Raw genomic sequence first — 72,089 nt, 5'->3', positions numbered from 1 at the left:
GGATTGCGAAGACAAACCATGTCCAAAGAAGGCGAAAACCGTAAAATCAGCTGGTAAGGTTATGGCTACTGTATTTTGGGATGCACGTGAAATTATTTTCGTTGACTATTTGGAAAAAGGAAAAACAATAACAGGGGATTATTATGTATCTTTATTGGACCAGCTAAAAAACGAAATTGAAGAAAAACGGCCTCATTTAAACAGGAAAAAAATCCTCTTTCATCAGGACAATGCCCGTGTTCACACATGTTTACGATCAATGGCTAAAATTGAAGAATTGAAGTTCGAATTGGTCGACCACCCACCGTATTCGCCAGATTTAGCCCCCAGTGACTTTTTCCTTTTCCCAAACTTAAAAAAATGGCTAAGTGGACAACGTTTTTTTTCAAATGAAGAAGTCATCGATCGGACAAATGCTTATTTTGAGGACCTTCCGAAAACTTATTTTTCTGACGGTTTAAAAAAATTGAGAAACGTCTAACCAAGTGTATTGAGCTCCAAGGAGATTATGTTGAGAAATAAAAAAAAAATACAAAAATAAAAACTGTTTTAATGCTTTTTTCTAAGGAATTATTGACCCACCCTCGTAATAGAATTGAGGACATAAAAACAATTTCAGGTTAACCAATAAATTAAGCATTAATACTTATCGTAGATAGGTACATAAGCGAGCAAAAATAAACGATAAGTTCACTAAACTGTGTTGACTTTTATTTTAATAAATTTTTCTAACCTAAGAAAGCCGCCACCCAGAATGGCGAGTGTTGCATATTATATCAGATAGCGGTTAAGTGCGTAAGGTAAAATTTAATTTTTAAATTAGTTTGCAAATTTCATAATAACTTTGTAACATCGTTGTGTTTTTCAAGAGATTCAGTGTTTACTCGATAGTAATTCATAATTATTTATAAAATGGGTAATCACTACAAATAGATACCTGTTGTTTCTTGTTGTAAAAACAATTTCTAAATGTGGTGAATACCAAGTGATAACTCATTTTATAAATCTGCTGCATCTATGTTCGCCTCCATTTCATATTGGGAAGTGATGACAGAGACGATATAATTTTGCCGACGTGGAGTTCATTTATTATCATACAAGTAACGCCAAACTGCTCTGCAGTTACTGACGTGACGTGTCATTCGAAAATTAAACAAATCTGCAGCTAGCGTGACTGATAAATGATGTAATTAGACACAGTGATAGATTCAATGTAGGTAAATATATTTTTATTCATTGTAGATAAGAATTGTACTGAGTAACATAAATAATTAGAACATTTAATGTATTCGTTTATTTCACTAAATAAAATATTGAGCTAAAACTATAGTTATTTGTCATTCCAGCTGATAGCAAGATGATAAATATTAGATTCAAAAATCATTCGAGACAACCCTGGCGAGATAAATACCGATTTTTACAACAGGAAGATTATGCATTTGCTGAGTGTTGCATCTGAATGCAAAAAATTGTATTGAGTCGTATCGTGTTCAATATCGACTCGGGTCTCATAAAATGAAAGTAGTAGAAACTGAATTATCTAAATTAGTATTAATCATTAGAAATGTAGGTATATACAGTGATAATTTTCTCTGTGAACGATTGTTTTCGTCCAAATAGGGGTATACCGTATACCATGGCCGCTGGCTAGGAGCTTTGGCGGGCCCCCCTATCTATTGCTAAGGATAAAGGCAGTGTGACGCTCTAGTTATATTAATATATTTAGTGTTTTTTTGTAAATTTTATTACCTACATCCATTTGAATTATGGAGTTATCGGTTATCGATACAATATTATAAATTGCATTGTCCAACCACATAATTTTAAATAATAATATTAGTGAAGAAAAATAGCGCCTTTTTTTACTATTAGAGCAAATTTGTGATGTGTGTTTATCTCACTTATTTGGTCGACTTGCCACGCCGAGCCCTTCCTGAGCCCGGACCTCCAGGCTAGAGCCCTGTCAGGGGCCATGCTGTATATGGTATATATATATATATATATATAAATAATATTTCAAAAGAGGTATGCTCATGTTAATATTTAGAAAATACTGATTTAAATGTTTCAATTTAAAAAATAAAATAATTCAAAAAGATGATACTAATATGATCAACGACTCTCAAAATATGAATAATATCAATACGTTATATTTAATTATAATGGCCTTTCTCTAAAACGAACAGTCAGTTAATAATGGCGTTCTTTCTACGAGGACCAAACTCTTTTCGATTGTTAATAAATTATGTGGTACAATTAATTAACGCTAACTTAACTTAAGCCAAGTTAATTATGCAATTAATATCCAGGGAAATTCGAAACAGTGCACTATTTATTATAGTTCATTAAAAATAACAAATAATTATTATATTCCATGAAATAACGACATCATATTTCCAATACCAAAACGGAGCATGTGGACCAAGATAAATCATTTTTTATAGGATTTGATGCACTCAACCAACCATTTGGGTCTATTATATATCCAAACCATTAATATGCACGCAGACTACAATGTTCTAACAAATGAACACATTTTCCAAAACAGTTCAAAGACATCTGACAAAAATCTGTAGAAATTTCTCTTATTGTAATGTAGTTAGAGTACATTTTTAAGTACATAACCATATGTATTTTTACAACAAACATCTGGCAATATAGCTGAAGATATGTTTACAGAATATAATAATAATGATACACCCGATCCTCTTTTTGCACAGGGGATACGTTCCAAAGACTACCGTGTAAAAAAAGATAAGGTGGTATATACCCATACAAAAATGGTAGATAGGTTCCATTTCTTAAAATCAACTCAAAATACGAAATTCTTGAACTAAATGATAAATCGGATTTATTTATTATACATTAAAATATTTATACTTACATGAAAACACATAGTTTTCAATTTAAATTAAATTTAGCAAAGAAAAATGTATTCATTCGTCTCGCTACTTGACAATAAATGTGCCCTGCTGTTTTTCTCTGATGAAAAATCACTCTCATCGCTGGAAATATATTTTAATGACGCTGACGCCAAAGCACGCGGCGCATCTATCGTATCGAACCCGAAGTGATTGACTAGTGGCGCCATGTATGTCTGGGCGGCATCCGATGACAACATAGTTATGCACCAGTTGCGTGCAGTCTATTGCAACGCATTTTTTTGATAAATATGTACTTACATACATACATATTTTTATTCTTTTTAGATTCTTTAAACCGTAAAAAAATCAATGTGAATAAAAAATAATCGGTATTTTTTTTAATTATTTCGAAACCGTGCAAAAAAAATCCGTGCAAAAAGAGGATCGGGTGTATATTCAAATCAACGTAGTTTGCAAATTAATCCTTAAAGTTAATTTTTCAATCACTAACTAATCAATAATTACTAATCCGCATGTATCTGTTTACGAAAGAATAAAAGGTTCAGATTCAGTCAGACATGGTGTGCTTTTATTAACACATTTCATTAATTTAATACATCAATGATCAAAACACATATTAATTGAAAAACAATGTAAATCGGCTCAGCCACGGTATTCGAATCTTCATCCCATGATACATGAGTAGGGCGTTCTCGCCTCTGCTCCTTGAGCACAATATGATAGACACAAATTATAATTCATTATATATAATAGCACACCAATAATTCACATTAAAGTAACAACGCGATGACGCAATTGAAATCTATATAAGTATGTATACATATATATATGTAAATAATTGTGGGTACACCAAACGAAAGCCAATCCTGCAGCATACGGTAAATTAACTACTAATTACTGTTAATTAAGTAGGTATTAAAAAAACTGCAATTCCAAAGTTGTTATAAATGAATAACACAAAAACCGCTAGATGCAACACTCCACTGGACTTTCGAGCGTTTGTGGATTGTCAATGAGCACCTCACAAAAAGGCTCCAAAGCCAAACGTTCTCTGAATGCTTTCCCAGTAATACCGATTCCAATTTTCTCTAGTCGTTCCTACGTCAGCCGACGGCACTCCTGTCTGCTTCAAAGTAACCAATGTGTGATCAGTCTGAAACAAAATATATTCACAATGTTTAATTTTAAAAAATAATAAAAACAATATGAATTCCATATTAGTCGCTGTCCATATTATTTTTAAGGTGCTATGGATTAAACGAATGTAAGTGACAATAATAAAAAAATAATTAAGTTAGTGTCACCACCTACCTGTAGGTAGGTGCCTTCGCACAATAAATTGATTAGTAATAAGCCGACATGTAAACCTGATCTCTAACTATACGGCTTAGTAAAACGCCTAAAAACGCTTCCTTGTCGAATCACATATAAATTGTTTATCTGTTCACAGGTTTTTACGCTACCCGTTCGGTATGTAAACGTATCGAACGGGGCATCGATTGCTACGAGCAGGGTAATGCAGTGTGAAAGAATGATGGATGTAAAATTGCCTTGTTCTATACAATAAAAAAACCTGTGACGATGTTATTATAAAATGTTAGATATAAATGTATTATGTAACTGTATATTAGTATAAAAGGGGAAGAATGATTGTTAAACATAAAGAGACGAATGCAGTAGCGAGAGATTATTATAAGAGTGTATAAGTGTAATTAATATATTTTGTAATAGTATGAAAGAAGAAGAATAACTGTTAACATAAAGAAGAAGAACGCGGTAGCGAGTGATTAGTATTAAAAGTGTATATAATTAATTAATATGTCATGTGGAACACACTAATCGAATAGTATTTCGATTCGTAAACTCATTAATAGCAAACTAATAATTATAGAATCAATTATCCGCGAGTGGCAACACTTAAAATTATAACGCAGCAACACCTACCAACGCGTTGGTATGGGTGTGCCTCTGTGCGTGTATACGAAAATGTTACCGGCTAAAAAGTATCCGGCGCACAGATTAACTCAGAAAATAACGCCTTAAAGTCTCTAGAATTCAACTTTTCGGAAATATTATTTCATTATTGTGTTCCTAATTAGGGTATTTATCGTCTGTAATATAAAGCATGAGGAAATTCGCATATTTAAGAAAGAGTAAATTCTTGATAGCAACAGACGGGAGCTTCGCCGATTTCTAATAAAATAAATTAAAATCACGACCTTTATGCAGCTGTGCGGTGTAAAGACAGCGGCTAAAAATAAGGCAATGCGGGGGAAATATCGCCGATCGATATACTCTTCGACATTGAATTGCGAATTACCTCTATGAAGAAGTAGTATTTTGCTATTTTTCGGAAATAGTAAAATATTATTTCGTATTACTATATAAGACGTAGTTTTAAGATTAAACTGTTATTATTATAAATGTAATATTGTAAAAGGTAAAGGCAACAGACAGGTTTTACGTCGTAAAATCACAAATGTTTATGTGAAGGTCGATGGATAATGATTACAGGGCCTATTATTATGTCAATAGGTACCTAGTAAGTAGTTGTAAATGCATGTAATTTAAACGCTAATCAAATCGTGCGTTTACTCCTGGCATAAGACTAAAACCGCGAGTTTATGCCGGAGATAGCTATTTAAATGCTCTAAATAAATTCATATAAAATCCATAGAATTAGATAGACGATATTTTATAACGTCAATATATCCATCCACGTGCACAGAATATATTATCTCTTGATACTTGGTCCTTCTGACAAACCAGTAAATTCTTATTAAATAAACAAGAGGTAACATGTAGTACGAATTAACGGACATAGTAGAATCTTTGGTCACCCCTTCTCAAACTCTTTGGACCAATTAGAATAAGGGAGGCTGCTATAAAAGAGGGCGCATCCGAGAGATTTTTATCAGTCTACCGGATCCTCCCTCGGGAACAAGTCTCATCTCTACTAGCAGCCTCTCTTCAAACACTCTGGACCAGTTTCACCAGTTCTCGCCGCGCATCTCTTCGCTTCTTGAACGCCGAAGTACTCCCCGGGGAGAGTTTCACATCCCGTTTACCTACGGGTGGGAAACATCTCTCGCGTTCGCAGTCATCGGTCGTCACGTATTCCTGTCTGCCGCCTTCACCTACATTTGGCCTGTAAAATTATTTACTAGACGCTACATACAAGGAAATAAAACCAAGTCATTACCGACTTTTTCAAAAGGAAACATCGTTATTATTAATAACCCCTCCACCGACTGAGCTAGGAAAATACATCAACGAAGTGCGCAGTGGCGTATCGTTGAGGGGGTGTTGTTATTAGGTCAGGTTAAGGGGGGACATGCTCGTCGAAGGTCAAAATTGAGTTTTTATTGTATTTTCAAACCATGATCCTGGACACTCCTTAAACGTTGTAGATAATCTATTTATATAATTTTGAAGCCTTATTATCCTTTATAGTTATTTTAAACATTTGATGACTGCATAAAGTATTTTTGTTACATAAAATAGTATTCTTTTAAACCTCTCGCTCTAATGTTTTAGAATATAGTCATATTTCGGTACATAACTGTGCAGTGGTGTTAAGATTTTTTACATTTATTAATTTTTAAACGCATTTATAAAACCATTAGCATAATTTATTACGAGATAATTTTTGTAAAATATTCACGATAAAAAATTATTTTGATAATCTCTGTGATCCCAAATTTGACAAGAATTAGGCATTTTATTATTCAAAAAATCGGCAAGATTAACACATTTGAAGATAATTCTAAGGATACGAATTATAAGCTATGTCTTTGACCATTCAAGTGTGATAAAAATCTTATGAATAATGATTGCTTTATAATAATTATTGACCTAAGAATAAGGTAGTGTTTTTTTGAAATACGCCATTTCTTTTGTCATTCCCTAGTAGTTAAGCTACAACATACGGCCGTAGCCATAAAATGACAAACTATAATTAAAGTAGGGAGTAAAATTATGTTAACGCGCGTGTTTGAACATGTACCTAACAGAATTTTTTTTTATTTTTTTTTAAACGGTACATGTTCAAACACGCGCGTCAATATCATTTTACTCCCTACTTCAATTATAGTTTGTCAATTTATGGCTACGGCCGTATGTTGTAGCTTAACCACTGGGGAATGACAAAAGAAATGGCGTATTTCAAAAAAACACTACCTTATTCTTAGGTCAATAATGATTATAAAGCAATCATTATTCATAAGATGTTTATCACACTTGAATGGTCAAAGACATAGCTTATAATAAATATCTTTAGAATCATCTTCAAATGTGTTAATCTTGCCGATTTTTTGAATAATAAAATGCCTAATTCTTGTCAAATTTGGGATCACAGAGATTATCAATATAATTTTTTATCGTGAATATTTTACAAAAATTATCTCGTAATAAATTATGCTAATGGTTTTATAAATGCGTTTAAAAATTAATAAATGTAAAAAATCTTAACATCACTGCACAGTTATGTACCGAAATATGACTATATTCTAAAACATTAGAGCGAGAGGTTTAAAAGAATACTATTTTATGTAACAAAAATACTTCATGCAGTCATCAAATGTTTAAAATAACTATAAAGGATAATAAGGCTTTAAAATTATATAAATAGATCATCTACAACGTTTAAGGAGTGTCCAAGATCATGGTTTGAAAATACAATAAAAACTCAATTTTGACCTTCGACGAGCATGTCCCCCCTTAACAGTTTTCGCATCACGGCTGTGTAACAGCTTTGTATGAAAAGTTATCAACATTTTAATGTTACCATTGAATATATCCCATAGACAAAGTATAATATTATTATTTTCATAGCAACCATAATATATTGTTATGTGAATGTTCCACCATGACTTGTCCTCCTTCAAAGATAATGAAATATGAATCTACGAAGAACATTGATAACCATAATTAAATATGAATTTATTTAGTTGGAATAGTAATAAGAACGCATCATTTGAGAACATTTCATTTCCAGAATTTTGAAAACAATTATATAGAATTTACAATCGCCTATTTTCTTTTGAAATCAGTCCTCAGCACCTCATTCATCCATTAATCAGAGATGGCAACAATTGGAGGCTCCATGCAGGGCCGGACTTACCATAGGGTTAAAAGGGCTAGAGGACTAGCACCAGAGTACGAAAAGAAAAATTTACAAGAATTATAAAAAATCTCAGGGCAGAGACGATAAACAGCTGAATTCGCAGTGTCCTAGGTCCTAAAGCTCGACAAAAATATATAGCTACTATAAATTAAATATACAGTACACTCTCAGTAATCCGCCGCTCGATTATCCGACTATGTACTACTATAATCCGCCGTTATTTTTACTAGTTGAAAGCACAAAATCAAGCTCTATAATTCGCCGGTATTCGATTGTCAAATTCAGTAGTCCGCCGCGTACAAGTATACAACGCAGATGAGACGGGTTTATTTTGGAAACTTCTCCTTCATAAAACGAATGTTCATCACGAAGAAAGTAATATAATATAATAAAGGAAAGTGCCCAAGGACCGCATCACAATTATGCAGTGCTCCATACAAACGGGACACACAAAATTAAGCTTTTGGTCATAGGGAAAGCCAGGAATCCTAAGCTATTCAAGAATATCTACCGCACTGAACAACTGGTTGTGTCAAGTGATTTACTATATTTAGTTAGTAAACTTAGTTTATAAATATGTATAATTTAGTAAATACTTTCAATTATAAATAAAACTGTAATTTTCTAGTACAAAGTTGATAAAAATACTATTTCTACGAAATACCTGTTTTAATTATTACCATATTTTGTATGTATTACTATAATCTGCCGCTTTCACTAATTGGAAACTTGTCTGGTTTTTGGGGTGGCGGATCAGAGAGAGTACTGTACTATTATTAAAATCAATTACAAAAAAATATGCAACGGAAGAAATATTTGGGATACACAAAGTTGTACATACATATTCACATTTTAAAACACGCAAAAATTATTAATTTTCCACAAATGCCAAAACATTCATGGTTGAAAGACGTGCAATATCAAACAGCAAACCACAAACAACTAGAGTTTAGAGTGTTTAGACTATAAAAATTATTCAATATTATGTAAAATGCCATTTTAATTTAATAGGTACCCAAGGTCTGTTTCTGGTGCCTCTGATATTTATTACCCCAGGGCCCAAAAAAGTTTAGCATCCCTGAGATAGTATGACAAAAAGTACACAAGGTAAAGTATTTAGAAAATTAATAAAAATACCTGTTGATCCATAGTGAGGGTAACAACGGAATGATGAGATTCAGGCCACTGCTTGTAACGCCAGAGTTGTACTATTTTCTTTCCCGGCACCAATTCTGTAAACTCGCCAGAGATATTCCCCCCAAACAAATTGAATTTACCGCCTTTCACTGCATCCATTTTGACATCCCCTCTCGTGAAAGCCATCACCATTTCAATTTTGGTCATCGCGTCGTAAAACTCTTGAGCTTTGCATTGAAATTGCTTGGTGATCTTGATTGTCTCTACATCTATTTTTGTGCCCACACTTTTGGTGACAGGTGAGATGACGGTGGTCATATCGATCTTTTTGTTGAAGCCGCTCGTGATGCTGGATACGCTGTCCACTTTGGGCATGGTGCCGTCTTTCTTGGGAAGTATCATCCCCTTTGAGAATTCTTCTCTAAGCGAACTAATGTATAAGGAAAGTTGAGAGCGAATTTTGTCCCGGCCAACTTTATGCATGAATTCCTTTAATTGTGTGGCTTCATCGGTGTTTTCTTTTATTGTGACTCGGATCTGAAGATTAAAGACAATCAATCAGTGAAATCAAACCAGGATGAATATGTGACACTCATGCGGGTTTCATTGAAATTTAAAAACTAATCGGCACCATCTGCAATTTGGATTATTAGGTCAATAAAAACAAATAAGTATGACTGGCAAAGTTTAGTTTGCACTATTTATGTCCTATCTTAACAGCCTACCTCCACCTTTCACCACTGTTACGTGGCATATGAAAATTCAGAGACTGCGCTGGATCGAACTTATGCATAGAATTCCAGGGTTGCAAGCAAAGCCCACTATGCATGCGTGCCCTGAGAGCAACGGACAGCATGGACTGCCGAAACAGAGATGGCTTGACTGCGCCACGGGGGATTAAGAATTTAAAGCCGAAGCAACTGGAAAGCATCAATGTTGGATCGTCCAAGTTGAAAAAAGTTTTTGGAGAAGGCCAAAACTCGTCAAGGTTTTTAATGTCATAAATGATAATGTTGATATTCTTCTATTGAACAAACAATGTATCCCTTCAATATTGACCCAATTTTACTAGCAGAAACAGCTGGATTTGATAGTTATTAAACATAATACGGTAATTGTGCCGCAGATGCCATCATCAGCTTTTATAATATTTTTTAAAAAAAAACAGTTTATTCCATGTAGACAATTATAATAAATACCTTTTTCTGTCGGCGCATAGCCTTTTTGATCCAATTGTTAAATTAAAATTTGAAATTTTCATACATTTTGATGCATCATTATCACAAACTAAGATTATATTAGGTAATATGAATACGTGTATTAATTAAGCGTCTAAGTACCAAAAAGTAGTATTGCCTGTAGTTACAAAATACCGAGTCATTGCAGTAAAATTTCATGAAGCAGACCTATTGAAAAATGTGGTTTTACAGTGTGAAGCAATCACGGCAGCTTCTATAATTTTAGGTATTAAGAACTCGCAAGTGTCAACACACCATCGTCAGCCATTTTATATTGAATGCCGTTGACCACTGCAGTGCTATTTACACAATTATAAATAAAACACGCCAACAGACTTATAACGTCGACATGTTTAAATATTTTGCTGTATTTTTTTGACTTGCTTGAGGCACTTAGACCATAGTTGAAGTTATTGGTGTTGGTATGTAGAATATTTTTCTATAAAAATGTCAGTTTTTATCTTTTTGGTACTTAGCGCCTTAATTAATACACGTATTCATATTAGGTTATGTTAGGTGAGGCTAGGTTTGGTTTGGTCTAAAAAGTTATAAAATCTCATGACGGCATCTGCGGCACATTTACCCATAATACATAATAGGTATGAATTCTGAATTTCAAAAAAAAGTAATAAGTATAGAGGTTACTGACATTGATATTTACTAATAATTTGAATTATGGAAACAGCTGTCAACGTATTATTTGATTGAAAAATACAGTAGGATTACCTCGATGTCTTCGACTCCATTTTCTTCAGATAAATTGGGTATTTCAATATTCCCCTTGATGGGATCACCGCTAGCACCTGTGAGTCTCCCTTCCCAGACCAGTTTCAAGTCCCATTCAAAAAAGAAGATTAACTTTCCCTTCCTATTGTTGGCCGAAGCCTCCCCAGTTATTTTCTCGATCTCTGTAATTGTACAGACTTTACTGGTCTCGGACACCTCGAAGCCGACCAGCAACTCTTTGATTCTGTCTTTGGACCAGGGGCCAGCGTTTTTCTCAGTCCAGTGCCAGTTGTTGACGTTTGTGGCATCGGGTCGCTCTTCCACGATCCACCGAGGATCTCCTTCGCCCCATTTGGCCATCGTAAGAAATTAGCTTATCCTGGAAATTAAAAAAAAAACTACTATCCACTCGGTAATTGTGTAAGATACCACTATATTTTCATTCAAGGTTTTCCTTGGACGTAGACGTAAGATAATAATTTAGTTGGTGTATTTGTTGTACCTAGATTATCAATCAAAACTAATCTGGGTCAGTTCGAAAAAATATTAAAGATGTTGTGCGTTTAGTTTATTTTCTAATTAAATTAATTGTTAATTTAAATCGATGCAACGGTCATTACTAAACACTAGACACAAAGTCAATCAAATATTTTCTGACAGCACTGGCAACTGACAGCTAAAAAAGATCGTCAATTTCTGGAACACATGTATTTCCAGAGACTTCTAGAAATCAGTTTAGCCACATCAAAAAATAAAACATACATAACATTGTGTCTATGGTTTCCTTGATTTTTTTTTGTTTTCCCGAAAATCATTATTTTGTGATACTATTAATTTTATTATAATAATTTACAGAGAACTGTTATAGTTTAAAGATTAAAATTTAATATTAAGACCGTCTGAGCTAGATAGGCAATTTAATAGAAAATCTAACACACATAAAACACACTGACCACGTATCACCAATGGCATAGCATATTATTACAAAACTACGGCCACACTGCTACTGTTTGCAATACTGTGATAACGACCCGGCGCCGCGTCAGTTTCAAAATAAATATTCTACGACATTGTATATACTTTTTTGTCATGTTTGTTATTATGAGTTAATTATATTGGACCAGTGACGTCCCGTGGGGGCAGGCAGATTGAGCGTCGATTGGGGGCGGCATTTACTGCAAGGGCGGCAAATCGAGGAGAATCAATTAATAGGTAGATATATCTACAAAATGTTGGTATTAATAATTAACATACAAGGTAAAACAGGACTGTATTTTTTTCGGGTTTGTGATGTCTAGTTTACTTCCGTTGTCCTTGGAGGTTACGTCATTGATGACCAGCAATGACACATGCAGATTTTCGAATTATAGGTAGGTACATACGTACCTAATTTAAAATCCATCCAAATATTTTTGCCAGTCACACGCGAGTTTTAGAAGTTGTGAGGTGTATTTTTCAATGTATCTGAAACCGTGGACTCGCAATATTCTCTATTGAAGCAGAGATGGCATTTACATTAGACTTAGTGGTAAGTATATATTTTGTTAGCAATGTATCTATACAACACATTTCTTAGCTATTTTAGTCATGAAAGGATGAAAAAAATACTGTATAAAAACGGGACCGCATTTTAGCGCTGCCTAGGGGCGGCATTTTGTCAAGGGGCGTCACTGTATTGGACAGTCATGGTAATTTATCTAGGATGGTACCTAATAATGTTAATGCTGTTACCACAGTTCCCTGGCTGTTACCGTACTGGCATAACCTGGGAAAATGTCAGAAGACTGGCGAGCGACAGGGATTCTAGGAGGCGTGCTATGTCCATAATAATATGCTACAAATTACGAGCAGACAATATGAAAGAGAGAAGATATTTATTTTACTGCTATTACCACCTACTGTTAGATTACTAGTAGTCAATTATGATAATTGTCGGGAAATCAACAGCATAATATATTTTTGTATACATATTCATATTACTTAATTTGGAAACAACAAAGTTTTTTTTCTAATGGGTATTAATTAGGTTGTGGGAAATGATTTCTGACGTGTTTTCAAATTATTCCCAAATCTTGTAAATAATTCGTTGAATAAGAAAACTAGTTTACTTATATTTTTTGTAAATCACATAAATATACCTATTTCTGAGCGAAATATATTTTCATGTAGTGTTTTTAAAAAATATTATAAAGATAATATTGTTATCATTATTTTTCTGTTAATTACTGTAGTTTTAAGGCGAGGAAAATTAAAAAAAAACGGCACTGACGCAACCACAGAACAGATTAATAAATATAATTCAGATATGCTATAGACCGGGTATACCCCAATAATGTACATTTTGAAGCAGAGTTTTGAATGTGTGAGTGTCCTACGAAAATGAAACACACATTAGAGACGTGCAAAATGTGTGTTGCAACCTTCAAATACAGAAATATTGAATTAGCGTCAGTGCATAGACCGAGAGTAGTTGTCAGAACTTAGAATGACATATTCTTGACACGTGTTTAACTTTATCCCATTTTCTCGCACACTCGAGTTGCCTGTTTCTCCACACCCATTAGGTATTTCAGTTCCCATTTATTCTGTGTTCCCTGGAACATTCGATATTATATTATTATGTAGATGTGTATGATTTTTCTTTTAAAAAGACATGGGGTAAAAGTAGGTGGGGTCTTTTGCATGTTAGAATGGTATCATTATTGATATGCTAGTTATAAGAAAATATCAAGTAGATAAGTACCTACTAAAATAATTAATATTTAGGTAAAAGAATAATAATTGATTATAAAAATGATAACAAATTTAAATGTGAACCGCTTTTATTTCCATTAAAATTTAAGCTATCCATTAGTAGGTATCTGAAATCCCTGTTTATGAATACGCAGTATTTTTTTACGTTGTTTGAGTACAATTTTTATTATTGATGGTAGGTACCTAAGTATAACCTATATCTTAGGTAAGTACATCAAAAACAAGTCGTCCTTATCTGTTAGGGTAAAAATGTTGTAACAGCGGATACACAAATTTATTTTTTTCTATAATGGAATTATATTGTTATTCACTCATAAAAAATTAACAGTTGTCAGTGCCGAAGACTCCATACTAGGCGATTATTTAAAGCCTACCTTCTTAAGAAAAATATTTTTTAATTGCATATTGACATATTTATATACTTAATCACTTCATTATTTTATGTTATATAAAAATAATTTATTTTGCCAGCGAGAGCTGTGGTATATGTAGGAATGTATTACAGTATTACACAGTTTACAAAACAACTGCAAAGGTATTAAAAAATATACCACAGCGCGCCGTAAATAAATAATAAACGCTGCGACGTCTCGACGTAAATAAATCTCCGATTATGTGTGAAATAATTCTGAATTTTTTTCGTATGGACTTTACGTCTCGTAACCTCAGCAAGTCTGCTGATTTGTACGAAATAAGGTAAGCTCCTATGGCAGAGCCAACATTTGCGCATATTAATGTTGTCACGACAGCGCACTTTGTCCAAAATCATTAATAATTAGATAATTAAAAAAATAATTTCAACGGCGTTTAATCGAATGTTAATAAATAAGTAAGTATAGATTGTTTTTATAAATAAAAATAAATTTTATCTAATGATTTTTGATGGGTATACATGTTTTGAAAAAATCGTAATTTTAACACATCGCTCATTTTTATGTCGTCAATGAGTTTTTGAAGTTTCATTGAATTAGTGTGTCGTTGTCATTTACTAGTGTGTACCTATTCATTAGTAGTAAATATCGTACTATTCTCGTAAGTATACCTGACAAGTGTGCTCTTTTTATAAGATCTCCACAGCCTACCTCTTTCCAAAAGTCACCCTTCGCCACTGACAGCTGTAGGTATACTTATTTAATATTAATATTATTGTAAATTTTGGAGATACGCACGTTGCCAACTTACTCATTTTAAAACAGAGAGGTATAATAATATTTTTCTTCTAAATAAAACAAAATAAAATGTCTGACTATATTATTGAAGTATTGATAATTTTGAGGTTGACATGTCATCGACATAATTAACATAACACACTATCAGTTTGATCACTGTCTCAGTGTGAATTCTTGTTATTTTTTATTTGATAATATAATCGTATACCTCCGTCCAACTGACAGTTCCGCCACTGTTTTACAATATGTAGTAGGTATCAACTGTATGTAGGTACCACATATTATCGCAATAATTTATGTTATTATATTATCAATATTGTAATTAATTTAAGTTGATGCGATAACACGAATATAAAAATATTATATTTTGGTAGTGGGAAAAATGGCTAAAATCAGTGGCGTAGTTCACTTCATGCTAAAAACTGAACAAAATTTATATTTGCCAATTTTATTGGTTCGAAGTTCGACGCTGGTATTATATAGTATATTATAATTATAGTATATAACATATTAATATTGTATTCCACATTATGATTGTATTTTTTCCAAACCTAAACCTGACAGTGATCATCAGTGACGTCCCATGTCGGTAGGCAGATCATCCGTCGCAATGGGGCAGGTGGGTATAAATATTACAACGTTTGAAGTAGTGGTTTTCTATAAAGCAGACGAAGCAGTCGCTTCATTATAAAATATCAACGTCTTGGTTTAAATTTTAAATAATAATCGACGCATGCAAAATCCTGACCACGAAACTATTATAATATGTATTGTAATCGCGGTTTTTCGCACATGCAAAATACGGGTACCACCAAATCTGTCAGTGCCATAGACTTCCACATACCTAAAACCACCACTATCTGAGAGTAAGTTTCGTGGAAATGATCTGTTTCTCAGCAGGTAGACGGTATACCTACACGTTGATTGGCTTTTGATGTATTTTTATCTGCTTGAGATAGCCTAAAATAAATAACTAAATAGGTTACAAAGTACCGACAAATTGAAACTAATAATAAAAGGATACGATAGTATAAATCTGCTGAAGGGTTAATAAGTTTACACATGGACGTCACAGGTGGTCATGGATAAGGCATTAAAAATATTCGATAGTGCGTAAAGTAAATTTAACTGCGAACCATTTACTCGAATATTAAAATGTCACCACTGGATAAAATGGCAACCTTCGTTTACATATTATTATTATTATTCAGACGCGCACTACTAAGCGGGCAGCGACTTGCGCTGATCTCGATTACCAAAGCCTACCGCACAACTTCTACTGACGCGCTTGCCGTAATCGCGGGGGTGCTACCCCTCAATTTGCACGTCCAAGTCAGAAGATCGATCACCCTCCTCTTGAGAGGGATCAGCACAACACTCGCCGCACTGACACCAGATCCGAGGACGGTCCTTACAGGAAGACTCTAAGTGACATTGTGTACAAGACCGCATTTGCGGCATGGCAAGCGAGGTGGACTGCCTCCCCCAAGGGGCAGCACACTTGCCGTTTTTTTTCCAGACGTATTCTGCAGGCACCAAACTAGAAGACTCCAACCTTCGCATTGGATTAGCCAGTTCTACCTGCGGTAGGGTTGTACCTGCGGGCATGACCACCAAGATGTTGAACACATCCTCTGGGATTGCCCGCTTATGGAACTCGAACGAGCGGAGCTGTTTGCCAGGGTCCGTCCTCACACGGGCCCAATTGGTCATGGAGATCTGATAGCAACCGAGGCCAACTTTGCGGCATTCGAGAAATTTGCAGCGTCGTATGGGGAGCGGGATAGTCCCGACTCTTCTGTAGACTCATCCATTTCAACTCGTGACACACAGTATGCGGGTACAGTCAGCGGACAGCAGAGCCAGTCCAAACAACAATAAAAAAAATCTTTCTTAACTTTCGTCTTTAATGTAGGTACAATTTATGCAAATTACAAATTCAAAGACTAATGCTCATGCAGCACAAGGGGTGCAATCGAGCACACTAATCTATTTAAATCTAAATATTTCTGGAACACTACGATTCGTAAAATTTTCTATTTTGAGTGCGATTATTATTTTTTTTACAGAGGTACCTATATTTCTGTGGATACAAAAAGTTTCCTCGGATAGACAGATTATAAAAATTACATAGTTATCTAGACATTGAGAATTAATACTATCGACTTATATTCTAATTGATGTCAGTTTTGTACTATTCCATATTAATCGTTTCTAGTAACCCGGGTTTCGTCTGCCTTTCCAGGCATACCAGGAGTTTACCTACATCCATTATAAGTAGGGTGTTAGCGGTTCACAGCACCACCGACGTCCCTAGGCAGCGCCAAAATGCAGCACTATTTTTAATACTTACAGTATTTTTTATCATCCTTTCATGACTCCAATATTCTAAGAAATGTGTTGTATGGATACATTACTAACAAAATATACACCACTAAATTTAATTTAAATGCCATCTCTACTTCAATAGACAATATTGCGAGTCCACGGCTTAAGATACTCGTACATTTGAAAATAACACCTGACAACTTTCAAAACTCGCGAGTGACTGGCAAAAATAGTTGGATATAATAATTAGGTAAGTAATAATTCAAATATAATTCGCAAATCTGCACGTGTCATTGCTGGTCATCAAGGACGTGACGTCCAAGGACAACTTAAGTAAACTAGACATCGCGAACCGAAAAAAATACAGTCCTGTTAAACCTTTTATGTTAATTAATACATTTTGTTTCCAACCAGTGAGCTGATTTTTTTAATCGAAAAATATTTCTGTTATTACTAAGTTTAGGTACCTACTTATTTCTACATATACCTAATGATTATCCTCGATTTGCCGCCCTTCGAGTAACTGCCGCCCCCAAGCAACGCTCAATCTGCCCCACGGGACGTCACTGCACAGCACCCGGATGGCAAGGTCAGCAAAATACCCGAAAACACGTTTTAATAATTTTATTGAAATCAAAGATTATATAAGGTCGATCGCGAAATGATTTTTGGTTGATCGCCAAAAATATTTTCTTTATTTATTCATAATTTGGAAGTATAATCAGCGCTCGAAATGGAAAAGTTTACGAATCGGAACGTTCGACATTTTTCTGAAAGTAATAACGTAGTTATCAAATTTTATGTGTGTTTTATAAAAATAAGTGTGTTAGGTTTTTTTGTTATTTATGACATATTCTCAGACGGTCAAATTATATTTTCCACGAGACATATACTTCTTTTCTTCTTCTTTCGACCATATCCGATCCTAATAGGGTCATAATATGGGCCTCCACAGAGTGGAAATTTATAGCACCCACTGGATGTCAGCCACTTGCTCAACCTATTAGGTCCATACCCTGACTTATACACAAATTAAAAAAAACAATATATTGTGTACTTGCCAGACCCAGGATTCGAACCTGGGACCCTCGACACTATAGACCTGCGCTATATAAATTATATATAATATATATCCTTAATTTCAGAAAAAGTACATCGCGGAGGATTTTTCTTCTCCTTAGTAGATCTTATGTAAAAATTAGTTGACACCCCTGACATAGAGAATTACATATTGTGCAATTAATAACTAGGTACATAGAAAATTATAACACAGAATAAAACAATGTATAATGTAAAGGAAATGCTAAATAATATACAATTGACATAAGTACCTACTAAATTATCAAACTTAAATACTTATCATAAATTCATTTATAAACTCACATCAATTAAAATTTATACGTAGATAGACATATTATTTCAAATTCTCTTTCAGACATGTTGGCAACCCTAGATACCTCAAAGTTTTAAAACACCTTAATTATTGTAAACATCAGATAATGCTACGTATTACGTCTGGTATCATTACGGTGACCATATTTTCTTATAAAAAAATAATGAACAAATCCGAAAAGGTTTCACAAAGAAATAAAATAAATAGCTGTTTGTTGATATGTAAGCAGGGGGCTTGAAGCGTACTGGATAAAAATAATTATTGAAATGCGATGTTTGATGCGATGAAAGTTAAAGGTTGGACCACATTACTGGTGAAAGCCAGTTGCAGAATAATATATTGCCATATGGAGACATACAAGCTAGCCGTATCAGAGGAGGAGACTTTTACGATTATAATAGGGGTCTCAGTTTCACATTTTTTTTGCAATATATACCTACCTATTATACATTTCAAATCTCATTGTTTACAATAATATAGACTACCACAAAGAGTTACTTAATGCGATCCGAATTTATAAATCATGCATGTGAGTATTAAATAAGGATTTAATGTCGGTACCTTATGAAAATTATTTGAAAAATTCTACGATCAACAATAATTATTTAGGAACCTCTAAAATACACTGGCAAGATTTACTAACTATGTAGATAGTAGGCAATGACATTAAGCCGTAGCAGAGAATATTTTGTTTAGACAAACAACTTCTCTCAAAACCACGTAATATTCGTATTTCTTCCATAATTTGCCGCCCCTCATAATGTGACGCTCCTAAGCAACGTTTGGTCTGCTTATCGTGTATTTTTTATAACTTGTTTCTTGATATTTTTTGTTTTCATTGTTTATGTCGTAATAATTAAATTAACAATACCATTGTTATCATTTCCATGATTTGATAATATACGGGTTTCGTTGTTATAACATTTTCCACGGATCAACTTTCAGTTGAAAATGTCGTAATGATGAAACTGGTATCGCCTGTTTGAAATTGCGAAGGTACATACGTCAAACATACAATAATAACATATTTTTATAACTTGTTTTTATCTCGAATAAATGGCGTTCAATGAAAATTTAATTGTGTTTGACTCAATTGACTATTTTTATTTTGTTATATTTATCTACCTCCGTTCTCTTATATTATTATCATAGGTACTGTCGTTTCCCTCCATTTTCGAAAGTGAAAACATGCTGTCACTTTGCTTCGTTGTATGGATTTTCGTCTGGATTCGGGACTTGGAGGTGAACAAATAACACACCGGCATTATGTTGGAAACGGCAAGGTATATTTACGTTAATGTATTCTAAAGGTTACATTTTTATACAAATTCTTTTCAATTTATGGTTTTGTCGGATATGCTTCTCTCGCGCTAAAAAAACGACCACTTACGAGCCGTACAAGTGCGGCGTTGCCGTTCGTATTTTTTTAGCGGCATTCAGACAATGTTGCCGGTCTGATATTTAACATTATTTAATTATTTTCGCAATCAACCCTTACTATTTGTTGAATTTGATACCGACTCGGGCCTCTCCAGATACACAGAGACATCCCCAAATGGGGACCATTCAGGGGTGTAACAGTACCTACTTACTTTTGTGTTCATACTTCGAAACTGTGTTATTAATTGATAAAAGGCATGTATTTAATATACACTGCGCAACAAAAAGAATAGTAATATAAATAACGAGTTACAAAAATATTTAAAGTTATTAATTAAGTGCAAAATTCCCAGTCTGCGCCTGGGCTCACTTGCGTCTAATCTCCGAGAAGTCGTAAGTAACCGAGAATCTGTTTCTAACGCGATGACATTAATACGCCATTACAATAAAGGCTATATTACTATAAATTCTCGAAGCGTGATATCGTATAATGGAAATGGATACGTCATATGGTCACGTGACGTCTACCTATACATCTGTGAATGACTTTCATGCACTATATTTCGTGCTCGCCGATATGAAATGAGTTGTCCATTTAATATGTCATCGGTAGTAGGTATGTACCTATTAACTATTCCAAAATAATCACTAAATTGTGCGAAATCGTGAAAAGCTTTTGTTAAATAAATAATATTAAATACCATGAACAAAAGCTATCATTGCCACGTTTTCATTAGCTCGTATTCTTGTTTGTCCGGTACAGATTCTTTCTTGTGCAGTACAAATTTTTTCTTGTTTGTCCAAGATTCTTAACTAATATACATTTGAAACTTTTAGAATATATCAGAACACGACGACAAAGCATTCTTTTAATACTTTTGGCCATCTTTAAGCAGAATTGAATTAATTTTCAGTTATTTCTGTTTTGTATACCTATTTCGGAAAAAAATCGTTAAAAGTAATATTTATTACTCACTATTGTTGGTTTCTAAGGGGTCCTAGCAACTAAATTATTAATATATTCGTACGTTAATATGGAAATCAATATGAAATGTCAAAATGATATTTCTGTATTCTATAATATTTATTCAGTATTTCTATCAAGTACGTAATAAAAAGTTTTTATTAATACATAGAATTGTCAAGTTTATATGATTCAACAGAAAATTTAAAAATGTTTGTAAGTATATAAAAAGTTCTTTTTATCTTGTAATTTTAATAATATGTTCTTCCTCATTGTTTTGAATTTTCAGGGAGGGGGCTAAAAATGCCGGCTGCCCTGGACAAGCGCTTTCTCTAAATGGCCTTGAATACAAGCATAAAATATCATTACCTACCCTAGTTCCATGTTGTAATTTTGCTGTTGTAATCCATGTTGGAAGAAATCTTGTCATAAACTATCTAAAAACATGACTCATAGTGGAATAAATCCACTGAACTACCCAATAAATAAACCAATATGCCTGGCCTTCACCAGTATCTTTGACGCCCTCCCCCCTTACATAGGCAGTGTGACGCTCTACATCAGCAGTAACGTTTACCAATAATAGTGTTCGAGGTGTATTTTTTTATAGTGCAGTTTAGCTATTTTTTGTATTTCTGAATACATCCAATGGAATAATAAAATTATCGAGTTGTCGAGTATTGACACAAAATAATCAAAAATTGAATCGCTCAACCACATAATATATTATTTTTAAATGTTAATAATATCCTTGAAGTAAAATAGCTCCGTATGCTGCTTTTTTTACTATTACAGCAAAAATTTGTGATGTGTGTTTATTTCACTTATCTGGTTGACCCGCCACGCCGGTCTTCCCTAAGCCCGGGCCATCAGGCTAGAGCCCTATCGAGGGCCATGAATATACATAGACATTTTTAGCGATGTTATATATAAGTATTTTGTTTTAACATTCTATTTTATGGTTGTATTTTTATCTGTGATTATTGTTTAGATAATATCTTCGTTCTATATTTTTTTCTATGATTATTCTTTGCTTTGTATTTCTGTTATAACTTGATTAATTTATCTGTTCATTTCTTATTCTAAATTTCATGTTGTGGATGTATTGAATTAATAATTTGTTATTTACTCAATATTTTCATTTCATTTCATAAAATAAAATTAATATGTATAACCGGTGTTACGTTACGGATATGTAATTCGTGTTCATTTAGTGTTAATTTTAGGATTTACTGCATTCAAGAACTAAACAACAAATTAAAGAACAAAACCACACTTTTACAGAGAGAAAATAATGTAAAAAAAGTCATCCTGAAATAAAGTAAAACATAACATGCTATAATATTAATAACGTATGGTTGTCGTAGGTATCGTATTAAAAATGTCTACGTTTCACTATACGAGAAAGTGAGACGGATTGTAATATCCTTTTATTCCACAATTTGTACATACCATGTATCATGATTCGAATAAATAATAAGTTTGTAGTAGATAACTAGTCGATTTAGTTGGTGTGCGAAGTTTCTTGTGGGCAGAACGACGCATGTCTACTTGTGGCCACTCCACTGGCCCACCTCTCTACTTACCATTAGTCGATCGGCAGTGCCTGTGATCGTGCGACTTTTATCATAATCCAATTCGGATACCAAACATAATTATTAATAAATTCGTCTGTGATGTTTCTCTTGAGAAGGTTACTTGCCGGCAAGGTAACATCGCAATCATATTATTATTAACAAAGTAACAAATTAAATGTGAAAAATTAGTTGGTTTACAAAAAAAAATAGTAACAAGATGAAAATAAAAATTGTTAGCATATTGTATCTAATTATAGCTGTTGTGAATGCATGTACTTTGATCTAAACTTAATCTGTTTACTATCGAAGATGTTTATTCGTAATTCGTAGAATGTTTTTTTGCTTATTTTAAACTTTATTTAAATATTATGTACCTACGTAAAATAACATGTTTTAATAATAAATCTGTCAAATAAATACAATTAATTAAATCTATCTGATCGAGATGCATGTTTTGAATTTGAGTATTTTTACTAAAGTTGCAGAATATTACTACCTACAGTTTAAATTACCTACTAATGCTCGTCTGCCTATATAATAATTTATTATAATATTATGTTTCCAATTATTGTAAATATTACAATAAGTGGGTATATGAATAAAGCCTTCTTCTCTATGGAGATAGATACTAAACATAAACTCACAAAAATCAAAGATTACTTCTAAGTAAGTATATTTTTTGCTCCATCTGGGAGAAGATTTAACAGCTTTTGGATATAGGAATTAAATATAAATGTAATAGTATAAAATTCATTGTCGAAAGTAGATAATATATATATTTATATTATATATATCTGTATGCATTATGTACTTACAGTTATTATCTTATTTAATAAAAAAAATCCCCATTTTTTATCGGCGCACCTCAACAAACAAAGTAGAGAGAGAGAGACACGTAATCAAATTTATTATTCTACTGCCAAAATAAACTGCTCAATGTCACACTTTGTTTAAACATTTTATTAAGTAGGTATGTTAGAATGCTGTAATAGTGATGTGATAGCAAATATGTTTACGATAAAAAGATACCATATTATTATGATAAAATATTTGAATTCAAGGATGAAGACTGATATATTCTGACAATATTATTTTGTGGTTTTTTGTTACAGTCAAACTGGATGATTCGATTACTTATTGTTTTATTCTGTTTTATCATTGTAGTTGGCCGAGCAATGGCGGTGTTCGAAGGCGATGGTGGCCAGCATACTCCCTCAGAGATATTCCACAGAAAGTGGGAGTCCTTTACCCCCTCCCTTGACCGTCTTCACGGAAGATGAATTAGCCATGAAGGAAACAGGTTTGAACCACAGATTTTTATTCGACATACCGAATGAGCTATAAAAATTTAATCTCCATACACAGGTAGCATTATATTCTTATTTCGAAGTGATTCGAAGGACCCACATGATCAGTGACGTCCCTAGGCAAAGTGCCGCCCTAAAGCAGACTTATCAATGCACACCCTTTCAGTTTAGTCTCAAATTGTATAAATATTTATTTACCTACCTACCAACCTATTTTATTACTACAGTAAATTATCGATTATCCGTGTGCGGATTATCCGTGCATGAATTTAATTTTTGAAAAAATCGGTCGCTTTCGTAAACATGAACCTCGCTTAGGAAAATACGAACTGATACTGTATTAGAAAGATTCCTGCAAACAAACCAAAATCACAGATATTCTAAATAAATAAGGTGTATTAAACATGTTAAATGTATAAAAAAGAAGAAACTATAGTTCGGAATAACCGTGTTTTTCGTTTATCCGTGCCACATCTCCCCACCGTTAGTCCGGATAATCGGGAGACAATTGTATTTTTTTCGACTACCTGGGTATCTAATATAAATAAATGCAACAAAAATATATAAAAAAAAATACATACACATCATTTACTGATTATGGGATTTACACGAAACCTGCTCTCAAGCATCAGTGTCTTTAGATATCTACGTGAAGGTCTGAGGATATGACAGGTTTGGAAGCCCCTCACCTATATTTGCCGATGTCAAAACGTTCTAACGAAGAGAGCGCATCGTATGTTTAATGAACGTACACTGCTTCAAAAAGTTGTAATATTCGTATCCATTCCTTCATTTGCCGATCTTTACAATATGCCGCTCGTAAGCAACGCATGACATGCCTACCTCAACGGATCGTCACTAATGATTACCACAGGCTCTGCTATCCGTTATGAATCTAGGAAGTTTTCCGAAGAGGTTTCTTAATATTTTTTTTTTATAATTAGAAAAACAAAATACGAATTATCTAGACACGGGATTTCAACCCACGACCCACAACCTATAGGAAAGGACATACTATCACTCCTCCACCTTGGAGACCAGTGTTGCCAAGTCAAAATTTAAAATTTCAGTAGATTTTGACAAAAAATTCAGTAGATTTCATAAAATATCAGTAGATTTTAAAAAATGTGGTTTATTAGATATGATTTAAAACTAATAGGAATAACAATAACTAATAATATTAATTTATTGTAAACAATGATGATATTAATGGGTAAAATGGCGCTCTTGGGTAGAGTTACAATGCTTTTTATGTCAATTTAGAAGTGTAGGTATAACATCAAAAAAGGTCATGCGTAAATCATTTCAAGTTTATTATTAAAAGAATCATCAGTTAATTTACAATTATGGAGAAACACAAATATCAGTAGATTTTTTGAATTTCGAAAAAAAATCAAAAATTCAGTATATTGGCAAAAAATATCAGTTGATCTACTGAAATTTCAGTAGACATGGCAACACTGTTGGACACTATTAGTATATTATTATGTAGTATGTACACACATGAAAATAATTCTGCAAATATTAATGACTTGTGTGTCATATTATATGTCGACCTACTTAGATAGGGTTTAAAACACTAACAAAGTATAAGTAGACAACGTTTAATATTGTGTTTGTTTTGACAAACAGTCTGTTATAGTTATTGTTATTATACTTTATTATAACCAGTGATGTCTTTAGGGAAAATTCCGCCCTTAGACAGACTCAAAATACCACCCCCTTTCATTTTTAGTTTCGAATGGTCTGCAAATTCGTTAGGTATTTACTTACCTAATTTATAATCTAATTTCAGCCATCTTAAACATACGAATACTTACATAAAAATTGGCATACACGGCATCTACTGAGAATTAGAGCATTTCCGCGATCCCTACTCGCGAATAGTAGTAGTTTTAGGTACGTGGAGGTCTTTGTTGAGAAGTTTAGGCACCTTTGTCAAAATATTGCCTGTACAATACACAGCCGTAAAATATATAAAGGAGTGAGAGAAAGGGATGATGTGAATATTTACTAGGGTGTCGATAGGTATTTTACAATGAAGCGACAGCAAAAAAAACCACCACTACTTTCAAAAGTTGTAATAATTGTAATAATTTCTTCAATCGCCGTCCATTATAATATGCCGCTCCTATGCAATGCATGATCTGCCTACGCCCACGGGACGTCACTGATTATAACCTTGCTAGGGTCACGCGTCCGATAGCACAGTGCTATGCATACAAACAACGTGATGTGATAGCGAAAATGCAGACACAAGATGCATGCCATATTTCGTTTTCGTTAATAATTATTACTTTAACATGTTAACGAAAATCATTTTCAGGCAAATAAAAATATATTCGTATTTTACTATATCCCTACCTAAAATGATGACTTTAGCAGTGCATGAAATTGAAAATTTTAGAAACCGGAGCGCTCAATAATTTTCCGAAAATTTAATTGTGTGTGTATTAAAGTACATACTAATTATATAAAAATAAATATGTAGGATTTTTTTGTTATTTACTTACGGGGTTACGACACGTTATAAGTATTTTTTTTTCTTTTAAAAAAATATATGAATTAGGGACATTCAATTAAGTAGGTACCTACTTACTTTTTAACAATTCACAAATAGAAACGAAATATTTATTGTGTTGTGCAATCCCAATCATTTGAAAGAACAATAGAAATTTGTAAAAGTACTATTATCATGTCATGTTTTGACCAAACTAATCACTGTGTTTGTTCACATATCATCATATTATTACAATAGCGTTTTGAGCATTTTAAGTGAAATATAGATATCGGGTTATTACCAAATGGAAGATAATACTATAGTGACCCAATTTTAACTCTTAACATAAAATGACCAAAAAAGCAGTTATCAGGTTATGCCCAAACACCACCGAGGTATTGGTATCATATCTAAAGTTTGGGGATAATGAGGTGTATGAAGAAGATAAAGTCGTAGTGGCTTGTATGTTTGGAAGGAAGTTTTTTATTGGTCGTTACAAGAATACACTGAATACAATAAAGATGACAGCGTGAAATTATAATCGCGGGCAATGATGTACAGATGAGATCAATGTGATCAAGATATTGATTATATTAATGAACTGAGAGACTTGATTCGAGTGGAATGACGGTTGACTATGTCGAGTGAATAACTCGTGATGATAGTAGTGCGTCGCGTGATGGGCTCGATGAGTGAGGATTCAAGGATTGTCCTTCCAATTTATACAAATGCAGTACATATATTACCGTGTCCGGAAACATTAAGTACGTATGCATTTCGCCGTATCACACTTCACCGTGCAGTGTTGTATCGAAAATATATGGTCGTATATTAAAGACCGTCCAACCTAAATAAATAAAACACGGTTCTTGTCGGTTTACATTTTACAGGAAGCCAGCAGCAAACATTTTTTTTAAATAGCCGATATACCTACTGGATCATTTGTTAGTTTAGGTTAGGTTTTCATTCTTGAATTCATGAATTTTGCCAAAATCAGCAATGAAAATTGAATTAATGTTCATATTGAATCTAATAAAATTAAAAAATCTAATAAACCGTATAGTATACGGTCATCTCTTTCCGATATACGGCTCCACGGTGAAATGTTTTACGTACTATTTACATGTAACCATAGATATTGTCGCAATTAACAAATCATAACAAACCCTAGTGTTCTAGTTATGATTGAGGAATGCTGACTACAATTATCGCTCTATTGTTTTGTTTTGACAACAAAACATTCAATATATTAAAGAATTAAAGTGTGTCACCCATTTATTGGTGAGTGGTATGATCGCTACAAAAGAAAATATAGATACTTTTTGACGGCCCTACACTTTCGAGGGTGGCTTGGTAAGACGTCTCGCCGAAAGTATAGAGCTAACAATATGACATTAACTTATTTAGTCCTATACCAATTTGTACCTGAATACATTTTTGGACTCGGGCGCTATAATACATCTAACACGTAGGTACATCGTGCATACAACGTACCTACCCACACAGCACAAAATATATGAGATAATATTATATTTTTTTAAATTTACATAAACAAATGTTGCGTAGTGATAAACGTATCAATGATAACAATTAAAAACATTTTTTATCATCTGACGTGACGAAATCAACAATACTAATATTAACGTAAGTATGTATTTTTTATATAACATAAAAAATAGATATAATAATATGAGCACAGTGGCGTTTTATTATAGTATTATATGCTTAGGAGGGGGGGGAATTCATGTCACCAGTTTTTCTCTCTTTTGTATTGAGATTTGTCAACGCTCAAGATGGAAAATTTTACTAACCGGAGCGCTCAATAAATTTCCGAAAATATTTTCTTATAATATATGGCCAAATGCTAAAATTATTTTTTCCACGAGACGGAGCAATAATTTTGGGGATTGCATGAACCGGAAATGCGCTCCGGTGCGCTCCGGTACATTTCGAGCCCTGGGATTTGTCATATATTTTAAATATGGGGAATAATGTAAACTGCAATGCTATAATATAACTCCATTTACTTAGCCTTTTTAAATCAGCCCTAAATACATAACGCACGAAAAATTATTATTATCATATTCTCATTAAAAAGAGCTATATTTTTAGGTTTTCCACTTACTAAACACACTTAATTAATAAACATTTAATTTAATTGATATTTTTTGGTTAATTATAAAAAAAATAATCTTAAAAAAACCTTTAATACTACCAACTATATATTAATATGTATGTAAGTATGAAGTATTTATTCCTAGGTTACAGTACCTACCTAAGTAAGTTGTGATACCTACCTATATTTTGGTTGTTTTTTGATTTCAAATGACCATTTCATAAAACATAAGGTTTCTTCTTCTATGCCTAGGCTAGCATAGATACTATTTTTTATCGAATGCAAATTAGCTTCGCCGTAAATTACACACGCACTTATCTATTTGTATATACGTTTTTATCTATTATCTATTATACCTAATGTATGTATTGAAGTTTCTATGATAATTTTTCTACTGTACCTACCTCCTTACTTTATTATAATACTATGGACATATTAATGTGATAATGATAATACAAAACTCTAAACATTGAAAAACGCGGTTTTTAAAATTAGCTTGTTTCAAATTTAGATTATTCTTGAGAATTATTATCGAAATTTTAAAACAGGCAATATAGACTAGCCATTAATTGGTTCGTTACCTACTAGACAAAACACTTTCAAAATGTGATAGTAAATATTATATTATTGAGCCATGTAGCTGGTTATTATGAATACATATTCTTATTATTAGTTATATTAGTAATTGTATAATCTAGTGGTATTCAAACTGTGCATCGCGGCGGCCTGGAGTCGCCGCCAAATCTGTTTAATTATTATTTTAATTGATTATTTTAATAATTTTGTTCAATAATAATAGGGACAAGGCGTCATTTTTGTGCCAGTTTATGAGCTCCCGTGCTTGCTCTCGTATGCTTTTTATATATAAACTGGTTTCGAAAACAATACGGAAAAGTTCACATCGAATCAAAATGAGGGTAGCTGAGCTGACCTCCCATTTATGGCTATATAAGGTCATGTGTTTCTTAAAGATGTCAGATGAATGAAAGATTGGGAATAATACATTTGAGAGTAGATATGAAAAGTTTAAGAACCACTGGTTTAATACGTCTTTTGCTTACGTGACGGTTATTTAGGTTGAAGTTGTTTGTATATAATAATATGTTTTAAAATTTTAATCGTCAATATTCTTGCTTTACAATCTTACCTTTAATGTGTTCTTTATTTTTGTTTATTTGTTTGTTTAAAAACTACGCACTTAAATATGACATTGTGAATGAATTGAATTTATCCACAATGTATTACTATATTAAATATAAATCTCACATTACTCCAATATTAAGAACCATAATATGTTAAAATTATATTTTTATATGGATATTTTTTTTTTATTATTTCAGTGGCCAAATTAGCGAATGAAAAAATTGCACCGCTCGTCAAGAAAATGGACAAGGAAGGAAAAATTGACGAGACTGTTCGACAAATGCTTTTCGATAATGGCGTAAGTACAGTGCGATTTCTATAAATTGTCACCACGGTTGTTTCTGGAACTAAAAACCTTCCCCTGTTACTACATTCGACGCGCCCATAATTATTCAGCGTGTATCAAAATGCCTAAACGCTTGTGGAATCATATGAAGCGCATTATTTTTAATGTAGAAGAAGTATTGTGAGTGGGAGAAACAGAAATATAAGCTTTAAGCGTATCCATTTAAATACCGTATATAGAAACATAAGGATATATACTTAGTGAAATAAAATAGGCACTAAGTACTAAAAAACTGAATTTGACATATAGGGGTTTTAATGAATAATTCCTTTATTTTTCATAAAAGCACGATTTTCCTAGCTTCTTAATAGATTTAAACATACAATCTTAACTGTCCTTAGAAGAAGAAAATACAATTTATAATAATTATTAAACATCGTAAGAAAAACACGTTTGCACAACAATATTTTAGAAAGGCACAAGTCGCAACACTAATTTCTTAAAAAAAAAAAAAAAAAAAAGGACTAAGTACCACGCTTTGTATCGAAAAGGAAGAACTAAGTCTCATAAACAAACGGCACCTAGTCCCTATAAATAAGTCTCATGACATATATTAACTAAACGGCACTCGATGCCTATTTTAAAAATAGTCACGCTGCCTCTTACACCTAAATCCATCTTTGAATATCCATAGAAGCTCTAATATATTTTTTTTGGCACTGCATACTCATTTTTTTTCGATTTTCGGGCACTTTGCCCATTTTATTTTGTGTATTAATATTTCCATTTAGTATGACACGCAGTGCAAAAGCACATACCTACGGTTTGATTCTCTGGATGGCCTCCTAGTATCCATATATTTTATTTAAAATTATAAGATGTCTCACATTGAATGAGAAAATATCATTATGTATATTATGTTATTATGTAATATAAAAAGTTATGCTTAGTACTTTTTACTGCTATAGTACATTTTTTGCTTTTTCTTGGCATATGTCCCGTTTCATTGAATGAGAAATTATATTGTTTGTTCAATAAAACAATAATAACTATTTTTGGTAAAAACTAATTAAGCCGTCTTACATTCGTTTTTTTTATTGATCAGCAAATATTATCCCCATTCGATATGAATAATCAGCATGAATCCCAAACACTTCAGTCCAATATTCCATAAAATACAAACATTATTTAATAAAAATATTATCATACATTTAAAAGATTAACCTAATCCATTATTATACTGCCGTACTAAGCACAGAGGCCGTATCTGCATTTTAGGCAAGTGGGAGATCTGAGCTTTCATATTATTTTACTTTTCCTGCTAATACTGGGGAACTTTTTATTTATTTTATTTGCCTATAATAGTTAATTTTGGTTTAAGATTTGTTTACATACCTTGAAAATTTGATTTATGTTATTATTATTATTATTATTATGTATTGATATTAGCCATATTTATGTCAGATACGGCTAATATGCCTTAGTAAATGATAGTTACAACCAAATCGCTTAGTATTTATCGAGTTTATTTTTCAAACTCCGTAGATACGGCTATTAAAACCCTTGATTTCTCCGTAACTATAGTAGTTACGGCTTGGATTTATTCACCGATCTTATACAAAAACTCTGCAGAATCCAAATATCTAAAAACATGAAAATACCTAAATACGTCAGTTACGGCCTCTGTGCTTAGTACGGCAGTATATTACTGCATAGTGGGAGCACATTTATTATTCGTAGATTAGTTTGGTCACAATACCGAATCTCAATTCGATATGAAAATATTTTTTTAATTGAGAAAATATTAATTAAAAAATATTCATAAAATAATAAGATAAAATGTGGCCAACGAACATACATTATTTTACTTATAATTTTATAATATGCTTTTAATGGTTTTGGATTATTTCATCATCATCAGCCTGAATCTATCCACCGCTGCATGAAGGCCTCTCCAAGCTGATTACACTTCTCTCATTACTGTGAGTTGCGTTGCCACGTACTTCCGCAGAACTAAACCATTTCATCGATCCAGTGGCCTCTAGGTCTACCTTGCTGACGTTTGGTACCTTTTAGGTTTCACTGGATGATTAGATTTGTCCAGCGATCGTCCCTTTTTCGAGGGCTATGTGTCCAGCCCATTTCCATTTGAGGTTTTTAGCGAACACTATTACACCGCAAATTTGGATTATTTAAACTCTTAGCGATGGTGCCCACAGAACGCGTCGGGCGCGCGAAGTCGGCGAATGCAGTGTTTATTCATAACCATAATCACACGTCTCTTCCCGCGCATTACCCTTCACCTATATAATAAGCGGCCCAAGCAGCACAAAATAAATATTATTACAGCGCCTCTCATAACAAAGCAATAAAAATATTATATTATTTCGGGGCTTGTAATTAAAATTTACGACGACATTATTCAACCAGCGATAAACTGAACACGCAATAAAATAAAACAATGACTTCTCTGTAATTAAATAATTGCTTTTCGCCCGTCGATCGACGAGGCCTCGCGCAGCGTGTTTTTGCTCACTGTGTTCAATGAATGGACTCCATTGTATTTTCTTTCATTCGTATCGCCGAGAAGCGGTGATTCGCGAAAAAACGATGATTCATGCGGCGCGCGCGTAAAATGCGTCGTCAAATCCAGTGGGCGCTGGCGTATTTGATTACGTTGTATTTTCGTTGATTTACGCGCCACTTGTAGAAATTTTGCGCGAGCGCCGCACTCGCTGCGTCAATGGGTTTTATGCCTTACAGACACTTTAAAATGGAAATTATTAGTTAAATTGCATCATTCGTATTTTGTCATTAGAACTGTCCAGTAAATACACACTACCTAATTCTCGAAATTTGAGAATTGAAAAACATCAGATAACACGGGCTCTAGTTACGAGCTCTAGTTACCTCGGTATTGGGAACTATTTCTGAAACTGATATGTTGTGCTGATGACTAATATTATTTATGTTCACAATTCTCAGTGACATCGTTAGGCAAAGTTGCCCCTTGTATTTTCAGTTTCTAATTTTCTGCAAGTTTGTTAGGTACCTACTTACTTACCTATTTGATTATTTATTTTCGTCTACCTATCACAAACAAATGAAACCTACTCTCAAATAGTGGTGGTTTTAGATACGTGTAGGTATGTGACGCTGACAGATTTGGAGGCATCCTTGTGAAAATTCTGTCTGTGCAATTAACTGCCATAACAACATATCGTTGCCGTAGGATTGGTTTGTCGAATAGACCAAAATGTCAAATGTTCAAGAGACGAAAAACAAATTTCATTATCCTATATTATTTAAATACATGGAGGTATTTAAATTTTTGTTTCTACAGCATATGAATGCTGTATTCATTACAAAGTAATTTAAAGAAAAGGGTGGTTCTGGTCCATTTAGATACAAAAGATGATTCGGCATTAAAAGGTTGATTTCGACAAACCAATCTATAGCGACGATATTGTATTACAATGGGTACAATACAGTAATAGTTATGTTGTCAGGATTTTTTATGCTTCGACTATTTTTTAAGCCAAGTAATTTTCTAATAAAGCGATCGCACTGTTTGCTTCATGGAAAACCACCAATGCTCTCAAAAGTTGTAATATTTGTATCTGTTCCTTCATTCGCTGCCCTTTATAATATGCCACCCCTATGCAACACATGACCCGCTCATTCCCACGGGACATCACTGATAATTCTGTTGTGTATTATAATTGTTTTATATAGTTTGTGCATTCTTAATCGCTAAAAAACCTCAATAAACAGGACTCAATTCGGTGTTGCCGGCAGATAGTATATTATTATACTTACATTAATTTATAGTAATTATATATATATTAAATATGACATATTATAGTAATCTATCTAGTAACATCATAATATTTATTTATTTATTTGGCTGAATTATCATAGTTCTGTCTATCACTGTCCGGTTTTGTCACCGTTTTGTTTCTTCATATTCTGTTTATTCATGTTCTATCTTTGTCCGGTTACCAAATTTAATTAACCTAACGTTTTAAAAATACCTAGAGTGAACAACGGTATATCAATAATTATTCAATAAGCGACAGAGCCATCTATTTAGTTAGACCATCCATCTTTAATATTATGCACATAAACATAGACATAGTGTATCCAAGTTACTAACAACTAACACATGCAAATAAAGGCTTACCATAATCCTTTCTCCTAAAAGTTTTTTCATATGTAGTTCGATGGCGTTTGTCATTGAGACCAGGATGACTGTCTGCTTCAGTATATGAAACGTGTAATGCTTTTTAGAAAATTCTGCCTAGGTATCCACATTGTTTATGTTAATTTAGACACGGTGGCCAGACTGTGGATGGCTTAGTGGACTTGTTAGCGAAACCACAAATTTTTTTAGCGCAAATTCGATTCCCAGTTCGGCATCACTTTTTTGTGAAATATCTACTTTAGTGCATGTTGACATATTTTAGTGAAATATCTTACATAAAAAAATAAAATATGTTTTATGTTCAGTAAAATACTGAGATGAAACAAAATAATATATCTGTCCCTACTCACGATGGCCAAGCGGTTACCGCATTGGCTTATGATATTGTGGAACCCGAGTTTGAATCCCGGGTCTGGTAAATTCACATGTTGTTTTTCAATGTGTGTATGGACCCAGAGTATGGATCTAATAGGAAGAGCAAGTGGTTAACATCCACTTCTCATAAAAGAAATCTATTTACGAAATTTGTATGATGTTTTGTTTTGCATGAAATGTCTGGTAGGATCATTCAGAGGGCCCCCTTTATTTTACAAATATATCCTAGTTTAGAAGGGCTACATGTAAATTGTACGTAAAACATTTCACCATAGCACAGTTCGCCGTGAGCTTTTTATCGGAAAGAGATGACCGTATACTATACAGTCTCCAATTTTATTAGATTCAATATGCACATTAATTCAATTTTCATAGCCGATTTTGGCAAAATTCATGAATTGCAGAATGAAAACCTAACCTAACAAATAATCCAGTATATCGGCTATTTTCTAAATTTGGTTGGCGCTGGCTTCCTGTAAACCAACAAGAACGGTGTTTTATTTAGATATGAATTTTTATCTCAGTACTCTACGACCCAAAGAGGTTGGACGGTCTTTAAAATATGACCATATATTTCCGATACAACATTTCACGGTGAAGTGTGATACGGCGAACTGCATACGTACAAATTTCCGGACACGATATTTAGAAGTGGGTGATTGTATTAAAAAAAATGCATTTTTTACAGTTGATGGGAGTGGAAATACCGGTGGAATATGGAGGTTCAGGGTGTACCTTCACAACTATGATGCTTATAGTGGAAGAATTGGCGAGAGTGGACCCCGCCATATCGGCGTATGTAGATATTCACAACACTTTGGTCAACTCCCTTATGCTAAGGTTGGGCAATGAAGAACAAAAGAAAAAATATTTACCTCTATTGGCAACTAAATACGTAAGCTCAATCCAATCATGTTATCTATTATCAATCCTACTAAAACCTGGATTATTCAAAATGTTTTGTCTCATTTTTGGCAGCATGTATATTCAAATAGATTATAATATTATGCAACATCCAGAGAAAAATCATACCAACTAATATGACTGTTTTAGATCCTACCTATCTATATAGTTTAATTTGACAATGGATTCAGCAAAAAATGATCTGGGCTAAGGTCACTGACCGGGACAAAATACTGAAATGAGGCGTCTAATTACAAAAAGCAACAAGTCCACAATTCAATATTTTCGGGAAACAACGTTTTTATGTTTCAAGCTTCAATTATTTGTTTTAACGTGAGATTATTTTTTCCGTTGTATTCTATGTCAAAATTAGAACCAAATGGCGATTTGTTTCAGTCGATAAACTCTTAAATGTAATAAATATAGGCAAAATAAAATTGGACGTAGCGCTATTTGTACTTCACTTTTTCATTTACTCCGCATAAGGCACATATTTCCGTGACACTGTCATGAGTTTACCTGATGCTAGAGCATGGGAGACACCCTTTTCAATATTGAACGTTCCCTTATTGGTTGACTTAAACACGCGCGAAATCAACCAAGCTTTAAGGGGGGACATGCTCAGCGTAGGTCAAAATTGAGTTTTTATTGTATTTTCAAACCATGATCCTGGACACTCCTTAAACGTTGTAGATAATCTATTTATATAATTTTGAAGCCTTTATTTTAAACATTTGATGACTGCATAAAGTATTTTTGTTACATAAAATAGTATTCTTTTAAACCTCTCGATCTAATGTTTTAGAATATAGTCATATTTCGGTACATGAATGTGCAGTGGTGTTAAGATTTTTTACATTTATTAATTTTTAAACGCATTTATAAAACCATTAGTATAATTTATGACGAGATAATTTTAGTAAAATATTCATGATAAAAAATTATATTGATAATCCCTGTGATCCCAAATTTGACAAGAATTAGGCATTTTATTATTCAAAAAATCGGCAAGATTACCACATTTGAAGATAATTCTAAAGATACTAATTATTAGATATTAACAGGGACACACAAGTCAATACTACCAAGAATGGCAGAGTTCTCATTTACACCACGTATAACTCGAAAAAAATACGTGGCCAAATATTGATATCTTCTAGGATTTAAACTACAGTATCCAAGCATACCTAAGAGAAAGCCAGTTGGATAAAGCCACGGATAGTATCCATATAACTTCAAATGGATGAGTCTCAAAATTTTCTTTTCGACTCGTTATAAACCTGTCCTAAGAATAATCTAAAATATATTATAACATATTGAACTCTTAATCACGCAAGTATAATTTTTTTGAATGAAAATACTAAACAATCTTGCGGATGTCTTTTATCAGAGTTTTAAAGATTTAAAAATAAATACAATGAAATCTTTATTGTGACTAAGAAATTAAATGAGAAACGTCTGTGTTACCTCAAACAACCGAGTGGTTTATTTGAGTCACCCTCAATGCTTTTTTTTGTACCTAATATTATGTTCATGCTCTTAGAATTTATGTAATTTTATTTATTAAATATTATGTAGTTTGTAAATGTGTTTTTCTTTAAAGAAGCGCCCCCCTATACTGCGGGCAATAATATTATATCGATAGTGATTCAAATAAAATTTATTATATTAAAACTATGTAGGTACTGCATGCTTTTAGAGATCACATCTTGGTATGTTTTTTCTATATAACTACCTACCTTAAGTCAATAAAAATACCACAAACAATACATTGTTTTATGTGGCAGAGCTATAATATAATCTAAACTTTCTAAACCAATAGAATGCTTGTCTGTGGTTAATAAAACGAATTGTTATGATCTGTATTTCTATACATCCTATGAACTCTCACTAGGAAAGAATTCATTTATGGACCGTCTTTAATTGATATTTGTTTGTAGGCTGGCAGTTTTTGTCTGACGGAACCTCTGTCTGGATCTGATGCGTTTGCGTTGAAGACGACAGCAAAAAAAGACGGCAGCGATTTTCTCATCAATGGCTCCAAAATGTGGATCTCGAATTCCGATGTGGCGGGAGTCTTCCTGGTCATGGCTAATGCTGACCCTAAAGCGGTAATATTCTTTTATTCTCTCATCATAGTTGAATCAAGGAGTGGGATCATGGGCGCCGGCAGCGTGGTGCAAGGTGATGCAACTGCACCACCTTTGGTTCATAATTTGTTTTAGAAATTTATTGTATAATACATAAAAAAATATAACAATATTATATTTTCTTGGAGCAAGTTCTACAAATCAAATTATTTCAGGAGATTAAACCTGTCAATGTAAAAGGTACCGACTGTAATGAACGAAATATTCTTGGCTGTTATAGTTTAGTTAAGGTGGTTAGCCGCTTAAGTGGTACTTATAAACTGTGACGCCTACGCGAAATATGCAGCATTTGGTATAATAAGAATATGTGTTTTCTTACATGCACCACCTTACACAAAATCCTTGCGGCGCCCATAAGTGGGATGTGATATGGAAGACCCTCTCTTTGATTAATTTAATTATTATAATATGTATAATCTACTACACCCAAATATCCAAAATACTCAGTGAGTGAAAAAAACAGTCAAAACGCAATGTGGACGGTGTTGACCGACCGAAAACCGAAATGACCGAAATGCCAGAGATTTAAAAGACGCAACTCGTGCAAAGGAGGCTTCAGCGGGAAAGCGAGATGTCACTCCCAAGGCCTCGACGTCTCAGAAATCTGAGGGGACACCGATATCAGGAAATGAAATATCTCTTGGAAACTCCACTACCGGTGAAGAATGGTCAACGGTAGTGAAGAGGAAGAGGGCAGCCATTGCGATTCGTGGTAGCTTTGGTGGGGCGGTGAGGGGGGCGGAGGTGGTTAAAAATTACCACTTCTACCCCTTTCATCGAGACACCACAGTTGCAGACATGAACGACTATATTAAAAAAATTACTAATTGTACTGCTGATTTCACAATAGTTAAACTGAAGTCAAAGGGTGATTACGCTTCATTTAAGGTAGGGATCCCTACTAAGCTAAGCACGTTGGTTTTGAAGGCGGAAAATTGGCCCCGCCATTCATTTATTAAAGAATGGGTTGCCAGGATGGAAACACCACGGCTACCGAGTAGCTGACTTAATAATAACAATAAAAATAATAATTGCCCTAATCAATTATTATTCTACTACCAGAATGTTCGGGGCTTGAAAACAAAATCTGTCGATTTTTTGAGCAGTGTTTTGGCTGATGACTATGACATCATAGGGTTAACTGAAACATGGCTCAATGATAGTGTTTTTAGCCGTGAATATTTTGGAAGTGAGTACTCAGTCTTTAGGAGGGATCGAGACTCCGGCGCAGGCCACAGGCAGGGTGGGGGTTGTCTTTTGGGGGTTAGAAGTATGGAAGGGTTACAGGCCGAACGTTTCCGTGCTTTGGAGACTCAAAATGAGGACCTTTGGGTGAAACTGACCTACGACGGAGACACTATTTACGTTTGCGTCATTTATTTTCCACCAGCAAGTGACTTGGAGGTGTATAAGTGTTTTATTGAGAGTATGCTATCTAATATCAACTTAATTGGAGATAGAAAGATTATTGTAATGGCAGATTTTAATCTAAACTCAGTGCGTAGTGGTAAAAGAGTCAGCGATGACCTTGAATTTCTATGTTCTGTTTTTGGATTTTCTCAGCACAATGATGTCTCTAACTCTAGCAATGGACTTTTGGATAGGGTATTTAGCAATATCGACTTATCGCTTTCACGATGCATGTCTCCTCTTGTACGCGAAGATGTGTATCATCCAACTTTAGTTTTTCTGCTCAGGTTTCGGTCGACTCGTCCGCTTCAGACTCCAATTCCCTCTTACGAAACCAACCAATTCGGCGGGTGGAGGTTTGAAGGCGGAAACTTCAAGCTACTTTACTCATTGATGAGTGAAGTGGACTGGAGTGAGTTGCTCGAGATTTGTGATGTGAATGAGGCGGTACAATGTTTTTACAATATTGTGTACAATATTTTTGATCAATGTTTTTCGAGGAAGTCGCCATGTCGTGGTGGAAGGCGATACCCGAGGTGGTTTTCTCGGGAGATTATTGGGGACATTAAGGTCAAGCATAACTATCATACAGCATGGAAGGCTGGGCATGATCAGACTGACTATATCATGTTTAGCATCTATCGTTCGAAAGTGAGACAAGCTGTTCGACGGGCCTATCGAACATATATGGAAACGGTAGGAGATTCTATTTGCGAAAATCCTAAATTGTTTTGGAATTACGTAAAATCGTTAAGAAGAGATGGTGGGTTTACCGATAGGATGAGTTGGAAGGGCGAAGAGGTGACCGGACATGGAGTGGCAGAAGCATTTGCTGGTCATTTCAAGTCTGTCTACGCAAGTAGTATTCCAAATCTGGATGTTGCCTCAACGTCAGGAAAACCGTCATGTGGTGCCCAATCCGTCGATATTTTTTCAATTAATGAGGGCGATGTACTTCAGTTTATTAAAAAACTGAAGAATACTTGCTCTTTGGGACCTGATTATGTTCCTACATTTTTTTTAAAGGGTTGTATTGACTTCGTCAAAGGCCCGCTTTCATATATATTTAATCTCGCAATGGAGACAGGTATCTTCCCGGAAACGTGGAAGATGTCGAAGGTTACTCAAATCCATAAGAGTGGTACAGAGTCATCAGTGGAGAATTACAGGCCGGTAGCTGTTCTTTCTGCACCAGCAAAAGTTCTTGAGATGATCATGCACAACATGATTTCTCCAAAAATTGAGTCATTTATAATAAATGAACAGCATGGATTTAGAGCAGGCCGATCAACGGAAACTAACCTGATGGTATTTACCGATTATGTGTCATCGGCACTGGATAGTGGCCACCATGTTGACTGTTCTTACAATGACTTCTCGAAAGCATTTGACAAGGTCGATCATGACATCCTGATGGAAAAACTCCAACTTATTGGATTGTCGGATCGATTTTTGAAGCTATTCGGGAGTTATTTTAGGAACCGTCAACAATACGTGTCGTACGGCCTTTATCAGTCACAGACCTTTTACACATTTTCTGGTGTCCTCCAGGGCTCAAACTTAGGGCCGTTGCTGTTCACGATTTTTATAAATGACATAGCATTGGTAATAAAAAATGCTATGTTTTTGTTGTTCGCTGATGACTTGAAACTCTTTTTGGAAGTTGTCACCTTGGACGATTGTCGTCAGCTCCAACTTGATATAGATAATGTATTAAATTGGGGCAAGCGTAACAAACTAGAATTCAATATTGATAAATGCAATCTTTTATCGTTTACCAGAGCCTCAAAAGTGTTGTTTTTCCAATACTCGATGCATGGCAGAGTTCTGTCACGAATATCATCTGTAAGGGATCTTGGCATTACGTTTGAGAGTAGACTGACATTTATAAGCCATATAGTTACCATTTGTAACAAAGCACTTAAAATGTTGGGCTTCGTCATGCGTACTTCCTGGGTCTTTTCAGATGTTACGGTATTAAAACTTTTATTTAATTCTTTAGTTCGAAGCAGACTTGAGAGTGGGTCTATTGTTTGGGCACCGCACCAGTTGAAGTATGGCCTTATGGTGGAGAGAGTACAGAATAAATTCTTGAGACTCCTTTACTTGAGGTTGTATGGATACTATCCGTGGCTTTATCCAACTGACTTTCTCTTAGGCATGCTTACATACTGCAGTCTGCAATTTAGAAGAAATCTTTATTTAGCTACGTATTTTTTTCGACTTATACAAGGTATAAATGAGAACTCTGCCATTCTGGGCAGTGTTGACCTGTGTGTCCCTGATAACTATCTTAGGAATAGAGACCATCAGTTGTTTATTCTCCCAAGGTGCAGAACCAACCTGCCACTGGTAATGCCAATTGGGAGAGTGATAACTATGTTCAACGAAATTGCTTCGGGTGTTGATATATTCCACCTACGTGAGAATGAGTTTAGGTGGATGTTGTTTTATAAATTCTTAAAATAGGGTTTGCTTAACTCATCCGGTGTACTTCCTTGTACCTATCTAATTCATCTACTGATATATCTCTTTTTTTTATGTAATACTGTTATATTTATATATCTTTGTTTCTAAATGTCATGTTGTGAACGTCTTAAACTTATAATTTGTAATGTCCACAATATGTTAAAAAAATAAATGAATTGAAAAAAAAAATGAATTGAATTGAATTGAACCACTGAAATCAAAAAAGAAATGATTCATTTTTTTGTAATTTTTTATTTTCACATGGAGAATTTTTCTTTATGCATCCCGAATTATCGAATAATACAGTGTAACCTCAATTTCAGTTAAAAAAATGATTTCCCGCAATTCACACTGAATTATTCGAAATCAAATTAAATTTATGCATTAAAATTAAAAATCCAATTTCTTTTAACACATTCAATTCAATGAATGCATGGCAATCATTGAAATGAAGTCCATTTCTATTTAAGTATTGATATGTCTACAGTTCACAATGCATAAGACGTTTTTTGTTGTTTTTTTTATTTACATCTATCTAGGTATCTGTTCAAACAATGTCTGAGCAAAGGAAAACATTGTCAGTTCAAAAGAAAGGAAATATTCTAGAAAACGTGAAAAGACACGTTGACTATGCTTCAAACTAACTTTTATGATTAAAATATATTTTATATGTTTTACTTTATTTGTGTTTTTTGTCAGTCCCTTCATAATGTGAAATCAGGGTTTCACTGTACCTACATATTTTCAGATATAAGTAACATTTTTCAAGTTATTCCTAGTTGATTTTCTCTCATCTCATTTGCACACATTGCGTTGTGGTCTACTAATAAGCATAACCTGTATCCGGAAATTTGTACGTAAACAGTTCACTGCAGGACACTTATTCGTGCGCCGCAGTACGTGAAACATGAGTTCGTGCAACATTTAATCAAATAATGAGTTCTTCGTTGAACATTTCACGTTACACGAACTCATGTTTCACGTACTGCGGCGCACGAATAAGTGTCCCACGATGAACTGCATACGTACAACTTACATGTAACCAGCATAACCATATAGCAAAAAGTATATTATTATATTTTCGGCATTTGGTTCTTCAACACTGTCCACAACATGTTGTGGCTATTTTTTCACTAACGAGTTTTCAATGTTTGTTCATAGTGTAATTAAGTATGTAGCTACTAATGTTTCAAGTTTAACTTATATTATGCGGAATGCAAGATGAAAGCAACCATCTTAGTTTATTTTCCTGCAGTAACAAAAAATATTTATGATATTATTGTATTGTCAATAGATAATTTAAAATCACCTATTTTTATGTAGGTACTTATGTGAATTACAAACACAAATAGAATGCCCCCCTTCAATATTTCTGGTAGTACTATCTAGCAACTGTCAATATTGATGTTATTTATTTTTATTTTCTTGATAACAACTATAAGTCATTCACTTGTTTACCAAAATAAGAGTAGAAATGAATCAGCACAGTCTGTGTATCAACATTATTTACAATAATAGCAATCCTTTGATGTTACTTTTAATATTATGACGCAGATTATGACAGTTGCAATAATATTGCATTAAAATATCATTAAAATTACTGTTAAATATCATAACACAGTTCATCAAAATATGTTTATGATTTTGAAAACAGAATTGAAACAGTATGCTATTTGTATTTTATCTAATATGTACAATATAATATCTATAACAAATCTTATTAAATAATAATTAAAATAATTATCATCAATAGTAAAAATATAATTTAATAAAAATCAGGACCAATTATCTCTGCTTCGCGCAGAGGTGGGCAACCTATTTGTCAATGTAGCTACAGATGTGGCAACTGTAAAAAGAAACCATGTATGTTGTTGGATAAATTATAAAAAATAAGATGTTTTGAACTGTAGTTAAACTTGTTTTCAGAAAACTATAGTAAATTGAACAGCTCAGTCAAGTGACAAGTCTACTTTAATTCAAATACGCGGTGACAAGACCTTGAATGGACTACGTCATATGTATGCTCGAGTGAAGGTGCCTTTTCATGCTGTTATGGGCTATCCGAACAATTCATTCCTCATTATAGATAACATTTTTTTAAATATTAATTGAGACGTAAAACTTGACGTTACCTAGATAATCCACACACGCGTTGTTTATGCATAACCATGCCGTGAATGTCGAGTCCGAAACGTTGCCATAATTACGACAAAGTCGGCCACACAATGATCGAAGGAGTGTCACTTTAGTACAGTAGAATCGTGATTATACAGATTTATATTATGTAATCATCAGTTTCGTTTGATTAGAAGAAAAATGTATGATTTTTTTATTGTATTGTAAGGTTTTTTGTATGATTTTCAATTATCGGGACCATCTTCATCTCCAATCAGTCCGAATAATTGAGATTCTACTGTCAGTCAGTTACTATGCAATTATCTTACAGTAAAACCTCGATTTAATGGACAACATTTCCAGGCCGTATTCCGTTCATATAATATAATATTTAGCACATGATCACACAGTATTGCGCATGGTAATTGGTTCTGTTATTGCATGATGTGACTTTATACAGCAATTTTGTCACATGCCGGCTGATGCTCTGATGCATATATAGGATTTTTATTGTTTTTATGAAAATTTAAACGTTGTTCTGTTGTTAAAAACACTGTTCATTTATTTAGTAAAACAAGTACATGTAATACCAGTAAACTATTTAACTAATTCATCAATTTTTTACCATAGCTACCTACGCAATTAGAAAAGCTATATTAATATATAACGGAATTTCAGCTTCAACGGACACCCCTCGCCCGAATTAGTCTGTTACATCAAGGTTTTACTGTATTGTAATACCTGCTCCATTTCCATTAGATTAGAGTAATATAAAACAATGTAAAGAATTAAATTTGTTTTCGCACCCTTACAGGGATACAGAGGCATCACATGTTTCATTGTGGACAGAGAGACTCCGGGACTGACGGTGGCGCAGCCGGAGAAGAAGCTAGGGATCAGAGCGTCTGGGACATGTATGGTCCACTTTGACAATGTCCGAGTTCACGAATCCAGCATTCTCGGCGAATACGGAAAAGGCTACAAATACGCAGCGGGATTTCTCAACGAGGGGAGAATCGGAATCGGTGCCCAGATGGTAGGACTGTGTCAGGGCTGCATGGATGCCACCATACCTTACACATTAGAGAGAAAACAGTTTGGACAAAAGATATATTCATTCCAGGTAAGAAAGATCTCAGCTGTCGGAATTCTCTCAAACATACATAAATTTGATGCAAAAGTGAATCCTGCATTTTCTGCGATCCCTTTTTAATAAAAGTTCGTTCAAATATTAACTATAACAACATCTTCTTTTAGTTACTCTAATCAGAGATTGGGCACCATCATTCTCATTTTATTTATAGATACAGCTTCTCAGAATTTAATGTTATGTGCGGTAACTGAACAATATAAAATTTCTTGAATGATCAATAATTGTAGCATTTAGTATTCATAATCCAATATGATGCATCCATAGTATCTCAATTTTTTGGTGGTTTATTGTATTTATTTATATAAATAATGATGGGTTAGTACCCAATACCCAACCGGTACCATGAGAATTTGCAAAAACTTGCGGAAAAAATGTACAACTGATACTTTTGTACCAGCAATCCACAATTTCGTGTGGCAATCTTGTAATTATTTATCTGACATGGTGTTAATACAATGAGTCTCTGCAAGATAAGGGTTCTGTGAGATTTATAAAATGTTTAAGGTTCTGCCAAACAAAAAATGATTGGGTATCACAACGTCGCTATAGTACTTGTTTTCCGAATAGACCAATTGTCGATTGTTCAGGAAACGAAAAACAAAGTTCCCTGTCTTATATTTAAATATCAGTATATATATCAAGCACTCTGTCTCCTTTTTATGATTGCCACATTATCCAAGAAGAGATTTGATGAATAATATATTAGTATAATTCATTAAACTGAGAGAAAATACGTTTTATTTACAAGTAAGCAATGTGGATATACGGATCATTCTCAGCGCTGGCTCCGAAAAGTGGATATTCGGAACAAAACAAGGACATTCGGAATGTAAGACCGTAGCGTATCGTTGCATGGACCGCGGTATACCGTGTGGTCAAAAAGTACAAACTTAAAAACTTAATATTTATTTACGTAAATTTTAATAAATTTACTGATAGGTACATGATTTTTTGTAAATATGTGATCAAGTTGTATCAATGATCGTTTTTATCTAATTTCATAGGTAATTATAAAATATGCCATTCACCATTTTCTGTTTACAAAATTGGGAATCAACATAAAATTATATATCTAATTATAGTTATAAAAAAACTGTATCCATAGATTTACGTAATAATAATGTAGATAGTAAAATTTTCCTAATTTCTATATTAAAACGGTGGCAATGATATTTTTATTGGTCACAAATAATGCTTCATTATGGATTTTAATCGAACTAAACTTATTACAAACCATATATTGCATATTAGGTATTATGTGTTATTGGCATGGAACAAAAAATAGGGGCATGTGTTATTTAATAACCATTGATTGAGAATATTCTATCCTGAGTATAATATTATTATATAAAATAGTTCACTCACAAAACCAGAATTAACCTTAATAGATCGTACATTAACTAAAATATCTATTGGATAGCCAATAGTATTATAATTATACTTAATGAAAATACAATCAAATGTACTGTAATTCAATGGAAATCCACAAAAAAAAAATAGGTATAAACATACATCTTATTAATAAATGAGATTAAATATTCGCGTACATTTTAGCATGAATAGATAAAAAGTAAATTAAAAACAGAAAAAGTTTTGATTATAGACATTAATAATAATTATTTTTTAAGACCGTAGTTACCGAGTCACACTGTACAATTCGTATGACCGTTGGGATATTATCTCTGTTTCTCAGTACAAAATACAGTAATTTAGGTTAAAATACTTACTTCCATAACTCTGCTGTAAGTTCAGAGCGAACTGGTGATGTACCAGCCAAGATTGATAACTTTAATTTTGATAAATTCTCTATTTAAACGATAGAAACTTAAAATAACACAATAGTAGTCAAAATCGCGCGCTTTGAAAGACGAAAAACAGACATCAGTCACATATGAAGTGAGCGACATTAGAAGTAGACAGCGCTATATGAAAGCGATATGCGAGAGTGAGACCGAGCTATTCTATTTGACATTCGGAAAATAAGCACAAAGCAATCGTTGCGAAACATGGCGTATTCGGAGTTTTTAAAAAAATATCTCTGTTTCTACATGAAAATATACAATTTTTATAAATGATTTCGGTGTAGTTAGACAAAAGAAATATAACTGCATTAAAATGTCGATTTTGACAAAAATGGATATTCGGAAAACAAGTACTATAGCGACGACAAGTCAACTTAATGTTACAGTGCAGATAGTAAATATATGTGCAGTTTTTTTTACTGTTAACCAGTGATTTAAATACAAAATGCCGCCTGATTTATACCTTGAAGATACCTACATTGTCTCATTATGATACATAATAATAATGTCCATTTCACTTTTGATTTGAATCATTAAAATATAATTGTTATAAAACATAGAAAACTGGATAATAATATACAACTTGTGTTCACTACGTCATTGAATAATAGACTAATCTAATCATATTGTTATGTTTACAAAGTGCAATTATTTTATTCAAACAGGGGATGCAATTTGAAATAGCCCAGATGGCCATAAGATTAGAGTGCGCGAGACTTTTGACGTACAATGCATCGCGGATGAAAGAAGCGGGTTTGCCTTTTGTTAAAGAAGCTGCAATGGCCAAATACTATGCATCAGGTAAGCGCATACATAATCCCAATACCAAGTTATACCTACACAATAGTCTAATGCATGGTTTCCCAAACTATGGATCGCGACCCACCAGTGGGTCGCGAGCGAATATTGAGTGGGCCCTCGCCACTATATACATGAATTTTAAAAAATAGGAAATGATAAATTTGATATTTCATTCCGCTATTTATAATTCCTAAAAATTGAAATAAACTTAAGTTACGAAATTCTGGCTCTTAGTTGCTGATAATTACCCTTGCCTGTTCGATGAAGCTATGAAAGTTTTCCTCCTCTTTACTACCTCATATCTATGTGAGGTCGGATTTTCGGCTATGGTTAACATTAAAACTAAATACCGAAATAAATTGGATATATCAAACTCACTGCGATTAAAAGTAACTAAATTTGAAGTTGATGCTAAAACTGTAATGAAGAAAAATAAGAAACAAATACATCCTTCCCATTGAAATAACTTTGTAAAAAAACCTTGCAGGTGTAGGTATTTAAGTAATATTTTTTTTTATTTAAGTTGTGTTTCTTATTTCAACAGTTTTTCATTCATATTGGTAAAACTTATAAAAAATATTTTTTTTTATTTCAATTAGAACAAATAAGACAGCATTAAGTAGTTCCACGACTCGCCACTAGAGAATCTGAGCATTACCAATATTTATGCCCTTTTCTCTAAGACAGCAAAGAGGTGGGTCCCAAGTTTGGAAATTTTTGTTAGATGGGTCGGAGCCTAGTCAACTTTGGGAACCACTGGTCTAATGCCAATAATTAACGCTCAGATTATGTTAAATAAACAGATGGAGTATTTCTACATAAAAATAATTCTTAATAGTTTAAACCAATTCTAAGAAACGACAATGGTAAACGCTTTGAAGTAGCTATTTACTATTATCATTTTTTCAAAAAGTACAAACCATTCTACATCTGTTTCGATGGCATGGTAAACGTTGTAACTACATCATTCTATAAATGCTCAGGACAGCTATGTAGGCTAAGAACTTCTGTGATTTTTCAATTTAAGACTTATACCAAAATCAAAAATACAGGAATTGAATACAGCCAGCCCTTTACTTTTGCATGTAATTGGTTCCTGAAAATATATTCCAATGTTGAATATTCAAAAGTAGAGGGATGTAAAAAAAGTGTACCTATTTTAAAATATTTATTTATCAATGGATATAATAGAGTTAATGAGGCATATTACCAATCAGGTATTTTCTTTATAAACTTGTCAAGAGATAGTTGAATACCTACCACCCTTTTGCGTATTTGAGAAGGTGACGGGAAATGGAGGAGAGAGGATCGACTGCATGGAAGCACACAGTTTTTGCATTATCAACAAAAATCTAAATTTTAAGAAATGTAGGAAATAGCAAATTGTGCGAACGTAGAACGTTCAAAAGTCGAAGGTTGCCTGTATAGATATACAGTATTTTTAAATATCAAAACGTATTTGCAATTAATTTTTGTCACATTTATTTATTGATGTGATGTTTACATCGTAGAACTCAATCAGCGGTAGTTTATCTCAAAAGCGCAGGAGGCGCTAGGTTAAAAAAATAAAGCGACAATTTCCGCGTGTTCTTATGGTGCTTGCATGTGTCCTGATGAATTTCTTCTTTGCTAAACAATCGTCGACACGATAATCAAAAATTTTAAAAAATAATTTATGGTATCTTCCAATAAGGTAATGACATATGCGCAATCCTGTATAATAATAGTTAAGTCATGTCAATCATATTACACACAATAATGACGCAATTAGTGTCAACGGATAACCTTTGTCAGAGTTATATAAAAAATAATTGTCATTATTATCAAATTATCATTAAAGCATCAAGACGTTTTGGATAATACGATACTGGTTTCTTATATTATCTTTCAAATTCAAATTTATTTATTTTTAACATATAGTGAATATTACAAATTACAAATTTAAGTCATTCACAACATGACATTTACAAAGAAATACTGATATTTCTCTGAAAAACCCTTGTGGAGAAGCATAATTTGATACGGATACTTGAAACTATCAGTACTTGTAGATAAATATTATAGTGCCCATACACGTGCATGGATTTACTTGCAGCAATAGTGTGTATTTTAAACTATCGCAATAATCAATGTTTACACGTAAAAGTGCTGATTGTCTCGCCAATCTCAATCTTCAAGAGTAAACGAGACGCGATGTTGTCATTTTATGGTACTATTTGACTGGTAGTGAAAATCGGTTTACCTCAAAATGTAGTGCGGTGTAGTTTGTTTTTTTACCGGCAGGTTTGCCACTATCGTTCAACTGCGCAGGTGCAGATATCGCACAAGTTTCAATTATTGCGTGAAAATTTAGATATCGAACAAACCAACTGTCACATGAAAATTCAGAAGCTTCTGAACTTTTTTGATTCATGCATGCAATTTTGCAACTTTTTCTTGTTATGTTCTCATTACCCAAGGGCGAGTAGAGAAAGTAGAAGTTGTGATCGAGAAATCTCGTCTCAAGAATACTCAAGAAATAAATTTTCCAAAAATTTGAAAAAACAACGATGGGAATCTCGCGAATTCAAGTGTATTATAAAGAAATTCGACAGTGAAAAATGTTTTTGAATTGCTAAAAAAGCCTATTTACCTTTATACCAACCAATTATCACATTATATTTTTTGGAGGCCATCCCTAGGTGTGTTCATGCACAAAATGTATTTTATTTGTACATAGTATTAATGAATGACATCATATTATTAAGGGGGGACATGCTCGTCGTAGGTCAAAATTGAGTTTTTATTGTATTTTCAAACCATGATCCTGGACACTCCTTAAACGTTGTAGATAATCTATTTATATAATTTTGAAGCCTTATTATCCTTTATATTTATTTTAAACATTTGATGACTGCATAAAGTATTTTTGTTACATAAAATAGTATTCTTTTAAACCTCTCGCTTTAATGTTTTAGAATATAATCATATTTCGGTACATGAATATGCAGTGGTGTTAAGATTTTTTACATTTATGAATTTTTAAACGTATTTATAAAACCATTAGTATAATTTATGATAAGATAATTTTAGTAAAATATTCACGATAAAAAATTATATTGATAATCTCTGTGATCCCAAATTTGACAAGAATTAGGCATTTTATTATTCAAAAATCGGCAAGATTAACACATTTGAAGATAATTCTAAAGATACTCATTATAAGCTATGTCTTTGACCATTCAAGTGTGATAAACATCCTACGAATAATGATTGCTTTATAATAATTATTGACCTAAGAATAAGGTAGTGTTTTTTTGAAATACGCCATTTCTTTTGGCATTCCCCAGTGGTTAAGCTACAACATACGGCCGTAGCCATAAATTGACAAACTATAATTAAAGTAGGGAGTAAAATGATGTTAACGCGCGTGTTTGAACATGTACCTAACCGAATTTTTTTTAATTTTTTTTTAAAATGATTAAAATGAAGTATTTGTACCAACAATAATGCTCCCACTGTTTTCGCTTAAGTTGTTGAATCAAAGAAATCCAGTCATGCAAACTAAACTAATATCTACATATTTCAAGTAAATTTCATTATTGTACAAAGTAGTGATTTGTCTTTACAGAAATAGCTCAAAAATTGACATCGAAATGCGTGGACTGGATGGGAGGTGTCGGATTCACAGAGGACTTCCCCCAAGAGAAGTTTTACAGAGACTGCAAAATCGGAACCATCTACGAAGGCACCAGCAACATGCAGCTCCACACCATAGCCAAGTGTATCGAGAAGGAATACACAAAATAAGATAAACGGCAATAATTCTTCAATATTCCATCAATAAATTTCCAGAGTTCGATAATTTTTTAATATATAATAAAGTGCCATGTATCATTCCACAAAAAAAAAATAAAAAAAACTACTTTAAAACCTGTTTAAAACTTTTATTCAATCAATAATAAAAGACAAACAAAACAGATAAATGGGTAAGTATTTGTTTTTTGCCTTAGTATTTGATGCAAAATATGTCTTTTGTTTGCAGTAAATATTAAAAAAAAAAAAACAAATTTGACATGCCGATGATAGTAACAAAAAATAATATGGTATGAAATAAGTTTTTGTTCCTAAATTAACATAAAACTTGTTTTGTATAATTTCATTATAATGCATTGCATTTTTGTTAATAGTTTATTACAGTTAGTTTATTACTGACATAGAATTAATTACACAATATGTAATACTTTGGTTAACAAATGCTCACATGAACCAAACTCATTTTGAATAAAAATTGACAAAAACTATTACATAAAGTTCATGTTTTTTATATTCACTAATTGTATTTGTATGTAATAGTTGAAGTGACCAAAATAGATATCATTCAATTTTTCATTTAAATCAAAACATAAAATTATTAAAAAGATTCAAATCCAAGTGACAAGTGACATGTAATGCTTTCATGTAAAACCAATGACATTATTAATGGACAACACATTCAATACAGTAGCTAGTAAGTAAATTCACGCACAGTGACATTCACACATGTATAGGTAGACGTCACGCAATTTCCATTATGCGATATCACTCATTGGGAATTTATAGCAATATCACTTTTATTGTAATGGCGTTAGAACAGTGTTTCTAGTGTCAATGTTCATTTGAGCGAACCGTTCGAACCGAACCGTCCGGCAGACTCAACAAAAAGCATCGGGAATTTATAGCAATATCACCTTTATTGTAATGGCGTTAGAACAGATTATGCCATTCGGCAGACCCGACAAAAAAGTGAGTGTCATTTTTATTTCCAGATGCTTCGTCCATATTAATGTCATTGTGTAAAACGCATACAGTTGGTCAACAAATTGATAATTTAGAAATTTTATGTCTTAAATTAATTGTTATATGAACATCATTACTGCTATTATGTATATGACATTCAAATAAACTCATAATCCATATATTGCTGAATGTAAACACTTCAAGGCTTCCAATGTTATACTTGTCAAACAAAGTAATTTTAGGAAACATACGTATGTACTACGTTAATCAATGTATTTTGGGTATGTTATCCACCTAGGTAACACATACATGCTGACTCAAAGTTGATGATTAAGTATACAGATTTTTTTATTCCCATGGTTTCTATACCAAGTTTGAATTAAACATTTTTCACCACAAAGGTTATTTTGATCGATTCAGATTTAAAACAAAAAAAAATGACAATGAGGTTATTCGCTTGTGAAGGAACAATAAAATCTAAACTATAATATGACTATCGATATTAAAAACTACTGATAGAAATTGAATCACTTGGGGTCGTTGGGTAATTTGAATCCAACGAGGTTTGCCGTCTCGGCGACTGTTCTTTCTCCCTTCCCGGAGTACTCGGCGTTGATCTTGTCATAGTTCCGTTTACTTGTCAAGTAGCAGAGGTACGTGTGTGCCAAGTATTTAACTTCCTCCTGCGCCTTGCACGTTTGCAATTCAGTAGTTTGGTATTTCCTGCACTCGGCCAGAATGTACTGCGCGAGAATGGAGTCTTTCAACTTCTTATCGGAGCTGGTGCGCCTAACTTCAGAGAGTAGCTGGCGGATGATTCTCAAAGTGGGCGTATTGCATACTGCCGCCATTTTATCTTCCTTCGATTTAAACACAAAAAAAACTATTAAATTTGCAAGTTTTTTACTATGTTTGCAGTAATGAATTCAGTTCCGTCGTCGTAAACTGGATCCTCCGCTTCTTTCGTCCAAAAATTATCAGTTATATGATTCAAAGAACTCTCGGGGAATATATGAATAGATGTGTCATTGAATATGTCATTATATTTAAAGCTATTCACTAAACTAAATTCTTGAATATAAGAGAATATATTTAAAATATAAGGAGCGTTGTCATCGAGGGTTTTATGTGATTGAGACTCAACAAGAGACATAAAACTGTTGCAAATGAGGACACAATTCTTCAAAGACGTTCCCCAGTTCTTCCATAAGAAATTGTTTGTCAGCTGTTTGGGGCAGTGAGGTAAGTATACAATAGTGATTCCTTCAGGAGCGATGGCGTGCTTTCCTTCTTGATTCTCCGGTATTAGAGTAAAGTCTAAGTCTTTGAGTATCTTGCACTCTCCACTATAAAAGATGGGGTCATGCAGGGAGCACTGGACATTGAAATGATCCCTCACACAGAGCACTAAAGCCAGCTGGTAGCGCGATATGGTACACTCACCTACGTGGCCGAGTCCTAAGCACAATATTTCCTTGACCTTTGAATGCGTCAGAACGTTCAGACTTTCATTTAATGTTATGAGAAATGATTTGAAATAATCTGACGTTTCTAAATCTTCCCTCGCTGCTTTAATTCGTCTGGAATTTAAAAAAAAGATAAATCAGTGATTATCATAATATAATAATATATTAAGTATAATACGTATCTAATTTGTGAGCTTGCTACTTAATATGTAAATAATTATGATTTTTAATTCTACATTTCGAAGATTTGAGGATTGATCTTGTACTCAAGAAATTTCATGATGGTTTATCGTCGCTGTAGGATTGGTTTGTCGAATAGACCAAATCTCAAATGTTCAGGAGACGAAAAACAAATTTCATTATCCTATATTTAAATACATGGATGTATTTAAATTGTTGTTTTTAAAGCATATGAATGCTGTATTCATTACAAAACAATTTAAAGGAAAAGATGGTTCTGGTCCATTTAGATACAAAAAATCATTCTGCATTATAAGGTCGATTTCGACAAAAACGGATATTCGACAAACCAATCCTATAGCGACGCTATGTAAAATTTTTACCCATCATATGGATCCTCAATGCCACGCAAACATATATGTTTTTATAAGCATACCAGTACACCAAGTCTTAATTTGTAATTGCTTGAAAATATCTACTGACAGTTCAAATACTTTCGAATGGTTGGTAACAATGATTAGTGAAGTTTAATCAGTCGAAGATAATTCGCAGATTACGTGGCCTCGTATTGTCATATTGCATCATTTACAGTCAATTCTATTCCAGACCAATACATATATTTGTCCAAGAATAAAGTCCACAATGGTTTGTAAACTTATTCCCTGTGTACACGTATATGGATTTACTGACACCAAAATTAAATTATCGCGATAATAACTGTTTACATAAAAAAGTGCTGACTGTTTCGCCAATCTCATTCTTCAAGCGTAAGCATGTTATTTGACATGTTGTGACAATTGGTAAACGTCAAAATGCTCTGCACAGTGTAGTTCATATTTTTTCCGGCAGGTTCGCCACTATCGTTCTACTGCACATGCGTAAATGTCATACAAGTTGCAATTATCTCGCATAGAAATTCAGAAGCCACTAAATTTTTTTGATCCATGCATGCAGTCTTGCAACATGCATGATAATACGTGTTTACGTTTGCATTTTATTGTTAGAATTGCGACAATACGTACTGCCGCCAGTAAATCCATGCATGTGTAAAAAAGCTATTATGTCGCTACATAGAGTACGTGAATAATCATTTGTTTGAAACTCAATAATATGTTGACATCTGTAAACATTGCTATTAAATTAAATGTCATTTAGGCAGTCCACATCGTACAAATTTGCAGGTGTTAAACAACTTCGGATCAAGCCGCAAAAACTTTCTCCAAAGTATGGTTTGTTTGTCAATACATTTGCAATTGATTCCGTCCGCGGTGAAATACAATAAAGCATACTTGTTTGCGGACAGATGTATGCTGGTTTCGACTAAGCTTTAAAATTACCCACACGAATTGGTCATATTTAAAATATATCTACAATTTTTAATCTGTATTTGGTAAGTACCTACAGAAAATTATCATTGAACCAACATTCAATTTAGATTTTTTACACATAATGTGAAGTCATGCGTGTGTAAGTACGTAACAAATAACCAGTCAAGAATAATTATCTAAAGCGACTGGACAGGGAAGCGAATAAAGCTGTCAGTGGTTGACTTAAAATTAGTCAATACAACATCAAAAATATTAAATTTAGATATTGTTATCTAACATAACCTCAAAATATACAATGATTTTGAATGTCCTGATGAGGCGTTACCTTAGGGCAGTTTCTTCGTTTATGGCACAATCTACAAACACCCCTCCTGTAACGAATGGAGAGATGGTTTTTCTACTTTTAGTTTTTCCTTTGCGTTTCTGGCGAACTATTTGAAACCCATCTGCTGTCAGTCGAGTAGCTGACATATTGTATTTCTTTTTTTTAATTTAAGGCCAGTATGAGTATGGTAGAATAATTTATGTGTTTGATAATAATATTATAAATATTAGTGATACTTGAATTTTGTAACAAAAAATAAATAAAAAGGTGTGATTACTGAGAACGTAATTAGTTTAAAATAATTTAGGTACCTATATAAAATTTGAAACATGTATAAATTTTCAATAGAATGCCAATTTCACTAGCCAGATAATAGCTAATACCTCATGACAAGAGTACATCATTGTGACCTAGATCTCAGCCTATAATTTTATAATTGAGTCATTTAGCCATGATCATGGAGGAGTAATGTGATTATTGTTATGGTTACTTTAATCGGATTTACATTATTACATCAAAGCTATTGGATCACTTTCTCTTGCTCTCCGCGCATTTCACTATAGACTAACATTTAACATTATTATCTTGTTTTTCCACAAAACTATCAAACCTAATAGGTAGGTACATTTTTTTCTAGAGGCCTTTATGATGGATATCTTGCATTTACTATCGAGGTTTCTTTCAGGACTTTGGCACGCAAACTACTCTACTTGATGCTAGTCAAATGGAAATTGTGCCAGCTGAGAAATATTGTCTTATTGAAAACTATTCTTCTACCCGCATCGGGTATTGCTAATTTAAATTCGGCCAGGGCTAAATGGAATTTGTAAGTATGATTTTTTTGTTTTACTTTTATAGAGTAAAAGTAAATCACATTGAAATTTGATAAGAAATATGGAAGGAAAGCTAAATAAAAAGCTCTTAATTTTGGGCAGAAAGCAGATTTTTTTTTTTTTCGACCATTTCCAATCCTAACAGGATCATATGGGCCTCCACAGAGTAGAGGTTTGTATTAACAGATTTTGTTTTTTACGAGAAATGGATGTCAGCCACTTGCTCAACCTATTAGGTCCATACCCTGACTCAAGACACAAATTGAAAAACAATGCGTACTTGCCAGACCCAGGATTCGAACCTGAGACCCACGGCGTGATAGTCCAACGCTCAAGCCGCGCGGCCACCGTGAAGCGGAAGCAGATTAGATCACAGAAAATAATGGAGGAAAGAGTTACAACAAAAACTATCATGTTTGATTTTGGGTAGATTATTTAAGAAACATTTGCACTTGTGCGTAGGGTCTGAATATCTTATAGCTTTATCAGCATATATTTTAAGTTTTTATATAAATATACAAAATAAAAGTTAAGAAACAGGTTAAGAATTAATAATACGTCTTTTAAAATATTTATATAATTTATTATGTAGGTACATTAGTAAAATATTTATTGCTTATTACGATTTTTCTTTTTCTTCTTTCTAAATTCTTTCTGGTTTTCAACTGATTCAGATGGATTACACAAAGTTACTTTTGTGTCACCATCAATCACATCACGCTTCCTTTTCCTTTTATTGGATTTGATTCCATCTAATCTATTATCATTTTCGATAATGTCACTTGATTGTTCAGAGTTGTGTTCTTCATCAGTTTTTACACTTTTAATTCCGATATTCTTCTTAGTTGATTTTTTTTCAGTACTATTGTAGATAGCTTTCATCTTTTCCAAAAAGCCGTCTTCATGATCGTTGATCCTGGACAGTTTGCCATTTGATTTAATTCCATGCCTCGCTCCTCTGAAAAATGTACAGGATTCTTCTAAATCTAAATAATAATTATTATATTCAAGGGGCATAATACATTAAAATACTACCAGTATATCTATAAAGTTTGGCCACAAAGAGTACTGCGGAATGAATTTTAGCCACAACATTTTACCCACAGCCACGCTATTTGCGGATTTGAGTAATTACGAAAGGACAGAAACCAGCAGCGTAGTGCTAAATAAAAAAGTCCCATAGCATTGATTAACAATCATAATATCGTAGGTATCTTCCCTCATCTTAAAATACTGTGTTATAATGTTAAACTTTTAAAACAACGTCAGTCAGAAGTTAGCCATGTGGTCAGTGTATCAATGTAAGATGGGTATGAATGATCAAATTGCGTAAGGCGCTTGAAGGAACTACAACTATAATTTTTTAACAGTTCTAGATTTGTAACTAATAACAATGATACAATTTTCTATATTCATATGATTCACTGATGCCATATTTTGAAAGTGGAATTATAGTACAGTGCCTTCAAAATTATAGTATTTCGGCAAAAAATATAGTACGCGTTGAGTGACCAATAATTTTCTGCATTTTCAAAAAATTAAACGTGGGGTAATTAACGTCTTATATTACATTATTTTTTGACGAATGTGCTTGTTTATTAGCACAATCAATTTCAATAGTAGTCAATCCAAATTCATCTTCGTTCATTGACAAAAATTGATTCTATCATGGACCCCACATCCTGAAGCGGACCACCCGGGTCAGGATTTTTCAACCACATATTTAAAATATTTAATAGTTCCGAAACAAAGCAGCGCCGCAGGCGACTTTTTATTGCTATCAATAAAATAATGTGAAAAGTGCATTAGAAAACTAACCAAGAACTCAGTAAATAGATTTTTGTTTGCTTCAATATATCTGGCATAGAAATCATTTAAAAGTAGAGACATGGCGAACTTTTTTTTTTGTCATTTTGATTTCCTAAGCTCCAATTTTTTATGAATGCCTTCACTTTGTCGTTTTAAATCAGTGAATGCATTAGTGGTCCTTGGATTGATTTATTCACTCAGGGTCTTATATTCGAGTCTACACAGCATACAGAAGATGTTTGTAGTTTTAGGAAAAAATTTAAAGCAAATACATAAAACGGAATAACAAAATAAATACTTGTGTGCAGTTCTTCCTCCACATGCTGAAAACAATTCCTCATCTGTTAATTTTTGTATGCTGGGTAATGCGATAACACCACCACCGTTTTCAGAATCCGATGAGTCATTATCATTGTAAGACTTGGTGTTTTCGACGAGCGTTATGCCATTCGTCAGAGTTGCTCGATTTATAAACTTGTCGAGGTAATCATTTGTCGCATTGGAAGTGGTAGAAAGCTTTTTATTTTTGGATCGCTTCGGCTTAACCCATGTTTTCGTTGTAATGTTGATCGATTCTCCTTTTTTTGTAGAAAAGTTTTCAATCTCTCCCTTCTGATTTTTATTGACCTGCAAAGAAAAGGTGTACAAATAATGCTTACCGACACTGAAATTAGCGAAAGAAATTTTTGAATTCATTATATTTATTGAGGGAACGAATAGTTTAAAAAGCGCAGTGTAAATGTCTGGATCAGATAAGATTTCACGAAGTTATGAGCATAAAATGACTGCCAGAGCACAGTTATCAGATCCTGTTGTCCCCCAACTTTCTTCAGAGGACATCTTTGTCTATACAGTGGTATGATTTCTGTGTTATTATACTTATTTCTTCAGAAGTTATATCGATTTTAATGTAGCACATTTTTGACGTCATTACTGAGCAGTTGGCGACTCATCTTGCCAAATACAAAGACGTAGTTTAGCATTTTTTATGTTACGTGCCAGATGCGATTTTTACAAATCAAAAGACTAAAAAATGCTAGCTCTGGTAAGAAAAATGACTAGTTGGCAACTCAGAGTTAATGAAGCTGTACACATAAAAAATTATTCTTATAATGACCTCAATTATTTAATATTTTAAAAATATAATAAAACAGTACTCAACTTGTCAATAATCTTATTACAATTTCACATAACAAGGAAGATAAATCACCTAAATGTCTACAATTTAGTAACGGGAGAAAACACCTGAATCCATGAATTCTGACAAACAAGAGACATAATAAAGAAGATAAATAAATGCAATCCGCTTATAGTCTTCCACAAGGTATTACAACCAAAGTAGCTATCGACTAAAAAACTAAATTTGCGGAAACTAATAGCCCGTTGACACCTGCATGAATTTACTGCTGACAGTACGTCTTATCATGCAAGTTGCAAGATTACAATGTGCGTGGATCAAAAAATTCAGCAGTTTCTGAGTTTTCAGGCGATAATTGGAACTTATACGATATCTGCTCCTGCGCAGTAGAATAGTGGCGAAGCTGCCGGAAAAAAATATAAACTGGTGTAGAGCATTTTGACATTTACCAATTTTCACAACCTATCAAATAGCACCATAAAATGACAACGCGTCTCGCTTACGCTTGAAGAATGAGATTGGTGACAGTCAGCACTTTTGAGTGTAAACAGTTATTATCGCGATAGTTTAATTTACACACTATTGGTGGCAGTAAATCCATGCATGTTTACATGCGCTATTATATACTGTTCAGCTATTGTGATTCATTCGTAAAAAGAAAAAGTAGTGTTATTTTAACAGGAAAACCTCAATCCTTTATTTCAGTGGCGGCCGGTGAAAATAAAATTAGGGAGTGCAAAAAAAGACATGCATTTTTCTTTTCATGGTATTGAAAAAAAATCTGTAATAGCCTTCGTGGTGGAGGTAGGCGTATGCTAAACGACGCTTACATTCACGGACAGCATTTTTTTGTTGCCAAAGTTACAAAGTTCAAGCCTCTGGTATGATAAGTATGATGCAAAAGGCAATAAGTAGGTACCTACACACCTTTTTCGATTTTTATTGTACCTAATTACACTTCATATATGCCGACATAGTTACCACGTTTGTCACTCGTAACTTCCATAAATCGTAACTGATGTAAGTATTTTAGACATGTGTCATTGAGAAAAGCCGCAAAATCCACATGATTGTCATCCCACATTATTCTCATATACGCGCTGTATCATTTTTGTAAATACTAGGCATGGATCATTAACTTTCCAACGGGATATCACTTGTGTTAAAAATTTACTACTTTTGTACACCTCAACTCCAGAATTGCACTCCAAATGGGACTGATTTGAAAGACATTCAACGTCAAAAATAATAGTAAGTATAAGTAGGTATATTTTATGTATTATGTTACTGACTTAATTTGCTGTAGATTTATATTAAAATTATTTAGTTTAAAGTAATTGTTTAATTTTGAAATGGAAAATAATTATAAAATCGTATTCATATGGTGAGATAGCTGTACCTAACTTAATGATCACAATATTACTCTAATCGATATTTTGATTGATTCAATATTAACATGGCGCATCACACAACGGAGCATTTACCTCATAACATTTGAAATAATAATATACCTAGTATTTTTAAATACTGCGCGGGAACCTTTTACCTACTTCATACGTACGTACAATAATATTATTATAAACGCGCCAGTAAATCGCGACATCTGTTGGTTATACTTGAAGCACTAGGAGGGAGGACATTGCACAAAGCAAGGTAAAAATTGTACGTTCAGTGAGGTACATATCGGCAGCATGCAAAAAAAAATCGTCTACGGTCGGGCAGCACAGATCCTCTTTCGAACATTCAACAAATACTATGAAAGACGTACATGTATGCAGGCATCCAGCTCAGCGGCCGGTTAAAATACGCCAGAAATACGTACGTGGATACGTGGATGCGCGTAGCGGACGGGCGACAAATTAAAGATATTTTACAATAATTAATTATTACAATATGTAGGTATTTGAATACGTACATATTATTACATAATACTTTGGGAGATCAGTGCACATTTGCTCCTATACAAGAGCCGTCCCTTATTTATAGAGTTATAGATTTTAAAAAAACTAGTTCATCTAGCTTGCGAATCTTTCATCACTCGTATGTGTATAATAATATTCTTATAACCTCAATATTATCAGCAGCGTTGTTGTACACTTTTTGCCACCAGTGATTGGTGAACTCATCTGCAATATCATGGCCAACTCCACCTTGTCCATGTTTTGGCTTTGGTTTGATGGCTTTCTGTATTCCATCTTCAGCTTTTCCTAAGCCTTTGCCTAAAATAATTTTATTGAATAATATTATAATCATGCTTGCCACATTTTTTTGTGTACTCTTTCAGATGAAATCATAATACATCGTCACACAACAAACCTTCACTCCATCCATATTTTTCCAATTGTTTGCGAGCGAAATCCATCGAAAAAACGATTTTATTTTGTATTTAGGTAAATAAATTAAATAACCATGAAATAAAAACGTCAAACCTAAAACGTCATTTTCCAATCTGTCAAAATTTAAAAACACATGCTTTCAGCCATAGACTATAGACTTCAGCAGTGTAGTGTGGACGTACTGGAAATCGACATTATCTTTTACCATAGACAGGCTAACTGAAAAAAAGTTGAAATTTCAAAGTTGGGCGATCCAGGTAAATGGACCGCTGAAAAGAAGGATTAGGGCAATAATAATTAATTTCATTCAGACATAGCTTCATGATTATAATGAAAAGACTCATTTAAAATATTTCATAGATTTAATAGTTTTCTAGATAATACTCTACCTACAAAATAAAATAAAGAAAAATGCAAAGGGGTTGGACGGTCATTAAGGCTTAATTACACCAGCAGACTCGCAGATTACGTAGGTATATATTATTATCTATGCTCGCAGACCCAACCCGATTCAACAATCGTCGTGAGTAATCGTCGGAATGATTCAGGTACCACCTCGTTCGTATTGACCCTTGATTTGATTGATTATTTATTTACCTATTATTCGAATTTGACTTTGAAGTCCTTGAGATAGGGTTTGCTCTTCCTTCTTCGCGTGAGGTTATATTCTACTATTTTTTTTCCTTTTTCTTGTCGTTGGTCATTCCTCTCTTTTTATTTACTGGTCATACCCGCGCGTCCCTTTCTTATGTAGGGAGTTTGGGATTCCTTTGTCATTCTGGATTTGGCTTCTTTATTGTTTAGATGTAGCGTCTGACATTTCGTTCTAACTATCAAAATAAAATATCTTGGACGAACGTTAAGTGATCAGTGATTATGGCGCAACATCTGAATGACCGTGAGGAGGATATTCTAAAGTAATGGACACCAGCTGACGGCGAAGCAGAACTGTCACAGGAGGAAAAGTTCAACGTACTAGCATCGATTAAGAATTAAGATGCTGATGTTTGAGGTATCCTAGTTACGTACCTAATTTCAGCAGGAGGACCGGCAGGGATTGGCACAATGCCCAAAAACAATTCTTGGCGGGCCCCTACGTTCATAGAGTTAGGGCTCAATGAGGAGTTGCGTCGGTACGACCACTCGTCATCAGCTAACCATCTGACGGAGAGGACCATCGCGGTCCTCCAGAATGCGATGTTTACCTAACGGGACAGCTTCTGGAAGGCTATGCAAGGGTTAGTGGATTGGGCAACCAATCCTCAAAACATCATGACAGCGATAGGCCTGTAAAAAAAAATCGAAGAGGGTTTTGGGGACAACGCTTAATAAAATTTGCGTGGGCATGACTCAGATCCTCACCGAGATTATACAAGCTCAGCGCCAGGTGATTTTGTCCTCAGTGAAGGATACCTTCACTCGGGAGGCACTATCAAAGATTTCTCTGAGCTCAGAGTCCCTTGAACTCACATTATGGCCGGGGTACTCCCAAAGGGCGACGTCCTGTGGAAAGGGAGTTCTCCAGGGGAGGTAGAGGCTCTACCAAGTGTCCGTACTCCAAGCAGAGGTGACCGCATCTGGACGACCAACTACCTAAGAGACTTTCTGGGAGTCTGGATGGCGGAGGGTGCCCTCCACCAACATTGGTAAAAATGATAGCCGGAGCCCGCATACATGTGCGGAAACCACCATTGGTAAGTCCTTCTTTACTTTTACGGAAAGAATTTCAAACGCGACAATCAGCAGAGGTCACTCTCCAGATCGAGGAGTTAAAGAACTTAGGGGTTCTAGAAGAAGCGGGTCGAACCCCCAGTTTTCTCTCAACCCTGTTTCTGATCAAGAAACAAGACAGGATCCTTGGCCCTGTTTTCGACCGAAAGCATTTGAATGCGTTTCTACAGCCAACGCCACTCAAACTAATTCACCATTACAAGGTTCCAGCCTTCTTACAAAAAGAAGACTGGCTAGTAATAATAGATCTAAGCCTGGCGTACCTCCAGGTACACATAGCTTCTCAACATCGTCGATTCGTTCGACTAGCGGACTAGCCTACCGAGGGGAGCTCCTACAATTCACGTGTCTCCCGTTCGTGCTGTCAGCCGTTCCGATTATGTTTGCGTCCTTGACCAATTGGGTCGCCGAACGCCTACGAAAAAATGGCTGAGAATATTCAAATACCTAGACGACTTCTTAGTAGCCAACCAATCCGAGAAACAGTCTCGGTTCAGGTGGAATACAGGATAACCTTCCTACAGTCTTTAGGGTGGATAATAAATATAAAAAGATCCTGTCTGATCCCAAGTCAACAATGAGGGTTCCTGGACATCAAGTGGGACACACACAACAATCGGAGGTTCCTGTCGCCGGAGAAGTGTGTAGCACTCCGTCATCATCTGCTAACGCAGGTACAAAAAGGCAGTTGGACCCTCAGACAGGCACATATTCAATCCCTTCTGGGGCGACTCAACTTCGCATCCTACCTCCACGAGGAAGGTTGCATTGCCGACGGCTACAACTCTCCAGTAATTAATATTGTCGAGGTCCCATCCTCACCAATTGGCGACAATCCCACCACAGGCCCACCAGAACATCATGTGTTGGCTCCAGGCGATAGGATCCTCAGAGTTGACACAACGCAGGTACAAAAAGACAATTGGTCTCTCAGGCAGGCACATGTTCAATCCCTTCTGGGGCGACTCAACTTCGCATCCTACCTCCACGAGGAAGGTTGCATTGCCGACGGCTACAAAGCTCCAGTCATCAATATTGTCGAGGTCCCATCCTCACCAATTGGCGACAATCCCACCACAGGTCCAACAGAACACACACATAGTGACATTTAATCACTTCCTGACGACAGACGCATCTTACACAGGCTGGGGAGCCCAACTGAATGAACACTGCCTATCAGGTACGTGGAAACAAGACCAGTTGGCATGGCATGGCATTCCAACAGGAAAGAAATGTTTGCAGTTCCCTCTGCAATTCAATCTCGGGTACAAGCAATCAAAGGATCAGATCTGCTTCTGCAGACAGACAACAAAACAGTGGTGGTATACATCAACAACGAGGGCGGCACAAAGTCTGTCACCCTCTTAAACTTTTGCCGACAGATCCTAGTATTTACCAGTCGAGCCAATATCACGCTTACTGCGCAATACCTGTCCGCAGAAAGTACAACTGCGTGGCAGATCATCTCTCCCGCAGACAACTCATTCCCGAATGGCATCTTATCAACACCGCAACCATCCCCTGTTTCAAAGATGGGGAGTTCCCGAGGTGGATTTATTCGCAAGAGAAACAGCACATTTTGTTGCAACTTACGTCTCACGAGACGTTACAGATAGTGGCGCTCTGTTTCACGACGCCTTCAGCCAAGTATGGGACTTTAGACTGGCATGGATATTTCCACCACCAAACTTACTTCCACGAGTCCTAGCGCACCTGAACTCAGCAAAAGGGAAGTACTTACTAGTGGCACCGAGCTGGAAATAATGCTTTTGGGGAGCGGACTTACGACGATGGGCGATAGTACCTCCTTATACAATATCACTCACCTACATACGACACTAGTAGATACGGATGAACCTAATGGATCATAATAGCCCTCAACCAATGGAATTGGCCAGATACCTAGGCTATTTACACAACAAGGAGGGTTTGTCGTACAACACCATCCTGGTGAATAAGTCAGCCATAGCCACATTTTGCAAACCGATGATCATTGGAGATATCAGCGGCAACGTGGTAGTAGGTACAACACAATATGTTAAAGGCAATTTCAGTACATAAATCCAAACCCGTTAAACTACCGGTTTGGGATCCAAGACGAGTGGTAGATCATCTTAGGAAAACAACACCGGTGGAGTACAACCTATACGAAACGTCTCGCAGGACAGCTACTCGGCTGCTTCTCGCATCGGGACGAAGGGTTCATGACCTCACACTACTCAGTAATAGTAGACAATGGATTAGTGGATAAAGGTGACCACATAATTATATGGCCAATGTTTGGTGCAAAGACAGACACCGCCAAGCATCGTTAACCGGAATAGAAGCTAAGACTTCTACGTGTCAGAACATCGACCCAGTACTCTGGTTACGAAAACTCGTCTGCGTGTGAAACCCAAGGAGAGAGGAAGGTGGAAATATTTAGGAATTATTTATATCTTCAAGAGGACCACCAAAACCAGCCACCAGGGCAGTTATAGGGAATTGGATAAGGTCAGTACTATTAGAAGCAGGGGTCCAAGAACCACCAGGCAGTTTCCGATCAGCGGAGACTTCCTTAAACTGTAAAAATACCCGATAGATGATATCCTAGAGCAGGGAGGGGCAAACTGCGGCCCGCCATCATTAATTGTACTTCTGATTACGAATAACTTTTTTATAAGTTTTTAAAAAATATTGACAATAGATTAAAATGTGTTTAGCAATAGTAGGTACGCGATCCATTTTCAATAGATATTGATAGTGTACCGACATAGCTACAACTTGAGATTATTGATCTGCTGTGTGACACTGATTTAAGAGAATCGCATCGTCGTGAAGAAACCTCCAAATTTTACAATGCCCTTAATTCAGACAAATTCGACCAACTTTTTATGCAAGAAAAATGTTCGTTATTTTTGGATCAACCTATATATTATGTGAACAAACATTTTCGATCATGAACCTCAATAAAAATTCTTTACGATCAAATATCTTCGATGCCCATTTACAAGCAGTTTTGAGAATATCAACTACAAACACCTGAATTTAAAAAAAAATGTACAATAGTTTCATTCTTCTCATTAATTTTTTTGTAATGTTTATTTTTCGTGATAATAAATAGTGTATATCTAAAAATGGTATTTAACTTGCGGCCCGCCGCTCATTTTGAATTCTTGAATTTGGCCCTCCATCCAAAAAGTTTGCCCCCCCCTGTCCTAGAGAGAGGTAACTGGTGAGTTGACATTTCACGACTACTACCAGAGAACGATGGACACACCACCATCATAAGGAGAAAGGAACCCATTAACTTCTCTATTCAACCCTATACATTGAACGGCACGATGGTCTATATCTCGTCAATGAATCATTGTCACATATAGGAATTTGGCATACCAAACACCAGGTGATAAACAAACAGAAATCTCAAGGACTTCAAAGTCAAATTCGAATAATGAAAGGAGTTTTACCTAAATAAAAAGGGAGGAATGACCAACGACAAGAAAAAGGAAAATAAATTAGTAGAATACAACCTCACGCGAAGAAGGAAGACCAAACCCTATCTCAAGGACTTCAAAGTCAACATGAATAATAAGAGTTTTATTGGTAGGTAAAACTCCTTTCATTATTTTGTATTGTTATTGTCTGAATAATGAATAAAGTCTAGCACCCTCCATTATGTAAACGACAAATTTGTATTGTTCTATCAAACGTAAGATAGGATAGGTACGCCACGTGCGGCCATACTTGGAAGCTCAAGGTTAATTCGGATATTTTCGTACGTTGAATTGTTCCAAAAAATCATTTAAAATTCAAATCATCAAACTGACAATTTTAATTATTAAATGGGTCTTAATAAAAATTAAACGGTTTTTAACGCATATTTTTTATTTGCTAGTTTTCTCTTTTGAAAACGTCGATAATATAATAATTTATTACGCGCATATTACAGGATAGTATGATTACCGAATAATAGGTGGGATACTTCCGAAGGCCTATAACGTCGTGGGTCCCAGGTTCGAATCCTGGGTCTGGCAAGTACCTACACGTCATAATATTGTTTTTCAATTTGTGTAGAGTCAGAGTATGGACCTAATAGGTTGAGCAAGTGGCTAACATCCATTTCTCGTAAAAACAAAAATCTGTTAATACAAAAACCTCCACTCAGTGAAGGCCCATATGATCTTAGTAGGATCGGATATGGTCGACATATAATAAATAATTTAATAATTATTATCCATTGTATGTTGTTGTGTTAAATAATTTTCTGTATTATAGGTAAGCAGGTTGGTGTCTATCTTTTTATAATACGGGTGTAAGTATCAGTGAACTTATTAATGAAACAAGAATAGAGAAGCGTGGGAAAATATAAACAATTATTACAAAAAGTTAATTAATATTTTATTGAATCAAAATAATATCATTTTCACTTTTCAAATTGTAGTAATAATACAAATTGAATACAAATACTATTATTGTAATACATAGAGTGTAATAATTTATTAATACCAGTGATTTTGTCACTTTATTAAATATGTATTTTTTTTTAAATATTATTAAAAAAACCATGTCAAGTAAAATACTTTCTGTAGGAATTGTTACACCCATGATTATTGGGTCTCTCCCGATAGTCTAAATTACGTAATTATTAGGTGTAACCATGTCACCTGTGTGTCACATGTCACGTCCAAAATTCCTTGATTAACTGTCAAAATGATCGACATGTACTTAGCACGTAAGAATTGTATTTAATAATAATAGTATTATGTCAGAGAAGAATGTGATTTGCCGAATAAAAGAGACGAAAGCCAAAAGGATTTAATAATAAGTATAATAAGGAGCATGTAAGGGAAGGATGGCAACACTGTTCGATACAAAAAAGTGAGTCTAGGGTCACCATTTAAGAGTGAACATCGGCCCTCACGACTAGGGATTCCAATCCCGAGCTATTTTCGATACCTATGAATCCCGGGATTGATAAACATAATCCCGGGATTTCGGGATTGATTTTTTTTATCAATTTTTATGGAAAATAAAATAAAAGCGAAAATATAACAGAAAAAATACTTTTAATAAAAAATAATTACATTAGAAATAAACTGAGTTTGAATGAAATTTGATTTATACCCATGTGTAGGTTGCCGATTCATTTTATTTTTTCACGTAAATTATTAAAAATGGAAAGATTGGAAAAAAACAATGCTTCGCACTTTTAACAAAGTAATTCCATCATGATATCATACGTTTTACGGCAGTTTCAATTTTTGTCTGACTAATTAGATTTATGAAGCGGAAAGGTCATAAGTACGCCATGATTATTTGCTTTAATATTTTAAATCTCGCTAATCCATTCATCAAGTCTTTACTATCAGAAACAGCAATCTCCTATTAAATTCACATTATTATTTAAATTACAATATTATTTACTCCGTTAAACTTGTGTATTTCCAAGATTCGACGTATAAAATATTAACAATAAATGTCTTAAATTGTATGAATTATAGGTACTAGCTTTATTTTTGACCGATTTTATCAATGTTTTTTGTAAATATAAAAATTGTATATTAACAAAAAATGTCAATCCCGGGACCAGTCCCGGGATCCCGGGATTGTCAAATTGTAATCCCGAAATCCCGGGATCAGAATTTTGGCTCGGGATTGGATTCCCTACTCACGACTCGGGAGTAAAAAAAATACATAATCGAGCATGGAAGTGCAAAATGGGATACGGAGTGAAAGGTCATGAACGATAATAATTATTAATAACGAAACTAAAATTAAGAGCATAAAACATTTGGAAGTGTAACAACTAACATGAGTAACCTAAGAATATAAATCGACCAAAATAAAACGAGTTTCATTAATTAATCCTACAGTGAAACAGATTTTAATTTAGTTTAATTTTTGTGAATCCCGGGTCCTACCAACATACCGAGCTAGCCACAGGACCCGGGATATCTCAGAACCTACTTAAAAATTAGATTTAAAATTCGCTTTCTAGTAAAAATGGTGTAATATAATTTATTAATGATTTTTACAGCCGCGGAAGGGTTAAGAAAATCTAGACGACGCACGTCTTTCGTGTACATTCCCCATACTCAGACACTCCGCACTTTTAGTAGCGATGAATAGCTGGACTGTAGGCATAACTACATAATATGCTTAAAGATCTACCATCGTAAGTTGGCAGCCGGTCGAATTTGAAACTAAAATTGTCTATCGAGGATAAATTTGTTACAAATGCCATTTAATTTTACAACATGTTTCTCGAATTATGGATTGCATAATATTTGTACAGAAATCTACTACCAATAAAAAATTATAAATTACCATTTTTTTTGTTAGTTATGGTAATATTCTCAATGTCATACTAGCGCCCTCGCTGAAATGCCAATTTATGATGGTAGATCTATACACTGGCCTACGAGTTGCTGCGACATTGCGTTATTTTATTATACGTTAATTAACACTGCAGGTGACATTTTAAGTAGGTATATTCAGTTAGCTTTATCTTTATAAGATATGCGAATGAAATTACGAGTTTCTACTAGATTTTGAGAGGAAATAATAATATAATATATTGAGGTTATTATATTGAATTGGCTGTAATTGAAAGCTCAGTTCAAAAAAATATTGACGTAGATTTACTTACTATGCTGCTAAGGCTACTCTACGATCCTCAGTCATGACGTTCCGACGGAGAAGAAGAACACTAAGGCCTACCGCGCATGGACGATTACATAACCGGCCGGTAGTATTCGGACAATCGTTGGTTTGCTCGCGCATGATCCAATTTATTACCGGCCAGTATGTTTCAGCGCGCATGGCGTGATATACATCGGAGGCAATGCGCGCGCACTGAAGATATGCGTCCGCACCGAAAAATGGCGGACGCGCTATGATAAGGAACGTCATAATGGATTTTGTAGAGCTTATTATATATATATATATATATATATATATAGGTTTTGTATAGATTATCAAGCTGTTTTAAGTACATATTATTAATTTATAAAGAAAGAAACTAAAAAAATGGGGCTGGTACGCGCATTCAAAGCCAATAGGTTCGTGCGCGGTAGGCCTAACATTTTATTCACCTACATTTTTGTGTTTTTTTTTTCGTTCCAGACCTGAGGACCCTTCCCCCTGTGTGGTTCTTAGTTTAAAACAGTATCCAGAACGTGTACCTATAGTTATAGTATTAGGACCGCAGTGCCAGTACCTACCCTTTTCCGTAAAGAAGATAAATGTCAAAAAGATAATATATATCCCTAATTTTGTTAGCTGTTTGGTTGATATTATTGAGGATTATCCGATATTGTGCCAATCGAACGTTCTATGGAACATAGCTAGCGAGATATCAACTAATTAAAAATATTATTGCACAATATTGTCTCAGTTTAGTGCTAGGATGGAATATAAAAACTCGAGAGAGACAACTCTTTTCAACAACCAGAAAACCTGCTTTATTACAGGTGTCGATACTTCGTATTCGACTTTCTTGTCTATTATTATTGCTGGTTCAAATCGTAAAGTACACATATTTCTTCGGGCATATCTTTCATCTGTGCGGCGCCCAGTTGTCATTCGTCCAGTAGTCCTGTCGTCCAGTTATTCTGACGCCCAGTTGGCGGCGCCGAATCGTCCGACACCTAAATATAATAATCAGCGCTCGAAATTGAAAAGTTTGCGAACCGGAGCGCTCGACAGTTTTCTTAAGATATTTACATAATTATCAAATTTTGTGCGTACTTTATAAAAATAAGTGTATTAGATTTTCTAATATATGGTCTATCTAGCTCAGGTCAAATTATTTTTTTCCACGAGACGGAGCAATAATTTTACCGATTTCACGAACAGGAACGGCGCTCCGGTGTGCTCCGGTCCATTTCGAGCCCTGGTAATAATATTATTCGATTTTTGATAAAAATTAATTACTTGGTACTTAATTGAAATTAAATGTTATTTGTAAACGAAATATATTTGAAGATATCTTATGTAAAAGTTAGAAGAAGAAGTTAGTAAGAAGTATAGTTTTACCGAATTCTGAATACTTACCAAAAAACTGTTATTTTGGAGATGCAGTGAATTGACTCAAAAATGATTTTTGTAAGTATATTATTGTAATGTATCGTTACTTTGGTATTGGGTAGGTACTTATTTTAATATGAAAGATATTATATATTATTTTCTTTTGGCTACCCTGATAACCTAACTTAGGGTCGCTATTGAACAAGAACCACTGGTCTAAACCATATCCCACAAAAATCAGTGAGGATCGCGAAACTCTGGGTTTCCGCGGAACCGATTTGAGAAACGCTGTTTTTCAGTGACGGCAACAACCATAATAGTAATTATTATGATCGATGAAGAGACAGTCTTGCGAAATTATACAAAGTCTTCCAATGTTTTTTTTTTTTTAATTTTATTAGCGAATGCGTTGAGAATGTTTGATGAAGGTAATTTGACTTTTTGCGAAATGTGAGTTTTTCCTTTGGTTTATCAACAATGAAACAATAGAACAGAATGATGATTGTCTAAGTCTAAGGTTATGTGAAAATTGACTGTCGCGATCATTAAACATGATTTTCAACATAGGTATATGTACACTCTAAGTAGGTATTTAGTAAATGGGACAAGTTTTGAGCTGATGTACCTATTTAACTACGATACAGTAGTGTTTTCTTATTATAAAGACATTTGATCGGTATCTTTGATTTTGAGTAGGTATAACGATAAAGTATAACGCATAGGAAGTAGATAATACTAAAAACGGACTGGATAATAATAATATGT

General features: G+C 34.1%; 5 protein-coding genes across 6 annotated transcripts in view; 1 reads left to right on the top strand and 4 right to left on the bottom strand.

Moving 5' to 3' along the window:
* The window catches only part of LOC147075632 (activator of 90 kDa heat shock protein ATPase homolog 1), a 12,548-nt gene extending 722 nt beyond the window's left edge, over window positions 1–11,826 (bottom strand). Inside the window, exons 1-4 of one of the 2 annotated variants that reach the window (XM_085941936.1) lie at window positions 11,614–11,826; window positions 11,112–11,490; window positions 9,148–9,684; window positions 1–4,038 (exon numbers count right to left, since the gene is read on the bottom strand). The exon at window positions 1–4,038 is cut by the window's left edge and continues 722 nt beyond it. In XM_085941936.1, the coding sequence (XP_085798062.1) occupies window positions 3,907–4,038; window positions 9,148–9,684; window positions 11,112–11,471 (1,029 nt within the window). In that variant the 5' untranslated portion in view covers window positions 11,472–11,490; window positions 11,614–11,826 and the 3' untranslated portion in view covers window positions 1–3,906. The other variant, XM_085941937.1, reaches the window with a different exon arrangement.
* Window positions 11,827–22,683: 10,857 nt separating this feature from the next.
* On the top strand, window positions 22,684–51,322 carry LOC147075631 (short/branched chain specific acyl-CoA dehydrogenase, mitochondrial). Its single transcript, XM_085941928.1, has 8 exons — window positions 22,684–22,808; window positions 23,841–23,976; window positions 29,940–30,040; window positions 35,296–35,502; window positions 37,451–37,621; window positions 44,469–44,777; window positions 47,275–47,410; window positions 51,021–51,322. The coding sequence occupies exons 1-8, from the start codon at window positions 22,776–22,778 to the stop codon at window positions 51,197–51,199; spliced, it is 1,272 nt and encodes a 423-aa protein (XP_085798054.1). The 5' UTR covers window positions 22,684–22,775; the 3' UTR covers window positions 51,200–51,322.
* Window position 51,323: 1 nt separating this feature from the next.
* LOC147075630 (protein FMC1 homolog) lies at window positions 51,324–53,747 on the bottom strand. Its single transcript, XM_085941930.1, has 2 exons — window positions 53,612–53,747; window positions 51,324–53,028 (listed from the first exon to the last, which is right to left on the bottom strand). Exon 2 carries the CDS (start codon window positions 53,017–53,019, stop codon window positions 52,696–52,698), a length of 324 nt encoding a protein of 107 aa, XP_085798056.1. The 5' UTR covers window positions 53,020–53,028; window positions 53,612–53,747; the 3' UTR covers window positions 51,324–52,695.
* On the bottom strand, window positions 52,916–55,618 carry LOC147075629 (SRR1-like protein). The gene is made up of 2 exons (XM_085941929.1): window positions 55,468–55,618; window positions 52,916–53,748 (listed from the first exon to the last, which is right to left on the bottom strand). The coding sequence occupies exons 1-2, from the start codon at window positions 55,611–55,613 to the stop codon at window positions 53,055–53,057; spliced, it is 840 nt and encodes a 279-aa protein (XP_085798055.1). The 5' UTR covers window positions 55,614–55,618; the 3' UTR covers window positions 52,916–53,054.
* A 1,243-nt stretch (window positions 55,619–56,861) lies between these two features.
* LOC147075628 (G patch domain-containing protein 4) lies at window positions 56,862–61,716 on the bottom strand. The gene is made up of 4 exons (XM_085941927.1): window positions 61,564–61,716; window positions 61,315–61,466; window positions 58,408–58,736; window positions 56,862–57,258 (listed from the first exon to the last, which is right to left on the bottom strand). Exons 1-4 carry the CDS (start codon window positions 61,607–61,609, stop codon window positions 56,910–56,912), a joined length of 876 nt encoding a protein of 291 aa, XP_085798053.1. The 5' UTR covers window positions 61,610–61,716; the 3' UTR covers window positions 56,862–56,909.
* Between the last annotated feature and the right edge of the window lie 10,373 nt (window positions 61,717–72,089).

Source organism: Rhyacophila brunnea, unplaced genomic scaffold (genome assembly GCF_057557595.1).
Source record: "Rhyacophila brunnea isolate RB1 unplaced genomic scaffold, BYU_Rbru_1.0 scaffold_14, whole genome shotgun sequence".
Classification (NCBI taxonomy): domain Eukaryota; kingdom Metazoa; phylum Arthropoda; class Insecta; order Trichoptera; family Rhyacophilidae; genus Rhyacophila; species Rhyacophila brunnea.
Note: the sequence above shows the minus strand (reverse complement) of the source record. Positions and strands in the feature narration are given on the sequence as shown.

Bases quoted from the DNA above. Each gene is read 5' to 3' on its own strand.
- LOC147075630 (XM_085941930.1), bottom strand. From the start codon at position 53,019: ATGGCGGCAGTATGCAATACGCCCACTTTGAGAATCATCCGCCAGCTA.
- LOC147075631 (XM_085941928.1), top strand. From the start codon at position 22,776: ATGTTTCTCTTGAGAAGGTTACTTGCCGGCAAG. The intron at 37,622-44,468 runs GTAATATTCTTT...GCACCCTTACAG, and splicing joins CTAATGCTGACCCTAAAGCG to GGATACAGAGGCATCACATG. The intron at 44,778-47,274 runs GTAAGAAAGATC...TTATTCAAACAG, and splicing joins AAAAGATATATTCATTCCAG to GGGATGCAATTTGAAATAGC.
- LOC147075628 (XM_085941927.1), bottom strand. From the start codon at position 61,609: ATGGATTTCGCTCGCAAACAATTGGAAAAATATGGATGGAGTGAAG. The intron at 61,467-61,563 runs GTTTGTTGTGTG...AAATTATTTTAG, and splicing joins AAAATATGGATGGAGTGAAG to GCAAAGGCTTAGGAAAAGCT. The intron at 58,737-61,314 runs GTTATAAGAATA...TTTTCTTTGCAG, and splicing joins ACGCTGCTGATAATATTGAG to GTCAATAAAAATCAGAAGGG.
- LOC147075629 (XM_085941929.1), bottom strand. From the start codon at position 55,613: ATGTCAGCTACTCGACTGACAGCAGATGGGTTTCAAATAGTTCGCCAG. The intron at 53,749-55,467 runs GTAACGCCTCAT...TTTAAATTCCAG, and splicing joins AACGAAGAAACTGCCCTAAG to ACGAATTAAAGCAGCGAGGG.